Source organism: Pocillopora verrucosa, chromosome 5 (genome assembly GCF_036669915.1).
Source record: "Pocillopora verrucosa isolate sample1 chromosome 5, ASM3666991v2, whole genome shotgun sequence".
NCBI lineage: Eukaryota > Metazoa > Cnidaria > Anthozoa > Scleractinia > Pocilloporidae > Pocillopora > Pocillopora verrucosa.
The window spans coordinates 19,273,699-19,345,787 of NC_089316.1; the positions used below are offsets into that span (position 1 = coordinate 19,273,699).

Genomic DNA, 72,089 nt, shown 5'->3' on the forward strand with positions numbered 1-72,089 from the left:
GACATAAATATATTCGCACACTTTGGTTACCTAATCGACAGCCGATCAAAGTTCTCAAACTACTGAATGAACGGAAGTTTGAAATTTCTCTAAAAATTCAACAAATTGAGAGAGCCTACACAATCCAAACCATCATATGTCGGCGAGGAACCGCAAAGTGATCCAAAAGTGATTTATAACGCTGGTCTCAGAATACAGAGCCATGGACGTTGACACAAAATTGAGGTCGACTGCCGGTCACGGTTCCTAAATAACTACATGACTTGCAGTTGGAAATTTACCGACAATTTAAGGAAACTGAGAAAGCCCATACATTCCGAACTATTATATGTTGATTAGAAGCTTCTGCGCTCTCTCGAAGACATTTATAAATCTCATTTCTAGCGTTCTGTTTCTCTGACTCAGAATGCACGCACTAAGAAATTCAGTGATACTGCGCGGGATGTTTTTTGTATGCGTTTTAATCGCAAAAAAAGAAAAAAAGAAAAGAAAGAAAATAGAAGAAAAGAAATAAAAATTACATCGGTTGTGAATATATGAAAGTCATATATTTGATCTGCGGTTAAAGACGTGAATATGAAAGCGATCCTCGCAGTAATGAACACTACTTAAGTTCAGGGTTTATTTGGAACCAACACGGTGACCAGCTCCCACTTGGCTTGTTAGCTCAGTTGATAGAGCACTGCACCGGTATCGCAGAGGTCATGGGTTCAAATCCCGTACAGGCCTTCTTTTCACTATTACTTAAGTAGTGTTCATTACTGCGAAGATCGCTTTCATATTCAAACATTACATCGAAAAAGATTGGTAAGGGTACCAATTGTTCTAGTCTAAGTCTTTCCTCTTTAGAAACTCTTCATAGCTTACAGCTATTGAGCAAAATGGAGGTAACTAGCAGCACCCAGAAATTTGTTAGCAACCATAAAATACAGATCCTAATGGTGATTTGTAATAGGAAAAAACACCAGGCATTGGGAGAACGCTTTTCTCCCTGTTGATATCCATTATTTTCCGGCGCTTAAATTAAGGTTGTTTCCGTTGTGTCCTTTTTCCAAGCCTTTTGGGTGTAAAATATTTTTCAAATTTGTTAGGGGAGACAGGAATATTTAGTGGATGAGGAGTGTGTGCAGCATTGAATCAAAGAAATTGTTTCTTTTCCGAGAGATTTTGAGGTTACAAATGGAAAGAATGTAAAGAAAGTTTTATGTGGTAATACAAAATGGAATATGAAAGTAGCCTCATACAAAAACCTTTAACAAAAACTTCTCTCTGAATTCCGTTGTGAACGATTTTGCATTGGCAATTTTCCCTAACAAATTGAACTTGACTACTTAAACAAGCCTTTCACGTGAAACGTGAAGAAAGGAAGCAAGTGCCTTGGATAAAATACAATGCAAATCCACGACCGAAAGGCACAAAAATGGAAATAAAGAATATATAGTCTTGAGCGTGACAAAGGATCGTGGTTTCCCAACTTTCGATGATTTGCGGAGCTGAAACATGTTTAATTTTTCCCCTGGTTTTAGCCTTACCCTACCACCGAAACGTACTCGTAGTATATACGAAACCATTGAGATAATATAGCACAAAGAGGTGATTTTAATGGCTATTACCCTGCAACGGCTAAAAGCGCAAATCTCGTGTGCGTTGCTCCGGGATAGCTAAGCATCGCTTTGCCGTCGTATATAAACCACCGCGGATTTTGAGAGAACACGAAAACAATTTATAAACAATAACGTGTTAGTGAAGAATTCTTCATGATAGTCTTTACGGAAGGCTTTTAAAGTTTGCAAGCATAGAAAGCAGCTTTAATTACTTGCGGAAGTGTTTTTATTTTGAAAAGTAAATTCAGTTGTAGGATTTTAACTGGTGGAGTTTATTTTCATTGTGAGGATTTAACTTTTAATTTTTAAATAACATTACTAGACCACATCACGTCTGAAAGCGAAGAAATCGAAAGACAACAACATCGAGCCGTGTTTCGTGTGTACTGATTCAAGCGTCGTCCAACTATTTTGTTTACTCGCGGTACACTATTTTCCTGTCACAAAATTTATATAAGTTGTCTCAGCTTGAATTAAAATTGCCATGGAGTCGCTGTTAAAATTTACAAAAGTGTTTGGAATGCCTAAACTTGGCAAAAACTATCAGGTGAAAGTTGAAATCGTGGACAGGAAACGGAATTTCCAAAAATCTTGAGTGCACATCTACTTTCGAAAGGTTTTTTTTTTCATATATCAAGTAGATAAGATTCTCAGAAATATCTAAAGGAAAATGCCTTTAGTTTTCTAGGGCGGTTTTCTTGAGCAAGAACATATCAAGTTTTTCCCTGATCTTGGCGAGTGGTTTGGGGAGCGTTAGTGGAGAGTTTCTGAGGGTCTTTCACTTTAAAATCCCTAAAACAGAGCAATCGGTGACATTGATGTTGTTAGAAAAGTCAAATTTTTGTGGTTGTTTTTGGCGTTCAAAGTGTTCTCCTCGTTTCTTTCAAACCAAAAGCTTTTAGCAAATTAAACTTTAGGAGTTCGCCAGTAGTAGCACCACTTGACAGCAGGACGGGAAAATATTTCAGATTTATTTGATTTTACATAGAAATTACAGTAGATTTTTGATTAATCAGAGCGTGCGTTGTATCTAAGTTATGTTATGACATGGCGCATTGGGCACTCTGACACTCGGCTACCAATACTTTCTTGCGATGTGAAAAATACTCTCTCACAATATATGACTATTTAACAAAGGTGACAAAGTCAAGAAGACGCAAAAAAAACTAAACTTAGCAAAACGACAATCACCAACAAAGACTAGTAGGTAATAACGTGTTCCAAATTAATAACAATTGTGTTCATTTAGTCTCTTCAACACCCGTCTTTAGGTTGACACGAAGCATCAAAAACCTAGCTTTAACTTTAAAGCTGCGGCAAAAGGTATCATGCCATTTCGAAATCAAATCGAAAAGCCAAACGTAACGTTCGGTATTCCTGTCTTATTCCCTGCTTTTAGTTTATCTAATCAAATATCCACCGCGGGGGGAATTATGATATTAAAAAGTCTCGTTGTCATTGTGATATTGGCTTTCTAAGGGTCGTACTAATACATTACATCGGACAAGCCTTGTTGCTTCATGCAATGCACGTATGTAGCGACGAACGAAATTACGAATTACACCGGTACCGTCACACCGCCGACAAATCGTTGATAAGTTTGTATTTTTAAGCGTAACGCTGGTGGGTATTTTTGCACGTTATTGTTCGCCGAGTAATCACTTTGTAAAATTATTCCGATTTCTTCGAGAAGTTGAAGAGTGAGATTTTTAAGGTGAACGCACGAGAAGATAATTTCGAGCGCTAAAGAACGTCTAAACTAAGGGGTCTGGGGGCAGAAAATGTTTACATGAAGGGTCTCGGAAATGCCATTTCCTGCGTTTTCTGCAGGAAAATCTTGGTTAATAAATAGGAATGAAAATGGACTTGTTCGTGGTTTAGTTTCCCCACCTCTAGTGCTATCAGTAAGGCACAAGTTTACGGCTGGCTGCGGACAGTGTTACATACATTTGTAGACCGGTATCCTGCGGCTACGTTATCATCTGATTTTTTAGCAAAAGGCATTTGCAGAAGCGAGGTATTTTATGGACTGAATTTTTATTACCACATCAAAAAATACTATGGGACAATTCATTACCTGACGAGGAAATTCAGTGTTAAACTGCACTTGAAAACCGATATCGGTTTTCAAGTGTAATTTAGCGCGAAATTCTCTCGTCAGGTAATGAATTTTCTTTTAATCGCATAATAGAAGGAAAATAAGAAAAAAAAAACAGTTATAATCTTGAAGATTTAGATATATGAAAATTCACATATTTGCACTGCGGTGGAAAGATGAAATTAGAAGATCCTCGCAGCTAAGAACACTACTGAAACTAGTAGTTGTAAGTAGGACCTGAAAAAAATTTCAGGCCCGTACGGGATTTGAACCCATGACCTCTGCGATACCGGTGCAGCGCTCTACCAATTGAGCGAACAAGCCAACTGGGAGCTGGTCAATGAATTGGGTACAAATAAACATCCGAGTGAATGAATATTTAGATATATGAAAATTCACATATTTGCACTGCGGTGAAAAGATGAAATTAGAAGATCCTCGCAGCCAAGAACACTACTGAAACTAGTAGTTGTAAGTAGGACCTGAAAAAAAATTTCAGGCCCGTACGGGATTTGAACCCGTGTTTGTTTGTTTTTATCCTGGGTGCGCGCCCCAGAAAGCCATTTCAAAGTCAACTGTCGGAACTTTCATTGCGTTAGCGAATAGGAAACAAGGTCAGTCGTACACATTTGAATCTTCGACGACTTTAGTTTTCCCTGTACTTGTTTTTACATTTGTTTTCAAACTTTTAAACAAGCCTCACACTATATCAAGGATAATAGATGTATTTCACTGAGTTTAAAGCCGTTTATCTTTAAAAGCTTTTTTCAAATTTTTTGAATCATTTCCTCGAGAAGGAAAATAATTTACACCTTTTACTCTTTTGGAGGCAAAACTAAAAGAAATAAGATGTCCAAGCACAAGCACTGAAAGTTTAACATCGCGATGAAAGGTATTTATTTCTTCTTCTGTATGTATGACAATCGACCCTGGCACTTCTTCCGTCTGGTTTGGTTGAACATTTGCATGCCATTTTCTGGACCGTGTTCACAGGATTTTCCAGCTTTTATGTCTCTCTAAGAATTTGTAGTTCATTTCGAAACAGGGAAGAACCTCTGACTCACTTTCAAAAACGCTTCTTTTTGTTTTTGGCTCTTCAAAAGTTGACAATGGTTTTTAAAAAAAAACCTTAAAATGACATTGTAGAAAACTTTGTAACAATTTGACGATGTGTGTTATGTTTACGCAGATGCAAAACAATAGCACTTAGCCTCGTTTTCAACTCGCAATTCCACGCTAAATACTTCGCTTCGTTGACCAATCAGAATGCGATATTTTATTCAATTATGCGATTCTAAGACTGATCAATGGAGCTTTAAAGTCATTTGACCCGACCCGCTTTGTGTGCTGAGGAATTTTGCCTGCAACAGTTCGCGAGACACTGACAAATTTGAACACAGTTAATGTCACTTCATTCATGACCAGTTGTGTAACCAAATTCGATAGGTATCCAATTTGAAGATAACGAAGCTGTTTTATTAGCCTGAGAATAAACCTACATTTTCTCGCTCATGAAAGTATCTTTAACGCCTCGGTGGAAGTTAAATAGGAACTGGTCTTAAAACTCGATGATAAACGGTTATGAATAATATCTTAATAAAGCTGCATTAACACCTGGACTAGAAAAAAATTTCTTTGAAACGTCTATTGGCTTAGGAAAATTCGTTCGCTAAATAGATTATCAAAGAAAAATGTGTAAGGAAATTTAGTAAAGGAATCATTGTAGTATTGAATGTTCACCTTCGATTTCCCCCTCATTCTTAACCAGTCTAGTTATCAAGTCAAGAGTATTCTATTCAGTTCAGTGTTCAGATATGTGTTTTCCTCTGATCTCTCTCCCTTGCACAAAGGGAAGAAGAAAAAATAAAAAAAAAATAAGAACAAAACAAGAACAAAAAACAATCAGCTTTGTGAGACAGTCAAAAAAAGTGAGAGCCAATTTTGAATGAGCGAGTCAAAACACTTGAAGTGCAACAACTGAAATTGAGAATTTAAAAATGTGTCACGCACACTTAATTTCTCTTCAAGAGTCTATGAAAAAATATTGCGGTATACCCTAAATTTACAATTGTTAATCTGAAAAAAGTTATTGAGAGGCCAGGAGGGAGTACCAATCCAATGGACCAGTTCCTCCTAAATCCAGACCCAACATTCGAGCGTCTCTGAATCATCTTACCTCAAGCTCAATGGAGTAACAAATACTACTGGTAAACACCCCAATATATCACGGTGGTGGATGACTCACTAGCTCCTGCAGATTTGAAAAGTTTTTATGGAGATATCCAGGTCCCTATAACCGTAATTGAATTTAACTACTGCTGGTTATATTTCTAATAAAGTGGATATAGGAATACGGGCAATATGAGACCTGTGAGGAAACTTCGTTTCTTGAAAAATGATATTCCATGCGGGAATATGTCTAAACAGAACAAGAAACTTCCTAAATCATAGTTGCGCTCGATGAGGTATATTTGAACTAAACCAACTGAACCCAGAAATTTGTTAGCGATCATAAAATAACAATTCTGATAATAATTTGTGAGAGGAAACAAAACTAGGCAAAGGGAAAAAGTTTTTCTCACTGCTGATATCCATTATTTTTTAGCGCTCAAACTAGGGTTGCTTCCATTGTGTCCTTTTTCCAAGCCTTTTTCGGGAAAATATTTTTAAAATCTGTGAGGGGTGGCAGGAATATTGAGTGGATGAGAAGAGTGTACAACATTGAACCAAAGAAATTGTTTCTTTTTAACTTATTTTGTTTACTCACGTTATACTATTTTCCTTTCACAAAATTTATTCAAGCTGTCTCAGCTTGAATTAAAATTACCTTGAAGTCGTCGTTAAATTTACAAAAGTGTTTAGAACACTTAAACTTGGAAAAAATTATCAAGTGAAAGTTGAAATGGCGGACAGCAAAAAGAATTGTTATAGATCTTGACCACGCATTTACATGTGAAGGGTTTTTTTTACTTATCATGTACATCAGTAGGATTCTCAGAAATATGTAAAGGAAAATGCATTTAGTTTGTCGGTACAATTTTCTTGAACCAAGAACATAGTAAGATTTTCCCTTCTTGGCGAGTAGTTTGAGGAGCTCTAGTCGAGGCTTTCTAAAGGTATTTGACTTTAAAACACCTAAAACGGAGCAATCTTGTCGTAAAACTGAATTTAAAATTAAATGATCCCGAGTTATAAACCTCAGCGCTCGGTCACGTTTAACGCAGGTCTCAGAGTACGGATCCATGGTTGTTGACACTTAATTAGAAATTGCAAGAGCACGAATGCCGGTCACGATTCTTAAATAATTATATGACCTGCAGTTGGAAATTTACTGATTTATCGATGTATTCCATCCAAACTGGCGTAAAAACAGGAGTCTAACTACTAGAAGGCATCACAATGGCTGCAGATGTCAAAGAAAAGCTGGATATATGGCGATACAGCAGGGCTTGCTCTAAAGTTTTAATTATTTTTTCCTTTATAAAATTTTAAATATATTGTATCATGCAACGATTTCATGTTGTGTGTTGATATTTACTCCGTAGATAGCGATAATTTTTCGATACTCTGCAGCGCGACAGCCAGGTAGTTGTCTTCAAGTTTATCGAAATATATTCGATCCATAGATGTTCTACCGAAGACTTATAGACACTTTATAAGCGCGGGATTTCCACTACTCTTTTTCTTTACACGGGTGGCTGAGTGTCATTCTTGGTCTAGTATGTTCGACTAGGGGCTGGTCTTTGGTAGAAATTTGACTCGCGTCCAGGACCGTGTTGTAACTGTCTCCGGGTTTCAGAAGAACTTCGTACCGCGGGTTTGCAGGACTTTAAAAAAGGCTGGTCATTTAAAATTCTCTCTGGAGAATTACAGAGGAGAGCCTAAACACCCGTAAGAAGCTTCTGTTTCATAGAGAGCTTGGGCCACGTGTACCTGAGTTTCACTCGGCGGGTGTAGTCGTCAATTGTACTCTGCATCACAGTTTTCGTTCTTACATCATTGATAGCTTTTTCACTAGATTGACTATCCTTGCCAGTATTTCTCAGAGAAAAAAAGAAAAAAAAAAGAAAGGAAGCTTAAATGCGTATTTTCTACATTAAATTATCAATGAAAAGCACAGTGTAAAGAAGGAAATGCTGGGATCGTTTTCTTTCACACCATCTCTTTTTTCTTGTCTAGTCTCTTTACTAAGTCGGCTACACTGGTTAATTTCACAATTCACAAGTCTTTCGGTGATAAGTATCCATAAGAACAGAGAAACGCCTCAAGATGCATCTTTAAAAGAAAGCAATTTCCTGAAAAACGAGAGAATAACGTGACGTTGCATAGCATATATGTACACCGTGCATCAATTCAACGCAGAGTCAGGTCGAACGAAGAGAGCTGAAGTCTATATTTTACCCGTTGCTCTATGTGGTAATAAGTGTCAGAAAGACTAAGGAAGAGTAATATTTTTAACGAATCAATCCTTCCTGAATATTTCATGTAGCTAAGAGGAACATGAAGCCTTAGTTACAACATTAGTTTTCGAAATTCTCAATAAAGCCGTCTTGAGATATAAATATCGTTCGCTTTAACCATCAGAATCAAGCAACAAAGTTATTTCCAGATCGAACTGCTGTTGTGTTGATATAGATTTTACGACCATTTAACGTCGAGGGGAACTTTTCATCGAGGACACCACGCCCGGCTAAAGGCATCAAGAATCTAACACTATCTTTTTCACTCTTGTTTCTTTAATGACTCGGTTCTCCAGTAGACGATATAGTACACAAATATTATTTTAGTTAATTTATTCCTGCAACGATTACAATGCTTTCGAGTGCAAATCCCGAACGGTATTTATTTGTCGAGACAACTCTATTGATGGAATGGAAATATAATGCCGAAACTAATCATAATTCTTCTTGTCTTAAAACGGTGAGTGTAGCGAAAAAAACCTGAGGAAATTGGAAGTTTGAGAAGTTTATCAGAGCGCTCCTTCAGCGTTTTCCACTGCGTCAGTAAATACCTTTTACCAATTATGAAAACTATTGAATTTAACTACCGCTGATTATATTTGTAATAAAGTAGACATAGGAAAACAAACAACGTAAGACCTGTGAAGAAACCTAATTTTTTTAAAACTATAATCCATGCGGGAATTTAACTAAAATAGAACACGATACATCCAGTCATTTTTAACAAAAATACCTCGTTATTGGACCTGTGAGTTTATACCCTGCTATATTTATTCAAAAGGTGCCCTAAATCCAAATCTACCGAACATATAAGTAATGTTTTAAGCATCGCTTTATTGACACTAACATCTGTTTGCAGTGTGATTCCTGACCATCCTTAAATTAATGCAACATACTAAACACCTTATTTATTCCTGCAACTATTATAATGCTTTCGGGTGCAAAGGTTCCATGACCCTAAATATAGATATATAAAAAAAGTTTTTTGAATAAAATCGCTTAAAAAAATAGCATAAAATGAACGAGAAAGAAGCATCACACAAACTTCCTCTTTATTCCGTTGTGAAAGATCCATATAATGTAATATTAATCACTTGTATATTTTAGGCCCTTATATCGGAGTATGAGAAAAGAAGTAACAAGTTTTTTTCGAGCCTCTTATTCTCTGAACTTTGTTGTCGTATACCTTACAATTAAAAATATTTCAACTTATTTTTGATAGGCAGTTGAACAACAACCAGCTGAGGAATTTACCATCGGGAGTTTTCAGTAACAATACCAAGCTGGAATATCTGTAAGTTTGGAGTCTTTCTTAATATTAGTGTAAGGGGAACGCATGGAATCCAACCTGGAAAGTAGGCATTTTTATGCGTAGGTGCTGTCACATCTTATGGGTTATATCCTAATAAAGCGGCATTAACACTTGGACTTAGAAATGTTCTTTGAGACAAGCATTGGTTTCGGAAAATTCGTTCCGTGATCGACATCCACAAAAAAGAAATTGTAAACAGGGGCTTGAGTAACAATTAGCTGAACGACTCATCACGAGACATTTTCAGCAACAATACTCACCTGGCTAGGCTGTAAGCTAAGATGAACAAATTATGTTGTGTACATTTCAATTTAAAAGGGCAGTGATATCCTAACAGGGACTGACAATGATATGTCGATAATAAATATTAGTATTCGTCATTAGCCGTTTTGAAAACCAAGGGTATTCAACACAGTTACAACTCTCACCCGGGGTGGCTATAAGCTAAATTCGTTTCCTCATTCCATTGATTAATTAACAGCTTCATAAATTCGCATTTCAAACTGCGCCTATTTAACACGTGTAGCAACATCTTAATTAGAACTTGGGTTACAACCGACGAAGAGACTCGCCACAGAAAGTTTGCAGGAGCAATAATCAACTTTGATTGTTAACTAAGACCCTTTTCCTTAATCTACTGGGCGAGGTTGTTCTAGTCAGGGTTAAAATAACCCATGATTAGTTTGAAACTGATTTCAGATCTGAAAGCTTTAAAAAAAATTCAATCGAATTCTTTTTTTTAAGAATATGGTGACTGGATACTCGAAAAGCGATATAGAAAATTATCCCTAAAGGGCTTTTGAATGAAGGAATAAAGAAACTCGGATTAAAATGTAACCATAGGTTAGCGCTAATGGGGCTTCAAACAACTAGATCCTGATGAATAAAAGCATATCTTATCAGCATTATAACCCGTTCACGTTGAACATGGTTGGAACAATTTCTTGTTTCTTGAGTAAACAACCAGCTGCATAGCTTTCCGTTAGACATACTTTCGGCTCAGTGAAATGGAGGCCGGGATGTAAAAAAGTAAGAGATTGTAAACTTTTAAAAAAAGGCCATTTTTTTCCAAAGAATAACGAATTTCTAAACACTTAAGTTGATTGATGTTGGTATTAACAGCACAATACGATTTCTGATTTCTGTATTCCTTCCAAACTGACGTAAAAACAGGAGTCTAACTTCTAGAAGGTTGCAGATGTCAAATAAAAGCTAGATATATGGCAATAAAGCAGGGCTTGCTCTAAAGTTTTAATTTCTATTTCTTTTCCTTTTATAATCTTCTAAGTATATTACATCTTGCAACGATTTGTGTGTTGCTATTTACTCCGTAGAGGAATTTTAGTGTTCAGTTGTTTTCAACGCCTAGAATAAAAAACCCTCAAAGTCATTTTGTTCTACAGTATAGCTCGTTTTCTTATCGCAGACTTAAAAAAAGCATCACTTTATTGACGCTAACAGTCTGTTTGCAAGCATTTTGTGTGTTTCCTGACCTTCCTTAATTAGTGTAACCTACTAAATACCGCCTTTAAATGATTTTTTGTTAGGCGGTTGTACAACAATCAGTTGAAGGGATTACCTCACACATTTTTAGCAAAAACACCTTGTTATCGGACTTCTAAGTTCATACCCTTCTTTATTTATTTAAAAGACGCTTTAAATCCAAATCTACTGAACAGACAAATAATGCCTTATCTCCAAATGACCGATATGTCCTCTTTCCTCTAATGCTGATGCACAGTACCCTTGGATCCACCTCTCCCTTGTTTTGACCTCTACTCTATGTGCTACTTCTCGTCTCCCTAAATAATAATTTTTCTTCATAAAATGACCAGTTCTAGAAATAAACCTTTTTAGCTGTGTGGTCACGTAGTTAGAAATGGGTAAACAAGGATTCGAAATGGGTGCTCAAGTATGTGCCGCAGACGACATTTTATAAACGAAATTATTTCTTCTCTCGCCGAAATTTCCATATTCACGGACAAATTAGCACTCCACAATGATTCACTGCGATGACATACAAATGGAGGACTATTGAAGTGGAGTCTTTTGAAAACAATAATTTGGATTGATAAAACAAACTTACGAGCACACGATCTTGAAAGCTTACTTGAAAAAACATATAAAGCCGGTACAAAAGGGAAGCAAATATATTACAAAAAGGAGGTTCGGGCATTTTTTGACTTAAGCTTAGAATGAAACCATATTCTGTATATATATATATTCCCTTAGCTCCGGTTGGAGCATAGGCCATTAACCACTTCCGTCCTCCATCGCGTTCTGTCCTGGGCAAATCTTCCTAAAGTGGCCCAAGTGTGGCCCCAGTTTCTCATTTGGGACTCTACACCTCTTCTCCAGGAGTTCCTGGGACGACCCCTCTTTCTCTTGCCCTGGGGGTTCCAACGTAATGCCTGCCGGGTGATGTTGTTAGCCGGTTTCCTTAGGATGTTACCTATCCATCTCCACTTTCTCTGTGAGATCTGAGTTATGATTGGTTCCTCGCTTGCTAATTCCCACAGCATCTCGTTCGTTACCCTGTCAGTCCAACTGATTTTTAAAATTCGCCTAAGGCACTTATTGACGAAGGTCTGCAATTTCTGGGACGTTTGCTTAGTTGTTCTCCACGTTTGTGAGCCATAGAGGAGGACTGCTTTGACATTGGTGTTAAAAATTCTAAATTTGGTTCTCCGTGAGATGACATGGGAGGACCACACTTTCCCCAGCGTATTGAAAGCTACTCTGGCTTTGTTTATCCTGACCTTGATATCTTCATCGGAACCTCGGAAACCTCGGAAACCATATTCTGTCCATAACTGTAAAGTTATGAAGTTGAAGTAGATATATTCGTACACTTTGGTTACCTAATCGACAGCCGATCAAAGTTCTCAAACTACTGAATGAACGGAAGTTTGATATTTCTCTAAAAATTCAACAAATTGTGAGAGCCTACACAATCCAAACCATCATATGTCGACGAGGAACCGCAAAGTGATCCCAAAGTGATTTATAAATCTCATGTCTAGCGTTCGGTGATCCTTAACACTGGTCTCAGAATACAGAGCCATGGACGTTGACACAAAATTGAGGTCGACTGCCGGTCACGGTTCCCAAATAACTACATGACTTGCAGTTGGAAATTTACCGAAAATTTAAGGAAACTTAGAAAGCCCATACATTCCGAACTATTATATGTTGATTAGAAGCTTCTGCGCTCTCTCGAAGACATTTATAAATCTCATTTCTAGCGTTCGGTTTCTCTGACTCAGAATGCACGCACTAAGAAATTCAGTGATACTGGGCGGGATGTTTTGTATGCGTTTTAATCGCAAAAAAAGAAAAAAAGAAAAGAAAGAAAATAGAAGAAAAGGAATAAAAATTAAATCGGTTGTGAATATATGGAAGTCATATATTTGAACTGCCGTTAAAGACGTGAATATGAAAGCGATCTTCGCAGTAATGAACACTATTTAAGTTCAGGGTTTATTTGGAACCAACACAGTGACCAGTTCCCACTTGGCTTGTTAGCTCAGTTGATAGAGCACTGCACCGGTATCGCAGAGGTCATGGGTTCAAATCCCGTACAGGCCTTCTTTTCACTACTACTTAAGTAGTGTTTATTACTGCGAAGATCGCTTTCATATTCAAAAATTACATGGAAACAGATTGGTCGGGATACCAATGGTTCTAGTTTAAGTTTTTCCTCTTTAGAAATTCTTCATAGCCTACAGCTATTCAGCAAAGTGGAGGTAACTAGCGGCACCCAAAAATTTGTTAGCAATCATAAAATAGAAATCCTGATAATGATTTGTAATAGGAAACAACACCAGGCATTGGGAGAACGCTTTTCTCCCTTTTGATATCCATTATTTTCCGGCGCTTAAATTAAAGTTGTCTCCGTTGTGTCCTTCTTCCAAGCCTTTTGGGTGTAAAATATTTTTCAAATTTGTTAGGGGTGACAGGAATATTTAGTGGATAAGGAATGTGTACAGCATTAAATTAAAGAAATTGTTTCTTTTTCGAGAGATTTTGAGGTTACAAATGTAAAGAAAGTTTTATGTGGAAAATGGAATATGAAAGTAGCCTCATACAAAAACCTTTAACAAAAACTTTTCTCTGAATTCCGTTGTGAACGATTTTACATTGGCGATTTTCCCCAACAAATTGAACTCGACTACTTAAACAAGCCTTTCACGTGAAACGTGAAGAAAGGAAGCAAATGCCTTGGATAAAACACAATGCAAATCCACGACCGAAAGGCACAAAAATGAAAATAAAGAATATATAGCCTTGAGTGCGACAAAGGATCGTGGTTTCTCAACTTTCAATGATTTGCGGAGCTAAAACATGTTCAATTTTTCCCTTGGTTTTAGCTTTACCCTACCACCGAAACGTGCTCGTAGTATATACGAAACCATTGAGATAATATAGCACAAAGAGGTGATTTTAATGGCTGTTACCCTGCAACGGCTAAAGCGCAAATCTCGCGTGCGTTGCTCCGGGATAGCTAAGCATCGCTTTGTCGTCGCATATAAACCACTTTGGATGTTGAGAGAACGCGAAAAAAATTTATAAACAATAACGTGTTAGTGAAGAATTCTTCATGATAGTCTGTACGGAAAGCTTTTAAAGTTGGCAAGCACAGAAAGCAGCTTTAATTACTTGCGGAAGTGTTTTTATTTTTGAAAATAAATTCAGTTGTAGGATTTTAACTGGTGGAGTTTATTTTCTTTGTGAGGATTTAACTTTTAATTATTTAATAACATTACTAGGCCACATAACGTCTGAAAGCGAAGAAATCGAAAGACAACAACATCGAGCCGTGTTTCGTGTGTACTGATTCAAGCGTCGTCCAACTATTTTGTTTACTCGCGGTACACTATTTTCCTGTAATAAAATTTGCTTATGTTGTCTCAGCTTGAATTGAAATTGCCATGGAGTCGTTGTTAAAATTTAGAAAAGTGTTTGGAGTGCCTAAACTTGGCAAAAACTATCAGGTGAAAGTTGAAATCGCGGACAGCAAACGGAATTGCCAAAAATCTTGAGTGCACATCTACTTTGGAAGGGTTTTTTTCATATATCAAGTAGATAAGATTCTCAGAAATATCTAAAGGAAGATGCATTTAGTTTTCCGGTGCAATTTTCTTGGGCAAGAAAATATCAAGTTTTTCCCTGATCTTGGCGAGTGGCTTGGGGAGCTTTAGTGGAGAGTTTCTGAAGGTCTTTCACTTTTAAATGCCTAAAATAGAGCAATCAGTGACATTGATATTGTAAGAAAAGTTAAATTTTTGTGGTTGTTTTTTGGCGTTCAAAGTGTTCTCCTCGTTTCTTTCAAACCAAAAGCTTTTAGCAAATTAAACTTTAGGAATTCGCCAGTGGTAGCACCATTTGACAGCAGGACGGGAAGATATTTCAGATTTATTTGATTTTACATAGAAATTACAGTAGATCTTTGATTAACCAGAGCGCGCGTTGTATCTAAGTTATGTTATGACATGGCGCATTAGGCACTCTGACACTCTTCCACCAATACTTCATGCGGGGACGCAAGCGGCCTCAACTGTAGGTACTTTTTAGAAATGCTAAGATATTATCCTAGCATTCCTAACATTCCGAGCTGCGCGAGAGTGTCAAAATCCGTGCGTATGTCACAGAAATGTCACTAGACCAAAAGTACGCCAGATGAGGGCGAATAAATTGTGTGGATATATTTCTCTTTATAATCTACAATGTAACACAAAGGAACCGGCCAAGGAATAATAATAAGGCATTATTGATTACGTGTGAAACAAAAGCATTAGCTGATGGCATTTTGAGATCAGGCATTAATTCATTTATCTTTTCATATTTATTCGCCCTCATCTGGGGTACTTTAGGTCTAGTGACATTTCTGACATACACACGGATTTTGACACTCTCGTGCACCTCAGAATGTTAGGAATGCTAGGATAATATCCTAGCATTTCTAAAAAGTACTTACAGTTGAGGCCGCTTGGGTCCCCTCATGTTGGGATGTGAAAAATACTCGCTCACAATATATGACTATTTAACAAAGTGACAAAGTCGTGAAGACGCAAAAACTAAACTAAGCAAAACGACAATCACCAACAAAGACTAGTAGGTGATAACGTGTTCCAAATTAATAACAATTGTGTTCATTTAGTCTCTTCAACACCCGTCTTTAGGTTGACACCAAGCATCGAAAACCTAGGTTTAACTTGAAAGCTGCGGCAAAATGTATCATGCCATTTCGAAATCAAATCGAAAAGCCAAACGTAACGTTCGGTATTCCTGTCTAGTTCCTTGCTTTTAGTTTATTTAATCAAATATCCACCGCGGGGGGAATTATGATACTAAAAGTCTCGTTGTCATGGTGATATTGGCTTTCTAAGGGTCGTAATAATACATTACATCCGACAAACCTTGTTGCTTCATGCAATGCACGTATGTAGCGACGAACGAAATTACGAATTACGCCGGAACCGTCACACCGCCGATAAATTATTGATAAGTCTGTATTTTTAAGCGTAGCGCTGGTGGGTATTATTGCACGTTATTGTTCGCCGAGTAATCACTTTGTAAAATTATCCCGATTTCTTCGAGAAGTTGAAGCGTAAGATTTTTAAGGTGAACGCACGAGAAGATAATTTCGAGCGTTAAAGACCATCTAAACTAAGGGGTTTGGGGGCAGAAAATGTTTATATGAAGGGTCTCGGAAATGCCATTTCCTGCGTTTTCTGCAGGAAAATCTAGGTTAATAAATACGAATAAAAATGCACTTGTTCGTGGTCTAGTTTCCCCACCTCTAGTGCTATCAGTAAGGCACAAGTTTACGGCCGGCTGCAGACAGTGTTACATACATTTGTAGACCGGTATCCTGCAGCTGTGTAATTATCTTATTTTTTAGCAAAAGACATTTGCAGAAATGAGTTATTTTATGGACTGAATTTTTATTGCCACATCGAAAAAACCGATCGGTTTTCAAGTGCAATTTAACGCGGAATTCCCTCGTCAGGTAATGAATTTTCCTTGAATCACAAAATTGAATGAAAATAAGAAAAAACGAAAACAGTTATAATCTTGTTTGTTTTTATCCTGGGCGCGCGCCCCAGAAAGCCATTTCAAAGTCAACTGTTCGAACTTTCATTGCGTCAGCGAGTAGGAAGCATGGTCAGTCGTACACGTTTGAATCTTCGACGACTTTATTTTTCCCTGTGCTTGTTTTCACATTTTTTTTCAAACTTTTTCATACAACTTCACACTATATTAAGGATAATAGATGTATTTCACTGAGTTTACAAGCCGTTTATCTTTAAAATATTTTTTCAAATTTCCAAATTATTTGGTCGAGAAGGAAAACAATTTACACCTTTTACCTCTTTCTTGGCAAAACTGAAAGAAATAAAGTGTCCAAGCCAAAGCACTGAAAGTTTAAAATCGCGATGAAAGGTATTTATTTCTTCTTCTGTATATATGAAAATCGACCCTGGCCCGTTTTCAACTCGCAATTCCACGCTAAATACTTCGCTTCGTTGACCAATCAGAATGCGATATTTTATTCAATTATGCGATTCTGAGACTGATCAATGGAGCTTTTAAAGTCATTTGAGCTGACTCGTTTTGTGTGCTGAAGAATTTTGCCTGCTACACTTCGCGAGACACTTACAAATTTGTACACAGTTTATGTCACTTCATTCATGACCAATAGTGTAACCAAATTCGATAGGTATCCGATTTGATGATAACGAATGCTGTTTTATCAGCCTGAGAATAAACCTACATTTTCTCGCTCATGAAAGTATCTTTTTAAGTGTTTTTTTTAATTTCTGCTCCCGCTTTCCGCCCTAAAATAGATCCCTCTCCTGCCCTCTGCTCTCCCGGGCTCCCTCCCCCGTGTCCCCCCTGTTCCACTTGCCTCCCTCCACTAAGGCCCAAAACCTAAGTAAAAACTGACAACCTCACAGAAAAAAGGTCTTACCTCAGTGGCACAGTTCGAAGAGGCCGCCTCTGTGCATGTTCAAAAATTAAATTTCCCATATGGAAACTCAGATTGTGCCGAGTGTCAAACAGTCGTAACACCAGAAAATTTTCCCTACTCTTTTCTGCCAAAGTCTCTCTATTCCAGACATTCTCTATTATTAGTTCAATATTTTCCCCTTTCAAAATTCTTTTGATATCTTGTATATTTTAGGCCCTTATATCAGAGCATGTTAAAAGAAGTAACAAGTTTTATTCTAGCCTCTTATTCGCTGAACTTTGTCGTCGTATACCATGCAATTGAAAATATATCAACTTATTTTTGATAGGCTGTTGAACAACAACCAGCTGAGGAATTTACCATCAGGCATTTTCAGCAACAATACCCAGCTGAAGTGGCTGTAAGTTTGGAGTCTTTCTCAATATTGGTGTAAGAGGAACGCATGGAATCCAACCTTCAAAGCAGGCATTTGAATGCATGGGTGATATCGCACATTATCAGTTATATCTTAAAAAAGCTGCATTAAGTGCCGCTCTCACCAAGAGCGGTCCTCTCGACTTCCCTTTCAGTTGTTCTCCAATTCTCTTTTTTCGCGTCGCCACAAGCCAAAAATGATTTTTGGCCAGTACACCCGTGTGGACAGCGATCGAAAGTGTAAATTTCACAGATTTTGTCCAGCGCGCAGCGATTGCAATAACATAGCTCACGGAGAGAGATTCTGAGTTCATAAAAGTAAAGAAAATTTTATGTACAGAAAATTGTAAGATGTAATATAGAATAAAATATGAAAATAGCCTCATCCAAAAACTTTTAGCAAAAAATTTTTTCTGAATCCATTGTGAACGACATTGCACTGGCGAGTTTCCCCAACAAAATAAAGTTGATTACACAAGCCTTGTTGAAGTCCTAAATGTAATAACTGTCCTAAATGTAATAAAGTCCTAAATGTAATAAGCCTCCAATGCAATCGTTTAACTCCTTCAGTGCATTGTTGTTGTGGCGGACATCCACATTGAGATGTTAAAGTGACAGCTGTCGCACTAAAAAAACCGCTGACCATTATATATGTCACATTACGGGCTCGCTGATATCAATCAGTGTCTTTTTACTTGCTAGACATAAGAAATATCAGCAGTCGGAGTATGGTCCTTTAAGCGGTTTATTGATCGAGTTGAAGAAAATAATTTCCAGCCCAAAGTGAGCTAGTGCTTGGCTGGAAGCTCAATGGGATGGAATCGATTGGTACGTAATCATTAGGACTTTTTGGAAAAGAAACTGACTACAATTGATGTTGAACTAGCATGCTATTGTTGATGTTATCCTTTTAGAGTAGTTTGAATGATTTCGCTGTGTCACATGTTAAACCAAAAGAAAAACATTATTATCAGTAGTTTTACTGAAATTTTGCACATCAATGTTATTCAATGTCAATTGATTTTAATAAGGCATTTTGAGTTCATTTTTAAGAATGGCTATCTTGATTTATTCAATTTTGAACCTCGGATATTGCATTTGTAGCCCTCTATGGCTTTACTCCACCTCAGTAATCAATTCATGTACCATATGACTATAAGTGGAAACTGTTGAGCTTTCTTTTTTCATTCATTTATTTATTTATTCATTTTCTCCCCTCACGGCGGGGAGAAGAGATGAAGACAAAAAATGAAATATAAACTTGAGATCAACTTTAAAATATATGTTTTTTCAATATTTCGGTTCGGGAACTGATGAACCGTCATTAGGGGGCTAAAGGAAAAAAATGAATGGTTGATTAGACCATCAACTGACCATCATGTGTTGAATGTTATAGCTCAACGGTTCAATTTGACTCTTGAGTGGAAAAAAGGCAACATGTCGAGACCTGTGATCGTGAAATGGAATAATATATGATTGGTCAGTAGATATCTTGCTCCGTAAGTCACTTTATCATATAGCTAGCAGCGCGCGCGGGCAAGATGAAGTGAATCCTGTGTTCTGATTGGCTACCTGAGCGGGCATGATGGGCCCACCCTCGCCCGCTCGGGATTCCCCGTATTGATGCCACGTAAGAAAACTTACAAAGTTCGTAACTTTTGGACAATGTCGGCATATACATAGGAAAAAAATAAACGACCCTCTTGGGTTTATTGTGCTGCAAACACAGTTGGCTTTCTCTATCGGTTCTCGAAATAAACAAGCCATTCTTGATTCTTATCAGAGTGAAATCTTTTGCCATACAATTAATCCTTTAATGACCAAGCCAAGAGAATACAAGACGAAGCTTGTTCAGTCAAGATGACGGGATATTAGCCTTGTTCTTTTTTTACTTTTTTATGGACCGAGACTTCGTCTCAGTCCGCAAAAACGCAAAAAAAAAAAAAAAGAACTCGGCAATGTCCAGCCATTTTGACCTCACGCTTGGTCAATAACGCATATGAATATATTTTATTCAGACCCATACAAATCTGGCAAAGGAAGACAGTACAAAGCACTTCCGAGCCCGGAATTTGTCTAACGTTTAAGTCGGTGGACTTCCTTTTCCTTGTAATTCGTTTTATGAAGTGTTAACTTCAGCGCTGATCACACAAGTATATCGTCAAAATCTGTTACACTTATAGAGTCTGAGCCAACGATATTAAGAGAGCTATTGACTAGCGTTCTCATTCCTTTGCGTCCGTCAATTTGATGCCAAAAGCACATCAGTATAAGGTTTTGTAGCCAATGCTTCTCAACCTACGTCTTTGGCAAATAGCAAGACGCTGATTAATATCAGCGAGCCCGCAATATGCCATGAATATTGGTCAGAGGATTCTTAAGTGCAACAGCTGTCACTTTAACATCTCAATGTTAGCGTAGTTAAACGACTGCATAGGGGGCTTATTACATTTAGGACCGAACGTTGTTACATTTATGGCTTTATTACATTTAGGACCAACTGTTATTACATTTAGGACTTTATTACATTTAGGACAGTTATTATATTTAGGGCTTCAACAAGCCTTTCACGTGAAACGTGAAGAAAGGAAACAAATCCTCTGAATAAAATTTAATGCAAATCCAGGACCGAAAGGCTCAAAACCTGTCTGAAATAAGGAATCTATAGTCTTGAGCGCGACAAAAGACCGTGGTTTGCCCAACCTTCAATGATTTGCGAAGCTAGAACATGTTTAATTTTTCCTTTGGTTCTAGCCTTACTCCACTACCAAAACGTACTCGTAGTATATACGAAAAAAGTGAGATAATATAGCACAAAGAGATTATTATAACTCCTATTACCCTGCAACGATCACAAGCGAAAATCTCGCGTGCGTTAATCCGGGATAGCTAAGCATCGCTTTGCCGTCGTATGTAAACCACTTGGGATGTTGAGAGAACACGAAAATAATCTGTAAACAATGACATTCTACTGAAGAATACTTCATAATAGTCTGTGCATAAAGGCTTTTGAAGAAATCAGTTTAAATGTCTTGCGGAGCTTTTTTATGATGAAAAATAAATTCAGTTGTAGGATTTTAACCGGTGAAGTTTATTTTCATCGTTGGGACTTAACTTTAAATTCTTTAATCACGTTACTAGACCACACCACGGCTGAAGTCGGAGAAATCGAAAGACAACAACATCGAGCCGTGTTTCGTTTGTACCGATTCAAACGTCGTCCAACTGTTTTGTTTACTCGCGGTACACTACTTTCCTTAAACAAAATTTGTTTAAGTTGTCTCAGCTTGGATTAACATTGCACGGAGTCGTCGTTTAAATTTACAAAAGTGTTTAGAATACTTAACCTTGGCAAAAATTGAAATCGCGGACCGCAAACGGAATTGCCGTAAATCTTGAGTACACATGCACATTCGAAGGGTTTTTTTTACTTGTCATTTAGATAAAACTGAAAAACTGAAAACTCAGTAAAACTGAATTTAAAACTTAAAAAAAAGATATCGTTAGAAAACTTCAATCTTTGTAGACACTTGGAAATTGCAAGAGTTGATTGCCGGTCACGGTTCCCAAATAATTAAATGACTTGCAGTCGAGACAACCCATACATTCCAAACTATGTTGATGAGGACCTTCTAAGCGATCTCGAAAAGATTTACAAATCTCATATCTAGCGTTCAGTTTACTTTGACTCAGATTTATTTCACTCAGAAATTCCGTGATACCATGCGACATGTTTTGCATGCGCTTCAATTCCCAAAAGAAAAAAAAAACGGATAAGGAAAAGGAAGAACAATTACATCGTAAAAAATTGGTTGGTGTACCACTTGCTCGAGTTTAAGTCTGTCCTCTTTAAAAAATTCTTGATAGCTAACAACTATTCAGCGAAGTGGAAGTAGGTAGTGGTAGATATTTATCAAACCGCTGATGATATTTACCAATAATGATGATGCGAGTAGTTGTTTTGTTGTATACTAACACAGTGCATTAAAAACTAACTATTTAAACTAAATTATTCCTGCAACGATTACAATGCTTTCGGGCGCAAGTCCCGCGCAAATCTCCCAGCGGTGAAAAACTGAGAATATTCGGAGTTTGACAAGCTAATCAGAGCGCCCCTTCAGCATTCTCTACTGTGTCAGTATATACCTCTCATGAATTCTGAAAACTATCAGAAGTCTTTTTTTTTTTTTTTAATCTAAGGTCGATAGTGGAACGAGACCTTCAGAGTGAGCTAGCGTGATTCTGTGAAACAATAATATACCATAAGTGAATTAGACTTGAAATAGATACAAAATACTCTAAATTACAGTAGCTCTGAAAATAATTGGACAAAAGAAACAATAGTAGGCAAGAGGGAAATGTTCTCATCGACAATTCTTTTCCAAATTTCAGAGATGTTTTGCCTTCTTTCTTGTTTTCTCTTTTTTAAAGCGTTAACACTTGGATTAGGAAAAGTCACTTGGAAAATACATCGGTTTAGAAAAATTCGTCTACCTAAATGTTAATTTTTCTGCATAAAATGAGCAGCCCTGGCAATAGACCTTTTTAGTTGTCACGAAATTTAAAATAGCTATACAAGAATTCGAAATGGAAAGAACAGTGAACGCTATGATATAAAACAGAACATGAAAGTGGTCTTAAAAACTTTTTTAACAAAAACTTTCTCTAATCGCGTTGTGAACTAATTTACTTTGGGTGTTTATTTCCACAAACTTAAGTTTATAACTTAAACAAGCTTAAACATGAAACTTGAAAAAAGGAAACAAAACCTTGGTTAAATTCCAAGGCAAATCCAGGACCGAAAAGGCACAAAACTTGTCTGATAATAAATAATATACAGTCTCAATGATTTGCGAAGCTGAAATACGTTTTTCCCCTTGCACTGCGCGAAATGAATAATTTCGTGGAATTTTTGGAGCCGTGATATTTCACGATACCCGACGAGTCGCAGATCGGAATGCGACGTGTCGGGAAACGTGGCGTGTCGGAGTGTCATGTTCCTGACACCCGTAACACGGCGTGTCATGACAAGTCATGCCCTGTGTACGTTAATCGCCAAAGAATATCAAGGGTCAGATACTTAACGGCACTGATATAGTTTGTCGTAGAATGAATATATTTTGTGTACCTTTGTCTTAGCACGTTACTTGGAAACCACAAACGCTTGTGTTCTTTTGTCCCTTCAGAGTTTTATAGTTAAAAAGGCGTGGAGTTCATTATCCTTTGGTAATTCGTGTCGTCAGTCGTGGGTCTCAAAGCCCTTTTCCATTCTCAAGTACCAAGGTTTTTTAAAAAGTTTACATTATGGAGATCATCAATTTACGCACATGCATCCTCACCTTCCTTTGTTTATCCTGGCTTATCGCGTTCGCGTGAATGTATTTTCTTCAGTGTGTTCTCGCACCTTTACCTATCGCTTAGGGCGGGGTACCTTTACGTGCCTACACTGTTGCGCGTTCGCATTCAGTGTTCAAACTAAAGTTAAGTATAGCTTCTGTTTTTAAAAAGACGGTAATTTCATGTAAAGGGAAACTTTGTGCCAGTCGATCCGATTTGATAATTCTAATATTATGAGGTTTTTTTTTCAGTCTTTCCAATTTTTAACGTTTTGAACATTAAAGTTGGAAATAATTTGCAACAGTTGCTTTGCTGATGGCAATCTTATCCTTCACGGCATATCAATGTCTGGGAACTTCTTTTGTAAAATGATTCGAGCATTATTGTATTTTCTTTAGCTCAACTAATAGGTAATGCCATGTATTGTTAGGAATACTTCGATAAATTTGTTGTTGTTGTTATTGTAGTTGCATAAAATTGCAATTTGGCCAACAGTCAGCCACTGGATTGTAATACATGTAACATTTAAAAACTGATAAAAAATGAGATGAAACACTGACAGCAATATTTTGGGTTTCACTTAAAGAACCGTAATAAAGGTTCAATATTTTATTGCGCAAAAATAAATAAATACAGCTATTTCATGAGAGGTCATGCTATAACTTCTTAAACACTAACTGTTGTACAGGATCACACGATACATTTGGTACCTATTGCTATATAAAAGAACTAATTGTGCAAACCACTTTTGGCAATAGCATAATTAAATGAAATTAATTGCAAATTGACTGAATTGTGACAGTACATAAAAATCTAAATACAACATTCTTATTAATCTAACATGTCATATTATGTGATCACTGATTTATTTCAGTCTCTAACCAAAATAATTGCTGTTGTCAACTAATTCAGCTTATCATGATCCAACTTAGGATGTTTCAGAATGTAAATATCTAGAAATGAAAATGTATCTTGAGACTCAGTTTTGGATTCAATCATGTGCAGATGTTCAATGAGAAAGAACCGACACCAAATCCACTTTCTGCAATCTGTTTTCCTTTCCATAAATTAAAGCTCCATAATGCTAGACTCTAGCTGAGTTTGGTAATGGTAAATAATTTCATGAACTTTTTCTTGACGATGGCTCAGAAGTGGAACTTGATATTTAACAGACACAGCTAGACTGGAATCTTCCCACTGGCACATAAAAGGCATGTTCTGGAATAACTGACTCAAAATGATTCGCCCAAATCTCTACAGGTTTTAAACACCTGTTACACTGAGGATGCCTAGCATACCATTCAACTAATGCTAGAAGGTGGGTGATCTTTTGAGATTTTCCATTCTCCATTTTGATGACCACATCATGTTGCAGAAAGTCCCTGATGATAGCAGGTCTACTAGAGTCATCAAACCACTGTGTGATAACTGTTGAAGGCTGTTGGTTACAAGCTGAGTCTGCTGCACAACGGTATCCTTTGTATAAAAGGTGCTTGAACTTATCACAGAAGCTGGAAACATGGATGATTCTACCACCAGCATACATGGTCTCGTAAGTCTTCTGTAGTCTTCTCACATCATCACTTTCAATTGCATCCCCTTTTGATTGGTGGTAGTGGTACTTGAGTCTCAGTTTTACTAAGGTTAACATTAACTGGACTGCCAGTTTCAGATTCAACCATGTTGCAGAACTGCTGGGCACGGACACTTGCTTCTAGTAAAGTTCCCTTTTGCTTGCCTTCACAATCCATAAGTTGCTGGAACTCTTCAATGCCTCCTGGAAATATAATTTGAAATCCTGAGGATAATAAAATGAAAACCAGTTAACATATGGTTCATAATGTATTCTAATACATCTAGGCATTATGCAAAGGCTTACACAAAGCAACATGCCACACACAAGGTATCAGGCCTCTGGCAGGTGCAAGGTTAAAATTAAAGTCCAGCATAAAATTTTGATAATAATAAAAAATTATGTGATATTTTTGTGGGCTTATTATTATTTGATTTTAATTTGACAGTCAGTCATTCAGTTGGTCGGTCATTCAGGTCTGGTCAAAAGCTAATGAGTTTTGCTACTACACTGTATAAGTGCTTTGTTGCCACAGACCTAATGGCCCGTCTGCTTTAAACTTTTATATTTATGTAACATGTATACATGTACATATATGTTTGAAAATGGAGGTTTGAGTGTTCACACAATTCTTTTTTTTATTTCAAAGAATATGGCATGATTGCATTCTATCAAAATGTCAAGAATTAGGGAACACCAGTTTGAAAGAATTAATTTTCATTTCTTAAAATTTATTAGAGAAGAGTTTAATACCTACCAATATTAACATTGTTTGTATGGTAATCTCCCATAATTCCATTGTACCTCTCAAATGAGAAGCACCAAAAAGAGAAAACAGGTCCATAAACAAGTATGCAATCCTTAAAATGGCCATGAAGATGCATGTTTGGTGCACACTTCTCCTTCCCGCAGAGGGCTTCTAAACATTACACAAAATCGCATCAGCTTGTGGTCAGCTTCCATACACTCCTCCTTGGTGATACCGTTTCTGCAAAGCAGTTGACAGGCATGTACAAATGCTGTCCACATTCCATGATGTCCACTGGGTATTACTCCCTTTAAAGCAAAAAAGGAGTAAATACATACCCAGTTCTTTCACTGGTCACCAGTGAATCCCTTAAATCCTTCAGAAATTTTGCTTTGGATGCACCCAATTTCAGATGGTGGCTTAACAAGACTGACACATTTCTGTACTCTCTCCAAGTCAGATTCACTCAGAATTCCCATTTCAGTCCAAGTCTTAAGAACATGTTTTGCACTCCCAAGAGGCAAGTTATGCATGGGATCAATCAGTGCCAATCTTATAGCATCATAGTATGGAAGCTGGAACAGGACAGAGTAATGTGCTCCACTTGAAGAGGCAAATTTCTGGGCATCACTTGGTGTTTTAGCTTGGCAAACTTTCTCTGCAGATGCTCAATGGTCTTCATTAGATTGCTGTTCCCAGATTTCTCTATCAAATCCTGAGAAATCAGGTTTATCACCAAATGATGCTGTTGGAAATTTTTTCAAGCATTTGCTGCATCCTGAAAATATAGTAAAACACCATATAAACAATGATGCCAGTGCAACAAGCATGTATTTACACACAGAACAAACATATACCTGCCAACCTTTTTTTGAGCCAAGGGTGCGAGATTTTTATCCTACAAGTGCCAGGGTTTTTGATAGAGAACCTGATCATATCTGGAGATAATACAAAGACTTCGAATGCACACCCAAACAATTCCAAACTTCCTAACACATGAAAACACAACCTTGTCTCTAGCAATTCCCTTCTAAAAGTCAGAGGATGTATTAGCTCAAACTTTTCTGCTAGGTGTGAGGATTTGCTCAGCTGGTGAGGGCTGACTTGAGATCGAAGTTTTTTGATTCCCAAGACATGTGAGTTGGTAGGTATACATACACAAATACAAAAAAAAAAACCCAAGGAGTTATTATTAAAATTGTATAAAACACTCTAGTTATAGTGCATCTTTGAGCACTCACCTTTCTTTGCAGTATGGCCAATAAAACCTCCACTTTTCGAAGTTGCTGGTATATCACTTGACAAAGCTAAGATAGCAGCTCAGAACATCTCCCCAGTTCCAGAAATGTTTGTGTCTAAGATAACTCCATCCCACAAGTCAATAAGGTCATCTACTAATGGCTGCAGGAAGGACTTGATATAAGGCTTAGGATCCTTTGGCCTAGGAATTATTCCAACAACAATAAGATTTTCAGGTTTGAAGCATTCCTTTTTTGGAGGGTTCATTACAACCATGTAAATGACACATATGGATTTTGAACCATGAAGAGTGGGCTGAAGCCAGTCAATGTTCAACACGAGAGCAAAGTTATTTGGTATGGCAAGAAAGGGCTCTCCATCCACATACTGAAACTCTTTCCAAACTCTTCCTTCAAAACAGTCTCCAAGAACATTGTCTGACAGCTGAGTGGAACAATTTATCCACTTTTCACAGTTTTCCATGAAGTTTGGCTTGTTAATAAGGTCTTGTAATGAATCAGTAACCTGTTTATAGCAGTAAACCTGCCTAGAGTACAAGAATGTCTTTCCTGGTCTTGACCTCATAACTTTCATCAGAACTGAATCACATGGCCTCCTTCAGGCTTGGTGTGGGTGGTGTGGATAACTCACATGCTGATACAACCTCACCATTTGGCCTTTGGCAAACACATTCATCAAAATTATAGAGAGTTTTACACTTAAGGCAAACTGCATTTTTAATAAAACTGTCCTTCTGAAGGCCAAGATTTTTTCGAATCATGTACAATGTTTCTGGGATGATCTTGGCAAAGTTAATAAGAATTTCTGCTTGCATCATCTTACCAATACCAGATAAGAACAGCTTGAAAAACTTTAAGAGTAGAACAATAGCTCTGTCTGCAACTTTGAACATTGCCTGCCACAGAAGTAAGAATAAAAGCAAAGCCCTCAGTTCTGTGCAATCACTTCCTGGTTCCTTCTGTTTACCACATTTTTTTTGCACTGTTTTCCATTTCATGAGAATACTCAAAGCTCTGCGTATTGTTCTCTACATCATCCTCCTGAAATGAAATAACAGTACATCAGAAAAAATAGCAATAAATAGTACTAAAAGTTCAGTATACATGTATACCATTCTGCATGTATTTACATCACTTGTGAATAAAATGAATATCAAAATATTTAACTAAAAGAAATTTTACACATTAAAGCAGGGCAGTAGCCACACTGTAGCCTGAGGCAAGACGAGGCACTTGCCTCATCTAAATATTTACCTAAGATAAAACAGTAAAACCTAGCTTAAGTTGGAAAAGTAATCCCCAGAAAACAATTTTCAATTGGTTTATGAGAGATTAAGCTACCTAAGAAGAGTGATTTAAGAGCAAAAGCCATTTTATGAGGGTCATTAAGAGAGATGGCAATGTTATGATCTGCTCTTTTTGTATTAGTTTGCTGTATGAACCAATAATATTCTATAAACTAACCAAGAGTTGCTGTTCTGATTGCATGGAGCTTTCATGTTTTTCCACTGAGGACTCCTCTGGTAATATTTCATCATCTACATCATTTTCACCACCACTAGAATCTCCTTCTGAAAAGAACTGCCTGTCTTCATCATCCCAACAAGGAAGAGCACCTTCATTTTCTGAATCAGAGTCCATGTCTAACTCAAGCTCCACATTTTGACTAGAAAATCCACATGCAATATCACCATATAGTGTCTGATTCTCGTAGAAGGTACTTTAGCTCACTGTTTTCTTGCAGTGGTTACAGTAGAACTTGTCACCAATTCTAGGAGTGACTAACAGCACAAGATGAATGTCAGATTGATCAGCATCAATGAGCTGATATACAGTGAGGCTCCTTTTACAGAGCAACATGCAACAGCATTGCTACAGGTGTATTTCCTGGGGTATAAAATAACAACCTTTACACACAAACGGATGTGTGTACCCAAGAGTCAAAAGTAAAACAAAAGCAAATAAAGAAAAATTATTATTATTAAAAAGGTCAATTTGCATCAAGCTGTTTACATATGACACTGTAAAGCAACAGACTGTGTTTTTCCACATCTGAATGTCATTTTCAGCAGAGAACTGAAGTACTGTACATTTAATTGATTGGTGGACCTTATGTTGATACATAGGAAAAAGTCAGAAAAATCCTGGCCCTGCCCCAACAAAGTTTTGAATGTAATTACATAAACACAGCCCATAACAGACAGCCTGGACAGAGCTGTAATAGTACTGTGCATGTGGCATTGTCATTAGGGGCTGTAACCCGTAACCAGTAATACCTGTTACAGCCGAGCTTAATTGATATTACAGGTGATAGTTACTATTTAAAAAACTGTTGGTAATGCTTTCAGATGTTCCAGCAGAGATCTTTGACTCTTGTCTTTGCTGTAAAATTTTGGTTTGTGTTTAGGAGATATGTCTTAGCACTCTTACCAGTCAGTCTTTGGCGAAGGTTTAAAGCGCGCACGTTCTACCTAAGTCTTAACTGGAGTAAAAAAATGGCGCTGTTCATTTTTTTTTTCCGAAAATTCTGCCATTTCACGTACGTGTTGCTATGGTTTAACGTTGTCGTCCCCAGTTTCCCCCACGCGCGAGTCTCTACCATGCGCAGGGGTTTTTCAGTTCTGTCCAGCCCGCGCAGAACAAGATTCTTCCTTCTCTCAAAACGGCTTAACTTTGAACCATCGCAATTAATCAAGAGTATTATATCTTGTGCGACCCGGGCTTAAAACACTATGAGGACTGAAGAAAACTTTTCAGGAATTTCAACTATCGTCGACCTATGTTCAGAAAGATCAACCTCATTATTAACTCAACTCACCTTTCACGTTTAATCTCTGCAAACTGGACTTTTCACATATGTGATCATAATAGAAGCTTTCCCCAAACCAAGAAGCGCAGTTTTCACAAAATTTCCTTCTCAATTGATCCGTATTTTCACCTATTATGCTGCCTTGGTGAAGAACCCTGAGCGATCGATTAATATGCTGCCGAGTTAAGTGCCGACAAAATGCGTGACATCCAATGAGACTACGCTTATTGGTTAGTCTTACTCACGTGGTTGCTCTAGAAGCAGATTATTGGCTTACGGGTCGCTCAGACGAAATAGAAGGGAAAGAGAAGCGTCGCTCGACCCCGCTCGACCCGTGGACGCGTCACATAATCTTCGCTGGACGGTTTTGGTTTTGACATCGATGTGGCTGCAACTTTCTTCCGGAGTGGTAATACCAGTACCACTTTGAGTCGACGACCATTCGGCTCAAGCTCATCAACCGGCGCCCGATCAAGCGCAGTTCCATCCCATCCAGAGCCTTTACGAGACGATTCTATTAGAAATCGGGATAACCTGCTGGTCTCAAACTGAGAAATTCGATAGTTGTTCGACACAATCAAAGAACTGGGGGATATAGTAAAGCGGAAAAATGCCAAACTAGACAGTTTGAGCGTGGAACTGGAAAATGCTTGTAAAGAAGTGGCTGAGGTGAAGACCGAACTACAGACTGTACGACACAAGCTCGATCGCCAACCTCAGTCGACCGAGAAGGAGAATATCCACCGTGGGCCTGTTCCAAAGCAACTAAAGGTTTGTGCAAATTTTTGTTCCAGCACTGTAGCAATGGGCGTTTCCTTTTAAGCTTCGATTCTGGTATGGGAAGTATTTTAAGCTTGTAGGACAGTATTCCCTTCTTTGTGATGTTAATACCGCATGTCATATGGCTTGTTTGAAACTAAGCCGAGAATAATAAATACTCGGGGGGCGGCCTCAAAGATTGCTCCAGGGTATGAAGTTTTGAGAATGTCAGACATCATTTGCCAATAGTGCCTGAAAATCAACTTCTGCAATTTAGTTTTAAAGCTACTGAAAAAGGTTACTCCACATAGTTCAGTATAGATTGTTTTTTTTCTGTAATAATTTACAAAAATGTCCTTAATTTAAAAAAGATGTTATTGTTCATTGAGGTTAAATAGATAAATGAGCATTTAATCATTTTTCTCATGATTTAGAGTCAGGCTATCAAAAGTTTGATTGGGTGTTTCAACAGCTACACTGCTAGTCTTCTTCATCAGGTGATGAAGTCAAATGTTTATGTGTTGCTATATGTAGCACCTTGGTGTTTTGTCATTGGTACATTTTGGCCCTCTGTCATTGGGATATTTTGATCCTCATTATTATTTCAACCAGCAGATGTTGTTCTCCCGTAGGTCAGCTTTTTTACTGACTAGCTGTTATGCTTTTTGATTGTGGGCATCCATGCTTAAGGAATTTAAATTCTGCTGTCATTATTGATGAAGAAGCCATCCACATAAAACTTTACCCTAATAACATCAATAGAGAGAGTGGGATCAAAATTTCTGAAGTGTGGATGGCTACAGTTAAAAAGCATCACAGTCGGTCAGTAACAAAGCGGACCTATGAGGGAATAACATCTGCTAGTCGGAATAATAACCAGGATTGAAATGCACCAAGGACAGAGTACTACAACGTACCAATGACTAAACACCAAAGTACTACATATAGCAACATGTAAACATTCAAACTTGCTGCCTGACAAAGACTAGCAGTGTAGCAGTAGGAAACATTGCTGTCAAACTTTTGATAGCCTGACTCTATGTCATGAGACAAATGATTAAACATTTATTTCTTTATTTGTCCCTAAGTTGTTTGTTTTTGTAAACAAAACATCCTGTATGCTGGCTAGAAATTTTAGAAAACCACACAATTGTAAGCTTAATTTGTTACCCATGATATTATTAGAATTGGGACTTAACTCTCTTATTTCACTTTTCACCTTTGATTCCACATACACCGTTCTTATAAGAAACGTTAATGTTCTTATAATTAATTTTGTTTGAATTTAAGGGTGATGTGCACTTGTTGCACAACAAACAAGAAGTTGAACTTTAGTTTTGTGGGAGTGAAGGGTGAGTAAAAGATATCTATTCAGGATATTAAGAGTTTGTCTGTGGAATGTTTTGGAAATGCACCTATCATCAAGCAATTTACTTTAAATGTGGTCACCTTGTAAGAAATTTTTTAAACTTTTGTTTATTTCATCTGAAAGTTTGTTGTCTAGAGTACCCTAAAACATAGCTTTTCAAGGTGCATAACCCATCTTGTGCCTGCCTTTAGTAGAAGACTCCTATTGTTCCTGTTAAATGAAACTTAACTTCGAAGAGACACATTTGATGCATATCAAACAATTTCATAGGTTGAATTTGAAAATAACCTAACCTGACTTTCTCATCGAATGTTGATGTAAGGTTGCCATTTACTTGAGAGAATGAATGGATAAGATTGAGAAAAGTAGCTTTCAATGTTAGGACAAGATTCCCATCAAAGACTTTTTCATGAATTTGGGTAATAAATAAATAATAAGCAATTTACCTTATACTATTTTTATGTACCAGGTGCTGTGTCAAGATATTATGAAACGAAAAGACAACAATACCTCGACAATCTACCTGACAGAAGAAATAAAGCAGAGAAGACTGCTCTGCAACAAATTGATGCAAATTTCATGAGTGGCAAGGAGAATGGTGAGGGCAGTCAAGAGGATGTGTGGGTTGTGAGGTCACTGCTGTAGCATAGTCCACAGCTATCTCCTCTCTTAAAGAGACTTCAGGAGAAAATTGACAACCAGCCATCTGCCTCCTCAAGCTCACATCCACAAAATAAAAGAGTAGAAGGAGAGCCATCCACACGCAGTCCACCAACTTCCTCACCTGCATTGGCACTCCTTCCTGGTGATAGACAGAGCCCTGAGAAGTCTCCTTATCAAAATTGGATTCCTCCCTCCCCACAGTCCCCTTAACTTTGCAGTGGTGATGAAAGCGATGGGGAACCCTTGCATATGTTGGACACCAGCCCTGTCACAATCTGAAGGAGGCCAAACAGACAGCTACAGTCACTGTGGGACTAAATTAATGCCTAAGTGTTCTTTATTTACATAACTTGTATGTTTTGCCTTCTGTTTTTAATTCAGTTCATTTGACAGAATGGCAAGGGAGTTTATGGGAATTAGGGTGAATGGTTCCTTTTTAACCCCAACTCACGAAATGTTTTTTTTTTGCATATTGCATTAGCTGGTTTCACAAACTGAAAAATTAACAAATGATGCCACTTTCTCACTCTCTCTTTCATCTTGATTGGAACATAATCTGCCAGCTATTGCAAACAGTTAAAAAATCTGTGGGAAGAATCCTTAAATAACATAGAATTTTGTGGCGATCAACTCTATTTATTGTTGAAGTAGTATTAGATGTACTGAAGACCTTTGTAAAGAATACTACAGTTTTGGATATGCCACAGTTAATTTGATTGGAATGATTTCAAACAAGCTTCTTGAATTATTGTGCTCTTCAAACAACTTTTATGTTAAAGAATTTGCTTTAAAAAGGCACTATCCAGCTCAGTAAATAACCAGGGCCCACTAAGTTGTTCACATGGTACGACTTGCTTAGAATTTATTGTTGTTTTTGATAAAATTTTATTACTCTCTAATATTAGAGTATAGACATTTCTTATTGTTATTCTTGTCTTCATATCTGACTGATGAAAAATGTCTTTTTATCATACTAAAATTATTGTCGTGGTGTAATGATTTATGTAAATATTGAAAATGTTCCTTTCATCCATGTCAAGCATTAAGCACTTTTAGCTTAGTATATTTAATTATTACACACAATCTAGATTTTTTCCCTTTTTGTGCATAAGGTTAGACTTAGTTGTTAGTCATCACATGATGAAATAGATTCTGTAAATTGGCCATTTTGAGTATTATTTATTAGATATTAAAATAATTTATTGTTTTATAGAGTAAAGGTTCTGAGAAAAATACAATAGTAAGAGGGTGCAGAATTATCGGGAGAATTCGTTGCTTTTTCCAAGGACACCTGATAGTATGTAGTGTGGATCAAGAATGCCGAGTGAAATTTCTCGTAGCGTGGAATATCAAAATCTAGAATACGAATCTATTCTTCAAGTATCGAGAAATTTCGGGTTCTTGAATATCAAGCCATTCTCATAGTAACGTGGAAAACCGGCTTCTAGAATACAGACCGATTCGTCTAGTACCGTGGAATCTCGGGTTCTTGAATACTACGCGATTCTCGTATTACCGTGGAAAATTGAGTTCTAGAATACAGATCGATTCGTCTGGTACCGTAGAATTTCGGGACAAGAATACTTAGTGAAACTGTTCTCACGGTGGAAAAGACAATTTTTAGAAAGACACAATTTGACTGACCGCGCGCTCGTATACGGTACGCCATTATTTGCGGCAAATCTGAAACTATAAGGAAATTTCCAGGCCTCCACACGCCCCGTTTTAATGACGTATCCTGATTCCATGCGACGGGTTAAGTCCGAATTGGAACGAATAAAGTTCGGTGGACACATCGCATGTCTTGGAACACGGTACGTCCGGATATGTCCGTGTTCTCGAAGAATACGGGTCTGTATCGTGTGGTTTCAGCACCGCGATACGCCCTATCTCACACAATGTTGGTATTAGCCATACCCAGCTACCGAAACGTACTCGTAGTATTTACGAAAAGCTAAACGTAACGATCGGTACTCCTGTCTAATTCCCTGCTTTTAGTTTATCTAATCGAATGTCCATCGCGAGGAATTATGATTTTCACAAGTCTCGTTATCATTGTGTTGATCGTTTTATAATGGTCGCAATAATGTATCACATCACATCCGACAAACTCTGTAGCCTCATGCAATGCACGTATATGGCGACGAACGAAATTACGAATCTCGCCGCTACCGTCACACCGCCGATGAATTTTTGAACCGTTTTTTTTTTACCCTTTACGGTGGCTAATTTACGTTTTCAACCCAGTTGTTAACACTAAATTACCTGCTATACTCTCCCACCGACGCAGCACCACAGTTTCTTTAGAAACTTACCCCTTTATAAGAAATCTGGGGGCATGCTCTTACAAAACATTTTTAAATCTAGGGTTTCGGAAATGCCATTTCCTGCGTTTTTTTTTTCTTCGCAATTTAGGCAATTAAATTAAAATGATTTTGTTGGTGTTTTAGTTTCCCCACCTCCAGTATTATCGGTAAATAAGGCACAATTTTACGGCTGGCTGCGGAAAATATTACATACATTTGTACACCGGTATCATGCAGCTATGTGGCACCGTTCGAAAAGGCCACTTCTGGGCATGTTTAAAAACTAACTTCCCGTATGGAAACCCAGACTGGGCCGCAAACCAGTCGTAACACGAGAAAATTGTCCTTACTCTTCTCTGCCAACGTCTGTCTATTCCACACATTCTTAATTATTAGTTCATTATTTTTCCCTTTCATACTTCTTTTGATATCTTAATTAACTACACTACCCCCCACCCTCATGAAAACAAATTAACGTCGCCTGACTCATGAAGTGGTCTACACTTCATATCAGTTCGTATGGTAAAGCCTCATGTATTATAACAATAGGTGATTGGAATACAGAGGGAGTAGAGATGAATTTTTAAAGTGTTCAGTGGACTGTTTTCAATGCTTCGAATAGAAAACCCTCAAAGTCATTTTGTTCTACAATATAGCTCGTTTTCTTATTGCAACTACAAAGGAGGCATTGCTTTATTGACGCTTACAGTCTGTTTACAAGCATTTTCTGTGTTTCTTGACCTTCGTTAACTGGTGTTACGTACTAAATGATGTGATTAAATGATTTTTTGTTAGGCGGTTGGACAACAATCAGCTGAAGGGATTACCATCAGACATTTTTAGCAAAAACACCTTGTTATGGGACTTGTAAGTTTATACTCTTCTTTATTTTTGCAAAAGACGCCTTAAATCCAAATCTACCGAACATACAATAATGCCTTATCTCCAAGTGACCTAGATGCCTTCTTTCCTCTAATGCTGATGCACAGTACCCTTGTTCCTACCTCCCCCTATGTGCCACTCCTCGTCTCCCGAAATGTTAATTTCTCTTTATAAAATGAGCAGCCCTAGCAATAGATCTTTTTAGCTGTGTGATCACATAGTTTGCAGTAGGTAAACAAGGATTCGAAATGGCTGCTCAAGTACGTGCCGCAGACGACATTTTATGGACGAAATTCCTTCTCCTCTTGCCGAAATTATTATATTCACGAAGAAAATAACCACTCTAATGACTGCCCTAATATAGAAATGGGCGACAATTGACGTAAAATCCTTTTTAATACAAAAGTTGAGATTGTTAAAAACAAACTTACGAGCATACGATCTTTAAAGTTTAAAAAAATACATGAGGCTGGCACAAAAGGAAGGCAAATATATTACACAAAGGAGGTTTCGCGGATATTGTGACTTGAGCTTGGAATGAACCTATATTTTGCCGATAACTGTAAAGTTAGTTTTGTTTCACGTAAATATGTTCCTACAGTCTGGTCATCGGCAGCCAATCAACGTTCTCAAACCACTGACGTAACGTTCGGTACTCCTATCTAACTCCGTACTTTTAGTATATCTAATTAAATATCCACCGCGGGCGGGGAAATATGATATTTAAAATTCTCGTTGTCATGGCTTTCTAAGGGTCGTACTTATACATTACATCCGATTAACCTTGTTGCCTCATGCAATGCACATAACTAGCGACAAATGAAATTACGAATTACGCCGGTACCGTCACACCGCCGGTGAATTGATGAAAAGTTTGTATTTTTAAGCGTAACGCTGGTGGGTATTATTGCACGTTATTGTTCGCCTAGTTGTCAAATTATTCCGATTCCTTCGAGAAGTTGAAGCGTGAGATTTTTAAGGTGAACGCACGAGAAGATAATTTCGAGCGCTGAAGACCATCTAAACTAAGGGGTCTGGGGGCAGAAAATGTTTACATCTTGGGTGTCGGAAATGCCATTTCCTGCGTTTTTTTGTAGGAAAATTTAGGTAAATAAATACGAAGGAAAATGCACTTGCTCCGCGATTCGTGCGATATCGGTTTTCGAGCGTAACTTAACGCGGAAATCCCTCGTCAGGTAATGATTTAAAATAAGTAAAAAAGAAAACAGTTATAATATTGTTTGTTTTTATCCTGGGCGCGCGCCCCAGAAAGCCATTTCAAAGTCAACTATTCGAACTGTCATTGCGTTAGCGAATAGGAAGCATGGTCAGTCGTACACGGTTGAATCTTCGACGACTTTATTTGTACCTTGTGCTTGTTTTTACATTTTTTTTCAACCTTTTAAACAAGCTTCACACTATAATAAGGATAATAGGTGTATTTCACTGAGTTTACAAGCCGTCTATCTTTAACATCTTTGTTCAAATCTTCCAAATCATTTGCTCGAGAAGGAAAATGATTTACATCTTTTACCTTTTTGGTGGCAAAACTGAAAGAAATGAAGTGCTCAAGTAAAAGTACTGAAAGTTTAACATCGCGTTTAAAGGTATTTATTTCCTCTTCTGTATATATGACAATCATTGGCACCTCCTCCGTTGTTGCTTCTCTGTCTTGTTTGGTTGAACTTTTGCTTGCCATTTTCTAGGCCGTGTTCACCGGATTTTCTCGCTTTTATGCCTCTCCAAGAATTTGTAGTTCATTTAGAAACAGGGAAGAACCTATGGCTCATTTTCAAAAACGCTTTTGTTTTTTTTTTTGGCTCTTCAACAGGTGACAATGGCTTTGAAAACACTTTTAAATGACATTGTAGAAAACTTTGTTAACAGATGCTAACAAACTCCTATTTCTCCAATCAAAAGGACTCTAATCCGGAAGTTAAAATTTGCGAAACAAAACGTTGCGGAACATGCCCTTATTTAAAACAGGGTAAATAACTCACCTTCTCCGCCACGAATGAAACATTTCGGATAAAACACTCGATGAACTGCACCTCAACGAACTTGATTTACGTAATAACATGCATGTGCAGGATTTGGACATAATTATAAAGGAGAAACGGGTGATGTCCTGAGAAATAAAGTGACAGTTCATAAACAACAAATTAGAGACCCACACAAGCAAAGTAAAGGTTAAAAGAAGACTTTCGTCTTTCATTGGTTTTAGTATATATATATATATATATATATATATATATTTCAATGTGGGGTCAGAGTCTACCTTGGCATAAAGTGCTCAATGTTTTGGTAGCAGAGCTAAGTATACATAAGTTAAAGAATTAAAGAGGACGCATCGATTCTCTGTGATCATGATTTTCGCTTTTAACCGCTACTGGTTATATTTCTAATAAAGTGGATGTAGGCGTGATACGGGCAAAATATAACCTGTGAAAAACCTCTTTTCTTGAAAAATGATATTATATATTGGAATATATCTAAAACAGATCACAAAACTTAATTGTGTTTAATTGCGATCGTGCTCGATAAGGTGCATTTGAACTAAACCAACGGTACCCAGAAATTTGTTGGTGATCATGAAATAAAAATCCTGATAATGATTTTTGGTAGGGGAAAAAACCAAGTAATGGGAGAGGGCTTTTCTCCATGCTGATATCCATTATTTTCGAACGCTTAAATTAGGGTTGTTGCCGTTATGTCCTTTTTCCAAGCCTTTTGGAGGAAATTTTTTTTTAAATTTGTGAGGGGTGGCAGGAATATTTTGTGGAAGACAAGTGTTTACAACATTGAACCAGAAAAACTGTCTGTTTTTTGTTTTTTTTTAAGAGATTTGATGAAGAAGTTTTTTGCGTGAAAAATTGTAAGATACAGTGTAAAAAAGGGTATGAAAGTAGCCTCCGACAAAAACCTTTGAACAAAAACCGTCTTTAAATCCCAGTGTGAAAGACTTTGCATTGGCGATGTTTTTTATATATAAATTAAAGTTTATTACTTAAACAAGCCTTAAAAAGAAAAAAGAAAAAAAATGGTAATAGTAACTGTGAAATGCACTCGAGTTTTTAACAACAAAAATGATTTTCCATAAAAAAAGTTTTATTAACTATCAAGGCGTCATATTTTTTTGGTAAACGTGGACTCCTTTGCGACATTTTCGCGTCAAACAGTTTTCAGTATACTTCAAGAGTTGAAAGAAAAAAGGAAAACAAATATCATCCCAGTGACACCTGTAGCTTAGTCAAAAAGCGAAAACCCAGTTAAAATAAGCCATTCAAAATGCTTGAAGAGCAACAACTGAGATGGAGAATTTAAAAATGTTGCAAGCACCCTTAAGCGTTTATATAAAAGAGAATGAAAGTAGCCTCTCACAAAAACTTTTGAACAACAACTCTCTCAAATTCCGTTGTGAACGATTTCATCGTCCATTTATCTCCAACCCAACAAATTAAAGTCTATTACTTAAAAAAGCCTTTAAAACAAACAAACAGAAAATAACGATAATAATAACCTCAGATATAGATATAAAAAAGTTGTTTAAAACGAATCGCGTAAATATAGCATACAATAAACATGAAAGAAGCATTATTTAATACAAACCTTTTTTTTTTTATACCGTTATGATAAGAGTTGAAAACTTTTTAACAACAACTTTCCCTAATCGCGTTGTGAACGACTTTGCATCGTCCATTTATTCCCAACAACAGGTAATAATAACAATAATCTTAAATTTAAAGTGCATGGAGTTCTTAAGAACAAAAATAATTTTTGTTTAAAAAAATTTAAAAGCCCTCAAGGCCTCACGTTTTTCGTTAAGCGTTAACTCTTACGACATTTTTGCGACAAAAAGCTTTATACTTCAACCCAAATTTGTCTACATTCGCGTTTGATTCTTGTATTTTTTGAGCAGTAGGTCTTGTTACTTTCTTATCGTGGGAAACGTGAGAAGAGAAAACAAAGCCCTTGTTTAATGTTCAAAGTAAATCCTGGACCGAAAAGGCACAAAAGTCGTCTCAAATAGAGAATATACATGTAGTCTTGAGCGTGAGAAAGAGTCGTGGTTTGCCCGACCTTCAATAATTTGCGAGGCTGTAAGATTTTGGATAAAAATAGAATATGAAAGTAGTCTCAAAAAAAAACTTTTTAACTTTCTCCAAATCCCATTGTGAACGACTTTGCATTGGCGATTTTTTTTCATAAATTAAAGTTTATTACTTAACCAGGCCTTAAAAAACGAAAACCGAAAAAAAAACGATTTAAAAAATTAATAAGTAGATTCTTAAAATACACTCGAGTTAATGAGAACTAAAGTCATTTTCGTAAAACAAAGTTTACAAAAAATCAAGGCGTCATGTTTTCTGTTAAACGTCGACTCCCTTGCGACATTTTCGTGTCAAACAGCTTTATACTTCAAGTGAAGTTTGTCTAAATTTGCCTTCAATGATTGCGGCGCCGCTGGAACTTGGTTTTAACCTTATCCGACTACCGAAACGTATTCCTAGTATATAGAAAAACAGTGAGATAATATAGCACAAAGGGATGATTGTAACTCCTATTACCCTGCAACGATTACAAGCGCAAATCTCACGTCTCTCTTTGCTTCGGGAGGCGAAAAGCTAAACAATAAACCACACTTTTTTTATCGGTTTACCGTCGTATACAAACCACTTAGGATGTTGGGAGAATACGAAAAAAAAGTTTGTAAACGACGACTTTCTATTAACGAATACTTCAATTTGGAAGGAGAAAAAAAAAATCATGGAAGTCCACCTCTGTGCATGTTCAAAGACTTAAGTTTCTCGTATGGAAACCTAGACTAGGCAGCGCGTCAAACTGTTGTAACAATTTTCCTCATACTCCCCTGCTGAGGTCTGTCTATTCCAGACATTCTGTATCATTAGTTCAGTGTTTTCCCTTTCAAACTTCTTTTAGTATCTTTACCTACCCTACCCCCCAACATATAAAGTCAGTATCGCCTGGCCTATGATGAGGTCTACACTAGATGTCATTTCATATCGTAAAGCCTTATGTATTACAACAACAAGTGATTGGAGGAGAGAAAGGGAGAAGAGAGGAATTTTAAAGTGTTCAGTTGTTTTCAATGCCTCCGATAAAAAAAAGAAATCCTCAATATCGTTTTGTTCCACGAAATAGCTCGTTATCTTGCCGAACACTTGAAAATGGAAATTTTAACATGTGAGAGATTATTCAGCGTTAATTGATTTCCGGTTGACTTTTTGCGATAAGTGACAGATGATTGAACAATAGGATCATATTATATATTTAAAATGAGAGAGACCAGAGCGTGAGACAGAGAACGGTGAGAGAGAGCGGGAGATTAAGTTGATTTTATAAAATAAAACGTGAAGTTTCGGAACATAGCAGATTCTTTAGTCTCATTTCCGACACAGTGGCACCTCCGACGGGACGCGCGAAGCATGGAAGAACTAACCAAAGAAGCAGAGGCTAAATTGCAGATGTTGCTGTACACTAATGGAAAAACACGTGGCATTGTGGAAAAGGGAAACCTAGGAGCGGTCGCGCGACATCGCGACAACCTACAAGCATTAGTAAAAGAAGTAGACGCGCTTAAACTAAAGGTTGAACAGACCATGTTCAAGGCCGGGAAAAGTGCAGAAGACGTTGGAAGTTGGAGCAGCAGCATTGAAGAACCGATCGCCGAAGCTGACGAAGAAGTTTCGCGACTAGAAAAATGGCTCGTGGAGACGAATGGAGAGATCGAACATCGAAAGCACAAGGACGAAGAGGAAAGGAAAGCCCGTGCTCGTGAAGAGGAGCTTAAATTCGAAAGAGAGCAAATGGAGATGAAGCTAGAATTCGAACGCCAACTGGAAGAGACCAAGGCAAAACAGCAACCCGTTGAGAAGACTAATCAGACTGAACAAAGGACAACAAAGCTACCGAAACTACAGATCACAAAGTTTAATGGGACGTATGAAGCATGGCTGCCGTTCTGGAACAAATTTCAAGCTGAAATTGATAAAGCAAACCTTGCGTCTGTGACCAAGTTTGCATACCTAAAAGAGCTGGTAGATCCAAAGGTTCGAGCGGAGATAGACGGACTGCCTTTCACAACAGAGGGCTACGAAAGGGCAAAGAATATCCTCATCGGCGAATATGGGAAAACGAGCGAGATCGTGAATGCGTACGTCCAGAACATCGCGAATTTTCCTGTCATTACAGGAACACAACCTGCGCCTATCCACGAATTTTACAAGAAGCTCGTGTACAATGTGCAATCTTTGGAGACACTGGGCAAATTGAAAGACGTCACTGGAAATGCAAGGAGTGTGCTCGACAAACTAAAGGGTGTAAAAGCAGATCTAGTGAGAGGACAAATGGACTGGCAGGACTGGGACTTCCCACAGTTGATAAAAGCTTTGAAAAGTTGGAAGGAAATCAACCCCATTGAGAGCGGCGCGGATAATGCGGGGAAGCAAGGTGCTAAATTCCGCGATCGCGAGAAAACATTTCACGCAAACGAAACTAAGCCAACACAAAGAGGGTGCGTCTACTGTGACGCAACTGACCACAGAGCTGTGAATTGCGACAAGTTTGTGACAGTTGGAGACCGCAGGAAGCAATTAGGACTGAAACAGCTCTGTTTTAACTGCACAGGAAGTCGACACCATGCTTCTGAGTGCAAATGCCGTTCTGGCTGCCAGATCTGCAGTCGAAGACATCATACATCGATCTGTGACAAACATACATCGCGAGACCAGCTGATGACCACAACGAGCGCAGAAAGGAAAGGAGTGGTGTATCCTATGGTAACAGTTGACGTGAACGGTGTTAAATGCCGAGCATTGTTGGATACAGGAGCCGGAATTTCCTACGCTTCATCAACGCTTCTGAACTGTTTACATTTGCGCCCTATCCGTCAACAATTCAAGCGCATTGAAATGATGTTTGGTACTTCAAACAAAGCGATAGACATCTATGGCCTACAAATTCGAAGCGTTGATAGTAAATTCACCTTGGAAGCCGAAGTAAACAAAGTCGACCGCAAAGAGTTGTTGACATTGGAAAACCCAAAATGCGCAGAAATCGTGGCTCGGTTTTCTCATTTGAAGGGCGTAACCACAAATGATAACGACGAGAAAGCGATGTTTCCTGTTCATCTGATCCTTGGAACAAACGAGTACGCTAAGATCAAAACAGGGGCAAGACCAAGAGTTGGGCGCTCGGGAGAACCAGTAGCAGAATACACGAAGTTCGGCTGGACGATTTTGTCACCTGGAACGGAGTTGGATCTCAGCAACATGTTGTTAACGCAGACCTCCGCAATTGATTATGAAGAATTGTGCAAGTTAAACGTCTTGGGGTTAAAGGACAATCCAAGTGGAGACCAGGAAACCGTTTACGAAGAATTCAAAGAGCAACTAACTAGGAGTTCAGAAGGCTGGTACGAGACGAACTTGCCCTGGAAAGGAAATCACCCCCCCCCCACCGAACAATCACACTGGAAGTTTAAAACGTCTCGAAAATCTCGTGCGGAAGTTAGAGATACAAGGCGAGCTGGAGAGGCACAACGACATTATCCAGACTCAACTGAGTCAAGGGATCGTAGAACACGCTGACGAGGTGGTCAAAGACGGAAAAGAGTTCTACATTCCTCATAAAGCGGTCGTGCGCGAGAATGCAGAATCTACAAAGATACGCATTGTTTATGATGCTTCTGCAAGAGCTAATGCAAGTGTCCCCTCACTCAACGAGTGCCTCGAAATCGGCCCTCCACTACAGAACCAGCTTTGGAACGTGCTGGTACGAAATAGGTTCTATCCCGTGGCAATAGCTGGCGACTTAAAACAAGCATTTTTGCAAATTCGCGTCCGAAGAGAAGACCGAGATGCCTTACGCTTTCATTGGATAAAGGATCTGGCAAGCAAACAAGTAGAAACCTTGCGATTCACTCGAGTACTCTTTGGTTTGGCACCGTCTCCATTCCTCTTGGCCGCAGTTATCAAAGAACATCTACAGCGATACAAAATGGTGAACCCGGAATTAGTAGAGGAGATAGAGCGCAGTATGTACGTGGATGATTTAATCAGTGGTGGGGAGACAACAGAACAAGCGTTAGAAATCAAGATGACAGCCACGACCATCTTTGGTGAGGCGACTTTCAAGCTGCACAAGTGGCATTCCAACGATCGGGAACTAGAAGTTGAAACTGCGACTGTAGATGAAGAAAGTCAGAGTTACGCCAAACAACAACTGGGAACCAGAAAGGGCGAATCAAAACTGCTAGGAGTCCTGGGACAAAGAAAAGGACGAAATTCAAGTCAGCTTCCCGATTTCAATCGCTGAGCCGACAAAAAGAGGTATCCTTGGAAAAGTCGCAAAAATCTACGATCCGCTTGGTCTGGCTTCACCCGTGACCCTCTCCGGAAAAATGCTCTACAGAGACGCCTGCGACACGAAGATCGCGTGGGATAGGCCCTTACCAAGTGACTTACAAGCCAAATGGAAGAAATGGGAGCAAGGACTTCCAGAGCATGTGAACGCGCCAAGAAATGTCGTCAAACATTTAGGGAAGATATTATCAATCGACTTACACACATTCGGGGACGCAAGCGGGAAAGGAGTTGCAGCCGCGGTTTATGCAGTGGTGGAGCAACCATCGGGCACGAATCGAGGCCTCGTGACGGCAAAGTCGCGGCTCGCGAAGAAAGGACTCACGATTCCCCGATTAGAACTAGTGGCTGGACATATGGCTGCGAACCTAGTACACAATGTGAAAGAAGTCCTGAAGGGTTTTCCCGTAAGAAGTGTCTATGGTTGGCTGGATAGCACAGTCGCACTGCATTGGATCCGTGGTAATGGCGAATACAAACAGTTCGTGGGAAATCGAGTGAGGAAGATCCAGGAAAAAGAAATAAACTGGAGGCATGTACCAACAGAGGAGAATCCTGCGGACGTGGGGAGTCGGGGAGGAGATGTTAGTAGATTGACAGTTCTTTGGTGGCAGGGACCAAGCTGGTTAGCAAAACCGCAGGACTGGCCGCCAGACCTTGTAACGACATCTACTCAAGAATCAAAAGCGGAAGAAGCGAAACAAACTCGCGAGTTGTTTGCTCTAGCAGTAGAGAAAACAGAGAACAACGACGCCTTCGATGCGCTGCTGGAGAAGTATGAGCTGTGGCATGTGTTGCGAGTGGGTGCTTGGATCTGGAGATTCCTCCACAACATAAGAACCGTCCGTAAACAGAGAATCGTTGGTCCCCTTACCACTGAAGAAATACAGAAACAGACAACGTTCTGGATCAAGCGATCTCAACAACAAGCAAAGTCGAGCCAGCAATTTGAAGAAGACCGTTTACAGTTGAATGTGCAAGGAAACCAAGAGGGAATATTAGAGTGTAGGGGAAGAATTCAAGGCCATTACCCCATCTTTCTGCCAGACTCCTCGCCCTTCACTCGCAAGTTAGTTCACCGATCACATGTCGACACACTGCACGGAGGAGTGGCCCTTACCATGACCAAAGCGCGAGAGCTATACTGGGTACCGCGTTTAAGGGCGCTCGTAAAACAAGTTCTCAGAGCGTGTTCAGGCTGCAAGCGTTTTCAGGCCATGGCACTAGCAACGCCGCCTCCCGGACTCCTACCCACTGACCGCACAGAGGGGAGCACTCCATTTGAAGTTATCGGAGTCGATTTTGCAGGGCCCATCAAGTACCGTATCAGAGCCAAAACAGAAGGAAAGGCCTATCTTGCATTGTACGCGTGCAGTCTTACCCGAGGATTATTCCTGGAAGTACTACCAAGCCTGGAAACCAGTGAATTCCTAAGAAGTCTAAAACGGCTCATCGCGCGCCGTGGGCGTCCGAAGAAGATATATTCCGACAATGGCAAAACCTTTGTTGGCGCCGAGAAGTGGCTCAAACAAGTTATGCGTGACGAGAAGACACAAGATTACTTAGCACATGAGAACATCAAGTGGCAATTCAACCTCAGCCACGCCGCTTGGTGGGGAGGACAGTTCGAGCGCCTCATCGCACTGGTAAAAACAGCTTTAAACAAGACTATCGGATGCGGAATGTTGACCTGGACAGAGCTGTGTGAAGTGGTACTGGATGTGGAGATTGCTTTGAATAATCGCCCTTTATGTTACGTCGAAGACGACATACAGTTACCCGTGCTTACCCCTAACTCACTGCTATTTCTTCGATCAAACCAGCTGCCAGAACTGGAACCACACCATCTAAGAGAATTTGATCTGCGTAGAAGAGCTAAATATTTGCGAAGGTGCAAGCAGGCTTTGTGGACCATGTGGACTACCGAATATTTACGAGGGTTGAGAGAACGACACCGGATGAAACACAAGGGTCAAACCACGCCCTTGGCCAAAGGAGAAGTAGTCATCATCAAGGACGAGGAAAGAAATCGCAATAAATGGAAAATTGGAATCGTGGAAGATCTGATTTCGGGACGAGACGGAATCGTTCGAGCTGCCAAACTTCGAGCGGGGAAAGGAACACTTGAACGGGCGGTACAACACCTTTACCCACTGGAGCTGTCCTGCGATCGGGAGAATGTACAGGCTCCTCTACAGCTCAACCCCTTAGCCCCGACATCCAGGCCCAGGAGGGATGCAGCGGTAGCCGCTCGTTATCGCATTCAAGACGCGAACATTGATGCTGATTAGAGATATTTAGGAACACTGAACTGATATACTGGACTAACTTTCTGTTTCGTTCATTGAATTTCAAATTTTATCGAGCGCGCCATTCTAGTGTTTTTCTCCGTTGAGAAAAACAGGGGAGTGTGTGAGAGATTATTCAGCGTTAATTGATTTCCGGTTGACTTTTTGCGATAAGTGACAGATGATTGAACAATAGGATCATATCATATATTTAAAATGAGAGAGACCAAAGCGTGAGACAGAGAACGGTGAGAGAGAGCGGGAGATTAAGTTGATTTTATAAAATAAAACGTGAAGTTTCGGAACATAGCAGATTCTTTAGTCTCATTTCCGACAAACAAATTGCTTGGTTCACGGAAACTCGTTCGCGAGATCGATTGAGAAAATTTCAAAAATTCCAAAAAATACGAAAAATGTCTAAGCTAATTCAAACGCGTTCTCCCTTTATTTCATATTGTAAGGAAGAACCCGCTCAAGAAACTCAAACATCATGTTGTTTCCCATAACGACATTGAAATCCTTTCTGCTGAAAATAATAGATTGACGAATGGCCAAGTCATCTATGGATGTCTCAAAAAACAACTACGCATGATGACTAAATAATGAAGTTGACAGATTTACCTGAAAATATAAATACGTTGCGGTATCAGCAACCTGGGTTCTTATCAAAAACATTTCTAGCCACTTAAAGATGTTGATGGTAATGATAATACGTTTATATCAGCAATACGGCTAGACACTTGTTACACGTACTAACTTTCGTCATTCATTGACAGATACTTGGGCAACAACCAGTTGGAGAATTTGCCAAAAGACATGTTTATGAACAATACCAATCTAAGAGTGCTGTAAGTGAAAAGTGAAGACTATTCTTTCTAATTTTAATCATGCAGGCCATGTGAAGAGACGATGAGGGGAAATTACGGGGATAATTGTAACAGTTACAACATTGCAATGATCAGACATATTCACAAAAGTCACAAAGTGTATTATTGTTTTAAAAAATATCAATAGCTAAGGCCAGGCTTGTAAGTCATCAATCAGACAAACTTTATGATGTATCCATCCAGTTCATTAGTTCTCAGCCTAACTTGCCTCCGAGCATTAGGGTGGAAGGAAGGGGCGGGGAGGAAGATTGGGTAGCCATTGGATCGAGGGTAATAAATCTTCCATGCCAGGAGAAGGAAGTTCGTACACTCGCGCTTCATTCCAAATCTTGGAGAAGTTCGTTACGGAAAATAAACGAGGGAAATGAATTGAAATGAATTTTTCTGTGTTTACATTCTTTAAGAAGTGATACCAACCCTCAAATGCGTGAAAGGTTTGCCTCGTGTTAAGATAAGAATATATTAACACAAAAAAAACTCTTTACTTTTTTAAATATAGACTGATTGACGGAATCCGCGTAATTTGGTCCGAATGTTGCTAGAACAATGAAGCATAAAAAAAAGATATTAGCGCATTTTTCTTTTTTTGCCGCAAATACTTTTTTTTTTTTTGGTGCTTCAGCTTGGCAGCTCAATTTAAAGAAAATGAATTAGAATATGGGAAAATGCTGACACACTTCGGCGTTTGATTCTTTGTGATTTAAGTAATGACGATTTTTTTATATTTTTAATGACCTCGGTATTTAGCGCTCAGTATTAAGTATTTCAGTAACTTATAAGTTATTGTTAACGTAGTACTTAGATGCAAGACCACATAAGCACCAGCTTTAACAAATATTGTGTTGAAATAAAGTGGATGTGGGTATAAAAACAAGAGTCACAAAGATTTTGTCGTTTTGGACTTACACGGAAGACATTGAATTTGGAGAAAATTAGTTTGATGATATCATAAGATACTACTCAGTTATTAGGTCAGGTGACATGTCTAGAGAAAAATATTAATAAATATATATCCTAGAAAAATATTAATAAATAACGAAACAAGGCTTTGTTGCAAAGTAGATTGTTAATGAAAAATTGTCAGAAGATTTAAAGAGGTCCTTCGCGTGCGGATAATATAAATCCCGGTTACTTAGACAAGAGAAAAAGAAATAGAAATCTCTTCTCTCTTTTTGTTAATTCAAGACCTTTAAAGGGAGCATGGCCGAAAGAGTCGGGGGTAAAGTGGGGCGAGAGCCCAATAACTATTTATAGCAGAATGAAAAAATTATTCAAACATGAAGCAACAGGATAAATCACGGAAATCAATAACGCTTCAATTATACTATGACAAACTATGTGCGAAATTGCTAAAATCAGCAAATATGGCGTTTGCACGGCACAAAGCATTCATCAGTCTATAATTTGATTGCTTGTCATCATCATTGCTCATTATAGGGGATTTTAAAGTCACACGCTGCGTGTCGGTTGACATTTGTTTCAATTCCAGCGTGCTACAACTTCGACTTCTACAGACGAGAAAGTCTGCACTCTCGCTTGAGACCAAATATCAATAGCTCTATTAAACTAAGAACTGTGCTACTATCTCGAAAATAAAATTAAAACAGTTGTCGTTGTCACTTACCGCCATTGAACATTTCCATGCAGAACTCCGCAAAACTAACATGTGTTGCGTGACCCGAAGGCTTTACGTGGGAATTATTCAAGCGCGTTGTTCCTGCTGTCTGCTAGATAACAATTTCATAATAATCTGCAGATCCCTATGATTATTTGCTTCCTTCGATCGTAAAGTATCTATATTTTTTTTTTAAGCATTCTATTACTACATGTAAATCTACATCTCTCTCGATCGAGTGTTGCCGGAGTTAATTGCATGACTTGTAAAGTTTATTAAGAATGAGACAGTAGAAATTGCGAATTTCTCAGGCGGAATTGCTTTTGATTTCTCAGTTGATGTCGTCGCAAACACAGTTTTTTGGAGTCACGAAACAAAAAAACTTATCGGACTTAGTTTCATGTTCTAATGGATATAAATGGCAAATAAAAACACATTCTCTTGAGAAAGAAAGTCATAAATAGCAGGGGTTCTTTCAAGAAACAAATAGTGATAGAAAAGGTTTTAGTTCTGGTCAATATTGACTTTTCATAACCTTCTTCCAAATCTGAGGGAACGCACTGAGGGAATTAAAATAACATACATATGTGATAATGCAAAAAAGAGAATAAAAATAAAAATAAAGAGAAAGGAGAAAACATAGGAACCTGTGTTGCAGTGTGCAGATATCTTTCGAGCCAGACCTACACACCTTGGCCGGACACCACGCAAAAAAACTCGAAAGAGTGCTGTATACCAACTGGCTCGCAGGTGCACGCAGGAAAGGCCAAGACAATCAGCGAAAATGATAACAAATGCAGACGATATTTGTAGTAAAAAACAGGCAAATAAGATAACAGAAAGATTGAGAACTTTCTAGAAGTGTTTTCTTGTAAAAAACAAACAAACAAACAATTTTTGCTACTCATGAAAGGTCAAGCAGTCACGCTACAAATACTATTTCTGCGAGGAATTTTTTGATAGTGGAAAGTGGAAAAACATTTTTCAGTCTTATTTTCTAGAAACATGGCGCAGTTAATGAATTTTATGGAGCTACTGATATTTCCTTTCAAATTAGGGGGCCGATTTTCCCGTCATCCGCGGTCTAAAAAAACAGCTGTTACACACATGAACTTGGCCGTCAACAAGCACGCGACATGTGACTTTAAAATATCCTCTCCTGTTACAGTTTCCTTATTGTGAACTGTGCAATAATGAAATAAACAATCAAACTACAGACTAATGAATGTTTTGTTCTGTACAAGAGCCCTAGTTGCTGATTTTAGCAAATCTCCAAAGTAATAAACGACAAAAGAAAAAAACGCTACGATTTCCCTATCGATTTTTCGCCTACATGTATCTCTCTAAATGTGAAGTTTTCCATTCTTACGAAAAATCTCGAAAGTTTTTCAAAATTTTAAGCTTTCTTTGATCAATCATCTTGTATGAAGAGCTAAAAAATGTAGGTTCATTTGGTCAAGTGAACGGCTAGAGCCAGAATTGCGTGACAGGCTTAGTTGAGAGAAACTTGTCACAGTCGCAGATCTTAAAGGGCATCCAAGAGAAAAATTCGGTAGTTCCCAAATATTTTTTTGATGGTTTTCAGAGATAAGATGATGGATTATAAAGGGGAATTAAGATTAGTGTTACACCTTTCTGGCAAGGGGAGATATTTGACCTCAAAGTTGTCAAATACTTGGATGAATTTTGGGGTAGACCCTTTAAACTGGCAAAGTTTTATTGAAATCGGTGAGATAGCATATAGCACAACTGCCCTGTGCTCTCGTAAACACACTCTTAAAAACAAAAATTATCATCCCAAAAAAAGTTTTTAAACTATCAAGGCGTCATGTTTTCCCTTAAGCTTGGAATCTCTTGCGACGTTTTCGCGTCAAACAGCTTTTATTTTAACTCAACTTTATCTACATTCACGTTTGAATCTTATACATTTCTAACATTCGATCTTGTCAATTTCTCATCGCGAAACCTGAAAAAAGGAAACAAAGTCTTTGGTTAAAATCAAAAGCAAATCCAGTACTGAAAAGGCAGAAACATGTCTGAAAATATATAAAATATAGTCTTGTGCGTGACAAAGGGTCATGGTTTTCCTAACCTTCAATGATTTGCGAAGTTGGAACAACTTTTTTTTCTAGGTTTTCGCCATACCCTATTACCGGAACGTACTTGTAGTATGTACGAAAACAGTGAGATGATATAGCACAAAGAGTTAATTTTAACTCCTACTAGCCTGCAACTGTTACAAGTATAAATCTCACGTGCGTTGCTCCGGGATAGCTAAGCAATGAAGCACACTTTTTTATCGGTTTACCGTCGTGTATAACTACTCGCGATGTTGAGAGAACGCGAAAAACTTTTTTAAACAATGACGTGCTTCTATGGAGTCGTCGTTAAATTGTTACAGAAAGTGTTAAGAGTGCTTGAACTTGCCAAAAACTATCAAGTGAAGGTTGAAATCGTGGACAGCAAACGGAATTGCCACAAACGTTGACCAACAAAGATAACAAAAGTCATAAAGACGCGAAAACTAAATGTAAAAGTATCTAAAACCTGGGTTTAACTTGCAAACTGCGGCAAAACGTATTATGCCATTTAGAAATCAAATACGAAAGCCAAACTTAACGTTCGGTACTCCTGTCTTATTCCCTGCTTTTAGTTTATCTAATTATCCATCGCGGGGGAATTATGATATTCAAAAACCTTGTTGTTATCGTGACAGTGGCTTTAATAGGGTCGTAATAATATATCACATCCGATAAACCTTATGGCCTCAAGCAATGCGCGTATAGACCAAAGAACGAAATTACGAATTATGGCGGTACAGTGACACCGCCGATGAATTGTTAATACATTTGTATTTTTGAGCACTGGTGGGTATAATTGTACGTTATTGTTCGCCTTGTTATTACGTCGTAAAATTATTCCAATTTCTTCCAGAAGTTGACATCTTCCGGGTGTAGCGTGAGATTTCTAAGGGGAACGTACGAGAAGATAGAATCGAGGGGAGCAGACCGTTTAAAGGCAGTGGTCAGGGGGCATGGTCTTACATAAAATGTTTAACTCTAGGTTCTCGGAGTGCCATTTCCTGCGCTTTTTGCAGGAAACTTTGGGTAAATAAATAGGAAGGGAAATGCAACTGTTGGTGGTTTAGTTTCCCCACCTCTAGTATTATCAGTAAGATACAAGTTTACGGCTGGCTGCGGAAAGTAGTACATACATTTGTAGACCGGTATCACGGGGTTATGTAATTCTATGACTTTAGCAAAAGGCATTTGCAGAATGAGGTCTTTCATGGAATGAGTTTTCATTGCCACAACGAAAAATAATGAGACTGGTAACTTCTGACGTTATTGTACCCAACCCACTTTGTGCGCTGAAGAATTTCGCCTGCTACAGCTCGCGAGACACTGACAAACGTGTGCTTGTTTTATGTCACCTCGTTCATGACCTATAGTGTAACCAAATGGGTATCCAACTTTATCTCTATTAATGCTGTTATATCAGCCTCAGAGTAAATTTCAGCTTTCTCGCTCATAAAAGTATCGTTAACCACGCGATGGAAGTTAAATGGGTACTCGCCTTTAAACTGGATTATACGTAGTTAAAAACAAAAAAACCCCTCAGATAGATGTCTGTCCCGCTCCCTGTTCCCCCGGGCTCCCTCCCCCTAGTCCGCCCTGTCCCCCTCCACTAAGACCAAAACTTAAGTAAAAATTGATAACCTGATAGATAAAGGTCTTAACTCAGTGGGCTTGTGGCACCTCAATTTCGAAGAGGCCACCTCTGCGCATGTTCAAAAACTAAGTTTCCCGTATGGAAACTCAGACATGGGGCACGTGTCAACCAGTCGTAAAACAGAGAATTTTCCCTATACTTCTCTGCCTAAGTAGTCTGCCTATTTCAGACATTCTGTATTCTTAGTTTAATATTTTCCCTTTTAAACTTCTTTTGGTTTCTCTACCTACCCTACCCCCTACCCTAAAACAAATAAATATCGCCTGGCCTATGACGTGGTCTACACTACATGTCAGTTTGTGTCGTAAAGCCTTATGTATCATAATGCCTTATGTATCATAACAATTGTTGATTGGAGGAGAGGGAGGGAGTAGAGAGGAATTTTGAAGTGTACAATTGTTTTCAATGCTTCGAATTAAAACCCTCAGAGTCATTTTGTTATATAGTATAGCATGTTTTCTTACCGCAGACTCTAATATGAAAAATTAAAAAGTTAGCATCGCCTTATTGACACTAAAAGTCTGTTTGTAGGCATTACTTGCGTTTCCTGACCTTCACTGATTGGTACAACGTACTAAACACCACCTTTAAATGATGTTTTGTTAGGATGTTGAACAACAACCAGATCAAGGAAGTACCATCAGGCATTTTTAGGAAAAACACCCTGCTGCGGTACCTGTAAGTTTATACCCTGTTTATTTATGCAGAATAGGCATTAAATCCAAATCTACCGAACAGTTAAGTAATGTTTTATCCAAATGTCCTCTTTCCTCTAATTCTAATGCACTGTGCACTTAGCCCCGCTTCTCCCTTGCTTTGACCTCTGCTGAACACCATGTGCCACTCTTCGTTTCCCTATAAAATGAGCAGTCCTAGCGATAAACCTCTTAAGCTGTGTGGTCACGTAGTTTGAAATGAGTATACAAGAATTCGAAATGGCTGCTCAAGTATGTGCCGGAGACAACATTTTATGGAAGAAACTCCTTCTCTTGCCGAAATTTTCATTTCCACGGATAAATCAGGACTCTAGTGATTACGCTTATATAAGAATCGGCGACGATTCAAGTCGGTCTCAGAGTTCAGAGCGATGGATGTTGACACTTAATTAAAAATTGCAAGAGGTTGACTGCCGGTCACGGCTCTCAAATAACTAAATGACCTGCAGTTGGAAATTTGCTTTGGTGTATACTAAAACATTGAGATAATATAGCATTAAAATATTGCTCAGACTCATTTATTCCTACAACGATTGTAGAGCATTTAAGCGCAAATCCCACGCAAATGTCTTGGCGGTAAAAAGCTTCGGATATTCGGAGTTTGAGTAGCTTATCACAGCGCCCCTTCAGCGTTTTCCACTGTGTCAGTAGATACCTTTCACAAATTCTGAAAACTATCTGAATTGTTGTCGTTTGAAAAGTTACGGTCGACATTTGAACGAGAAGGGCACTCTTAAACCTGCAGAGTGACCTTAATTTATTCATTTTTGAAACAATGCTCTACATGCATGAATGAGACTTAAGGCGGGGTTTTACCTAAAAAAAATGAAATGCTTGCATCATTTGTAACAGCTATGGTTTTCATCAGAACCATAGCAGACTATACATCACTGGAAAGCTATTGGCCTGAAGATTATAAAATGTGTATTTGAATGCGGTATTTATTTTTGTAACCTGATGCCAAGCCCTTAAAATACTCTAAATTACAGTGGCCCTAAAAATAATTGCACTAAAGAGACAATAGTAGGGTAAAGCGAAATACTCTGATTGACAATTTGTGTTTTCAACATTTCAGTTACAGTGTAATAAGAAGTTTTTTTCCTTGTTTCTTCTTTTTTAATGATTTACTTTTTTGCGTGGAGTGGCAGGAATATTTAACACTTGAAAAAGGTGTATTGAATCAGAAATAGTTTTGTTGAGATTTTCTGGTTACATAACCTTATATATATATATATATATATATGAAAAAAGTTGTTTAAACAAATCGCGTAAATATAGCATACAATAAACATGAAAGAAGTATTATTTAATACAAAACTTTTTTTAATACTCCGTTGTGACAACTCCATGTACGAAAAATCTTGTAATGATAATAAGGTGTATATATTAGGCCCTGATATCAGAACATGGGAAAAGAAGTAACAACTTTTTTTCGAGAGCTCTTACTGAACTTTGCAAATGAAAATACATTAATTTATTTTTGATGGGCGGTTAAACAACAACCAGTAGAAGAATTTTCCATCAGGCTTTTTCAGCAATAATACCCGACTGTACAGGCTGTAAGTTTAGAGTCTTTCTCAATATTGGTATAAGATGAACGCATGTAATCCAACCTTCAAATCAGACATTTGAATGCATGGGTGATATCGCACATTATCAGTTATATCTTAAAAAAGCTGCATTAAGTGCCGCTCTCACTAAGAGCGGTCCTCTCGACTTCCCTTTCAGTTGTTCTCCAATTCTCTTTTTTCGCGTCGCCACAAGCCAAAAATGATTTTTGGCCAGTACACCCGTGTGGACAGCGATCGAAAGTGTAAATTTCACAGATTTTGTCCAGCGCGCAGCGATTGCAATAACATAACTCACGGAGAGAGATTCTGAGGTCATAAAAGTAAAGAAAATTTTATGTACAGAAAAGTGTAAGATGTAATATAGAATAGAATATGAAAATAGCCTCGTACAAAAACTTTTAGCAAAAACTTTTTTCTGAATCCGTTGTGAACGACATTGCACTGGCGAGTTTCCCAACAAAATAAAGTTGATTACACAAGCCTTTCACGTGAAACGTGAAGAAAGGAAAAAAATCCTCTGAATAAAATTTAATGCAAATCCAGGACCGAAAGGCCCAAAACCTGTCTTAAAATAAGGAATTTATAGTCTTGAGCGCGACAAAAGACCGTGGTTTGCCCAACCTTCAATGATTAGCGAAGCTAGAACATGTTTAATTTTTCCTTTGGTTCTAGCCTTACCCCACTACCAAAACGTACTCGTAGTATATACGAGAAAAGTGAGTTAATATAGCACAAAGAGATTATTTTAACTCCTATAACCCTGCAACGATCACAAGCGAAAATCTCGCGTGCGTTAATCCGGGATAGCTAAGCATCGCTTTGCCGTCGTATGTAATAAAGCACTTGGGATGTTGAGGGAACACGAAAACAATCTGTAAACAATGACATTCTACTGAAGAATACTTCATACTAGTCTGTGCATAAAGGCTTTTGAAGAAATCAGTTTAAATGTCTTGCGGAACTTTTTTTATGATGAAAAATAAATTCAGTTGTGGGATTTTAACTGGTGAAGTTTATTTTCATCGTTGGGACTTAACTTTTAATTCTTTAATAACGTTGCTAGACCACACCACGGCTGAAGTCGGAGAAATCGAAAGACAACAACATCGAGCCGTGTTTCGTTTGTACTGATTCAAACGTCGTCCAACTGTTTTGTTTACTCGCGGTACACTATTTTCCTTTAACAAAATTTGTTTAAGTTGTCTCAGCTTGGATTAACATTTCACGGAGTCGTCGTTTAAATTTACAAAAGTGTTTAGAATGCTTTAACTTAGCAAAAATTGAAATCGCGGACCGCAAACGGAATTCCCGTAAATCTTGAGTACACATGCACATTCGAAGGGTTTTTTTTTACTTGTCATTTAGATAAAAATGAATAACTGAAAACTCAGTAAAACTGAATTTAAAACTTAAAAAAAAGATATCGTTAGAAAACTTCAATCTTTGTAGACACTTGGAAATTGCAAGAGTTGATTGCCGGTCACGGTTCCCAAATAATTAAATGACTTGCAGTCGAGACAACCCATACATTCCAAACTATAATATGTTGATGAAGACCTTCTAAGCGATCTCGAAAAGATTTACAAATCTCATATCTAGTGTTCAGTTTACTTTGACTCAGAATTATTTCACTCAGAAATTCCGTGATACCATGCGGGATGTTTTGCATGCGCTTTTATTCCAAAAAGAAAAAAAAAACGGATAAGGAAAAGGAAGAACAATTACATCGTAAAAAATTGGTTGGTGTACCACTTGCTCGAGTTTAAGTCTGTCCTCTTTAAAAAATTCTTGATAGCTAAAAACTATTCAGAGAAGTGGAAGTAGGTAGTGGTAGATATTTATCAAACCGCTGATGATATTGACCAATGATGCTGATGCGAGTAATTGTTTTGGTGTATACTAACACAGTGAATTAAAAACTAACTATTTAAACTAAATTATTCCTGCAACGATTACAATGCTTTTGGGCGCAAATCCCGCGCAAATCTCCCAGCTGTGAAAAACTGAGAATATTCGGAGTTTGACAAGCTAATCAGAGAGCCCCTTCAGCATTCTCTACTGTGTCAGTATATACCTCTCATGAATTCTGAAAACTATCAGAATTCTTTTTTTTTTTTTTTTTTTTTTTTTTTTTAATCTAAGGTCTATAGTGGAACGAGACCTTCAGAGTGAGCTAGCGTGATTCTGTGAAACAATAATATACCATGAGTGAATTAGACTTGAAATTGATACAAAATACTCTAAATTACAATAGCTCTGAAAATAATTGGACAAAAGAAACCATAGTAGGCAAGAGGGAAATGTCCTCATCGACAATTCTTTTCCAAATTTCAGAGATGTTTTGCCTTCTTTCTTGTTTTCTTTTTCTATAAAGCGTTAACACTTGGATTAGGAAAAGTCACTTTGAAAATGCATCGGTTTAGAAAAATTCGTCTCCATTTTTCTGCATAAAATGAACAGCCTTAGCAATAGGCCTTTTTAGTTGTCACGAAATTTAAAATGGTTACACAAGAATTCGAAATGGAAAGAAAAGTGAACGCTCTGATATAAAACAGAATATGAAAGTGACCTCAAACAAAAACTTTTTCAACAAAAACTTTCCCTAATCCCGTTGTGAACTAATTTACTTTGGTGTTTATTTCCAAAACTTAAGTTTATAACTTAAACAAGCCTAAACATGAAACTTGAAAAAAGGAAACAAAACCCTTGGTTAATTTCCGAAGCAAATCCAGGACCGAAAAGGCACAAAACTTGTCTGATAATAAATAATATACAGTCTTGAGCGTGACAAAGTGTCGTGGTTTACCCAACCTTCAATGATTTGCGAAGCTGGAATATGTTTTTTCCCTTGCACTGCGTGAAATGAGTAATTTCGTGGAATTTTTGGAGCCGTGATATTTCACGACTGACCCGACGAGTCGCAGATCGGAACGCAACGTGTCGGGAAACTTGGCGTGTCGGAGAGTGTCATGTTCCTGACACCCGTGACACGGCGTGTCGTGACAAGTCACGCCCTGTGTACGTTAATCGCCAAAGAATATCAAGGGTCTGATACTTAAAGGCACGGATGTATTTTGTCGTAGAATAAATGTATTTGTGTACCTTTGTCCTAGCACGTTACTTGGAAACCACAAACGCTTGTTCTCTTTTGTCCCTTCAGAATTTTATAGTTAAAAATGCGTGGAGAACATATGGCCGACTGTTCAGTTGTACATCTCTAGCGATCTCTCACTATCAGTTCATTATCCTTTGGTAATTCGTGTCGTCAGTCGTGGGTCTCAAAGCCTTCTTCCATTCTCAAGTACCAAGGTTTTTTAAAAAGTTTACGTTCTGGAGATCATCAATTTACGCACATACATCTTCACCTTCCTTTGCTTATCCGGGCTTTCGCGTTCGCTTGAATGTATTTTTTTCAGTATCTTCTCGCACCTTCACCTATCGTTAAGGCGGGGTACCTGTTCGCGCCTGTACTGTTGCGCCTTCGCATTCAGTGTTAAAACTAAAGTTAAGTATACCTTCTGTTTTTAATTTCATGTAAAAGGAAACTTTGTGCCACTCGATCCGATTTGTTAATTCTAAACTTATTAGGGTTTTTTTCAGTCTTTCCAATTTTTTTTAACGTTTTGAACATTAAAGTTGGAAAATAATTTGCAACAGTTGCTTTGCTGATGGCAATCTTTTCCTTCACGGCATATGATATATGACAACAGGCAACAACCCAGCTATCAGGACAAAAAGTTTTAGCACAACCTAGTGGCTCATCTTTTAAACATAGCATATTAAAGATACGTAATTACTAACAATGTCTGGGAACTTCTTTTGTAAAATGATTCGAGCTTTATTGTATTTTCTTCAGCTCAACTAATAGGTAATGCCATGTACTGTTAGGAAATACTTCGATAAATTTGTTGTTGTTGTTATTGTTGTTGCATAAAATTGCAATTTGGCCAACAGTCAGCCAGTGGATTGTAATACATGTAACATTTAAAAACTGATAAAAAAATTATATGAAACACTGACAGCAATATTTTGGGTTTCCCTTAAAGAACCATACTAAAGTTTCAATATTTTATTGTGCAAAAATAAATAACTACAGCTATTTTGAGAGGTTATACCATAACTTCTCATACACTAACTGTTGTACATGATCACACAATACATTTGGTACCTATTGCTATATTAAAGAACTACTTGTGCAAACCACTTTTGGCAATAGCATAATCAAATGACATTAATTGCAAATTGACTGAATTGTGACAGTACATAAAAATCTAAATACAATATTCTTATTAATCTAACATGTCATGTTATGTGATCACTGATTTATTTCAGTCTGTAACCAAAATAATTGCTGTTGTCAACCAATTCAGCTTATCATGATCCAACTTAGGAAAATGTTTCAGAATGTAAATATCTAGAAATGAAAATGTGTCTTGAGACTCAATCATGTACAGATGTTCATTGAGAAAGTACCAACACCAAATCCACCTTCTGCAATCTGTTTTCCTTTCCATAAATTAAAGCTCCATAATGTTAGACTCTAACTGAGTTTGGTAATGGTATTATTTCATGAACTTTTTAAAAGACACAGCTAGACTGGAATCTTCCCACTGGCTCATAAAAGGCATGTTCTGGAATAACTGACTCGAAATGATTCGCCCAAATCTCTACAGGTTATGAATACCTGTTACACTGAGGATGCCTAGCATACCATTAAACTATTAAACTAATGCTAGAAGGTGGGTGATCTTTTGAGATTTTCCATTCTCCATTTTGATAACCACATCATGTTGCAGAAAGTCCCTAATGATAGCAGGTCTACTAGAGTCATCAAAGGCTGTTGGTGACAAGCTGAGTCTGCTGCACAACGGTATCCTTTGTATAAAAGGTGCTTGAACTTATCACAGAAGCTGGAAACATGGATGATTCTACCACCAGCATACATGGCCTCGTAAGTCTTCTGTAGTCTCCTCACATCATCACTTTCAATTGCATCCCCTTTTGATTGGTAGTAGTGGTACTTGAGTCTCAGATTTACTAAGGTTAACATTCACTGGACTGCCAGTTTCAGATTCAACCATGTTGCAGAACTGCTGGACACGGACACTTACTTCTAGTAAAGTTCCCTTTTGCTTGCCTTCACAATCCATAAGTTGCTGGAACTCTTCCATGCCTCCTGGAAATATAATTTGAACTCCTGGGGATAATAAAATGAAAACCAGTTAACATATGGTTCATAATGTATTCTGATACATCTAGGCATTATGCAAAGGCTTACACAAAGCAACATGCCACAAACAGGGTATCAGGCCTCTGGCAGGTGCAAGGTTAAAATTTAAGTCCACCATAAAATTTTGATAATAATAAAAAGTTATGTGATACTTTTGTGGACTTATTATTATTTGTTTTTAGTTTGACAGTCAGTCGTTTGGTCAGTCGGTCATTCAGGTCTGGTCAAAAGCTAATGAGTTTTGCTACTACACTGTATAAGTGCTTTGTTACCACAGACCTAATGGCCCGTCTGCTTTAAACTTTTATATTTATGTAACACGTATACATGTACATATATGTTTGAATAGGGAGGTTTGAGTGTTCACATATTTTTTTTTCCAAGAATATGGCGTGACTGCATTCTATCAAAATGTCAAGAACGGAAAGACCAGTTTGAAAGAATTAATTTTCATTTTTTTAATTTATTAGAGAAGAGTTTAATACCTACCAATATTAACATTGTTTGTATGGTAATCTCCCATAATTCCATTGTACCTATCAAATGAGAAGCACCAAAAAGAGAAAACGGGTCCATAATCAAGTTTGCAATCCTTAAAATGGCCATGAAGATGCATGTTTGGTGTGCACTTCTCCTTCCCGCAGAGGGCTTCTAAACATTACACAAAATCACATCAGCTTGTGGTCAGCTTCCATACACTCCTCCTTGGTGATAACTTTTCTGCAAAGCAGTTGACAGGCATGTACAAATGCTGTCCACATTCCATTATGTCCACTGGGTATTACTCCCTTAAAGCAAAAGAGGAGTAAAAACATACCCAGTTCTTGCACTGGTCACCAGTGAATCCCTTAAATCCTTCAGAAATTTTGCTTTGGATGCACACAATTTCAGATGGTGGCTTAACAAGACTGACACGTTTCTGTTCTCTCTACAAGTCAGATTCACTCAAAATTCCCATTTCAGTCCAAGTCTTAAGAACATGTTTGGCACTCCCAAGAGGCAAGTTATGCATGGGATCAATCAGTGCGAATCTTATAGCATCATAATATGGAAGCTGGAACAGGACAGAGTAATGTGCTCCACTTGAAGAGGCAAATTTCTGGGCATCACTTGGTGTTTTAGCTTGGCAAACTTTCTCTGCAGATGCTCGATGGTCTTCATTAGATTGCTGTTCCCAGCTTTCTCTATCAAATCCTGAGAAATCAGGTTTATCACCAAATGATGCTCTTGGAAATTTTTTAAAGCATTTGCTGCATCCTGAAAATATAGTAAAACACCATATAAACAATGATGCCAGTGCAACAAGCATGTATTTACACACACAACAAACATATACCTGCCAACCTTTTTTTGAGCCAAGGGTGCGAGATTTTTATCCTACAAGTGCCAGGATTTTTGATAGAGAACCTGATCATATCTGGAGATAATCCAAAGACTTCGAATGCAGTCCCAAACAATTCCAAACTTCCTAACACATGAAAACACAACCTCGTCTCTAGCACTTCCCTTCTAAAAGTCAGAGGATGTATTAGCTCAAACTTTTCTGCTAGGTGTGAGGAATTGGTCAGCTGGTGAGGGCTGACTTGAGATCAAAGTTTTTTGATTCCCAAGACATGTGAGTTGGTAAGTAATTACATACACAAATACAAAAAAATAAATAAATAACCAAGGAGTTACTATTAAAATTTTATAAAACACTCTAGTTATAGTGCATCTTTGAGCACTCACTTTTCTTTGCAGTATGGCCAATAAAACCTCCACATTTCGAAGTTGCTGGTATATCACTTGACAAAGCTAAGATAGCAGCTCAGAACATCTCCCCAGTTCCAGAAATGTTTGTGTCTAAGATAACTCCATCCCACAAGTCAATAAGGTCATCTACTAATGGCTGCAGGAAGGAATTGATATAATGCTTAGGATCCTTTGGCCCAGGAATTATTCCAACAACAATAAGATTTTCAGGTTTGAAGTGTTCCTTTCTTGGAAGGTTCATTACAACCATGTAAATGACACAAATGGATTTTGAGCCATGAAGAGTGGGTTGAAGCCAGTCAATGTTCAACATGAGAGCAAAGTTATTTGGTATAGCAAGAAAGGGCTCTCCATCCACATACTGAAACTTTCCAAACTCTTCCTTCAAAACAGTCTCCAAGAACATTGTCTGACAGCTGAGTGGAACAATTTCTCCACTTTTCAGTTTTCCATGAAGTTTGGCTTGTTAATAAGGTCTTGTAATGAATCAGTAACCTTTTTAAAGCAGTAAACCTGCCTAGGATACAAGAATGTCTTTCCTGCTCTTGACCTCATAACTTTCATCAGAACGGAACCACATGGCCTCCTTCGGGCTTGGTGTGGGTGGCGTGGATAACTCACATGACTGCATTTTGCTGATACAACCTCACCATTTGGCCTTTGGCAAACACATTCATCAAAATTATAGAGAGTTTTACACTTAAGGCAAACTGCATTTTTAATAAAACTGTCCTTCTGAAGGCCAAGATTTTTTCGAATCATGTACAATGTTTCTGGGATGATCTTGGCAAAGTTAATAAGAACTTCTGCTTGCATCATCTTACCAATACCAGATAAGAACAGCTTGAAAAACTTTAAGAGTAGAACAATAGCCCTGTCTGCAACTTTGAACATTGCCTGCCACAGAAGTAAGAATAAAAGCAAAGCCCTCAGTTCTGTGCAATCACTTCCTGGTTCCTTCTGTTTACCACATTTTTTTTGCACTGTTTTCCATTTCATGAGAATACTCAAAGCTCTGCGTATTGTTCTCTACATCATCCTCTTGAAATGAAATAACAGTACATCAGAAACAATAGCAATAAATAGTACTTAAGGTTCAGTATACATGTACACCATTCTGCATGTATTTACATCACTTGTGAATAAAATGAATATCAAAATATTTCACTAAAAGAAATTTTACACATAAAAGCAGGGCAGTAGCCACACTGTAGCCTGAGGCAAGACGAGGCACTTGCCTCATCTAAATTTTTACCTAAGATAAAACAGTAAAACCTAGCTTAAGTTGGAAAAGTAATCCCCAGAAAACATTTTTCTATTGGTTTATGAGAGATTAAGCTACCTAAGAAGAGTGATTTAAGAGCAAAAGCCATTTTATGAGGGTTATTAGTTTGCTATATGAACCAATAATATTCTATAAACTAACCAAGAGTTGCTGTTCTGATTGCATGGAGCTTTCATGTTTTTCCACTGAGGACTCCTCTGGTAACATTTCATCATCTACATCATTTTCACCACCACTAGAATCTCCTTCTGAAAAGAACTGCCTGTCTTCATCATCCCAACAAGGAAGAGCACCTTCATTTTCTGAATCAGAGTCCATGTCTAACTCAAGCTCCACATTTTGACTAGAGAATCCACATGCAACATCACCATATAGTGTCTGATTCTCGTAGAAGGTACTTTAGCTCACTGTTTTCTTGCAGTGGTTACAGTAGAACTTGTCACCAATTCTAGGAGTGACTAACAGCACAAGATGAATGTCAGATTGATCAGCATCAATGAGCTGATATACAGTGAGGCTCCTTTTACAGAGCAACATGCAACAGCATTGCTACAGGTGTATTTCCTGGGGTATAAAATAACAACCTTTACACACAAACGGATGTGTGTACCCAAGAGTCAAAAGTAAAACAAAAGCAAATAAAGAAAAATTATTATTATTAAAAAGGTCAATTTGCATCAAGCTGTTTACATATGACACTGTAAAGCAACAGACTGTGTTTTTCCACATCTGAATGTCATTTTCAGCAGAGAACTGAAGTACTGTACATTTAATTGATTGGTGGACCTTATGTTGATACATAGGAAAAAGTCAGAAAAATCCTGGCCCTGCCCCAACAAAGTTTTGAATGTAATTACATAAACACAGCCCATAACAGACAGCCTGGACAGAGCTGTAATAGTACTGTGCATGTGGCATTGTCATTAGGGGCTGTAACCCGTAACCAGTAATACCTGTTACAGCCGAGCTTAATTGATATTACAGGTGATAGTTACTATTTAAAAAACTGTTGGTAATGCTTTCAGATGTTCCAGCAGAGATCTTTGACTCTTGTCTTTGCTGTAAAATTTTGGTTTGTGTTTAGGAGATATGTCTTAGCACTCTTACCAGTCAGTCTTTGGCGAAGGTTTAAAGCGCGCACGTTCTACCTAAGTCTTAACTAGAGTAAAAAATGGCGCTGTTCATTTTTTTTTTCCGAAAATTCTGCCATTTCACGTACGTGTTGCTATGGTTTAACGTTGTCGTCCCCAGTTTCCCCCACGCGCGAGTCTCTACCATGCGCAGGGGTTTTTCAGTTCTGTCCAGCCCGCGCAGAACAAGATTCTTCCTTCTCTCAAAACGGCTTAACTTTGAACCATCGCAATTAATCAAGAGTATTATATCTTGTGCGACCCGGGCTTAAAACACTATGAGGACTGAAGAAAACTTTTCAGGAATTTCAACTATCGTCGACCTATGTTCAGAAAGATCAACCTCATTATTAACTCAACTCACCTTTCACGTTTAATCTCTGCAAACTGGACTTTTCACATATGTGATCATAATAGAAGCTTTCCCCAAACCAAGAAGCGCAGTTTTCACAAAACTTCCTTCTCAATTGATCCGTACTTTCACCTATTATGCTGCCTTGATGAAGAACTCTGAGCAATCGATTAATATGCTGCCGAGTTAAGTGCCGACAGTCGTGCCGACAAAATGCGTGACATTCAGTGAGAAAGCGCTTATTGGTTAGTCTTGCTCACGTGGTTGCTCTAGAAGCAGATTATTGGCTTACGGGTCGCTCACACGAAATAGAAGGGAAAGAGAAGCGTCGCTCGACTTGTGGACGCGTCACACAATCTTCGCTGGACGATTTCAGTTTTGACATCGATGTGGCTGCATCTTTCTTCCGGAGTGGTAATACCAGTACCACTTTGAGTCGACGACCATTCGGCTCAAGCTCATCAACCGGCGCACGATCAAGCGCAGTTCCATTCCATCCAGAGCCTTTACGAGAAGATTCTATTAGAAATCGGGAGAACCTGGTGGTCTCAAACCGAGAAATTCGACAGTTGTTCGACACAATCAACTGGGGGATATAGTAAAGCGGCAAAATGCCAAACTAGACAGTTTGAGCGTGGAACTGGAAAACGCTTGTAAAGAAGTGGCTGAGGTGAAGACCGAACTACAGACTGTATGACACAAGCTCGATCGCCAACCTCAGTCGACCGAGAAGGAGAATATCCACCGTGGGCCTGTTCCAAAGCAACTAAAGGTTTGTGCAACTTTTTGTTCCAGTACTGTAGCAATAGGCGTTTCCTTTTAAGCTTCGATTCTGGTATGGGAAGTTTTTTAAGCTTGTGGGACAGTATTCCCTTCTTGGTGATGTTAATACCGCATGTCATATGGCTTGTTTGAAACTAAGCCGAAAAGATTGCTCCAGTGTATGAAGTTTTGAGAATGTCAGACATCATTTGCCAATAGTGCCTGAAAATCAACTTCTGCAATTTAGTTTTAAAGCTACTGAAAAAGGTTACTGCACATAGTTCAGTATAGATTGTTTTTTTCTGTAATAATTTACAAAAATGTCCTCAAGTTAAAGAAGATGTTATTGTTCATTGAGGTTAAATAGATAAATGAGCATTCAATCATTTTTCTCATGATTTAGAATCAGGCTATCAAAAGTTTGATTGGGTGTTTCGACAGCTACACTACTAGTCTTCTTCATCAGGTGATGAAGTCAAATGTTTATGTGTTGCTATATGTAGCACCTTGGTGTTTTGTCATTGGTACATTTTGGTCCTCCATCATTGGGATATTTTGATCCTCATTATTATTCCAACCAGCAGATGTTGTTCTCCCGTAGTTCAGCTTTTTTACTGACTAGCTGTTATGCTTTTTGATTGTGGGCATCCATGCTTAAGGAATTTAAATTCTGCTCTCATTATTGATGAAGAAGCCATCCACATAAAACTTTACCCTAATACCATCAATAGAGAGAGTGGGATCAAAATTTCTGAAGTGTGGATGGCTACAGTTAAAAAGCATCACAGCCGGTCAGTAACAAAGCAGACCTATGAGGGAATAACATCTGCTAGTAGGAATAATAATGAGGATTGAAATTCACCAAGGACAGAGTACTACAACGTACCAATGACAAAACACCAAAGTACTACATATAGCGACATGTAAACATTCAAACGTGCTGCCTGACAAAGACTAGCAGTGTAGCAGTAGGAAACATTACTGTCAAACTTTTGATAGCCTGACTCTATGTCATGAGACAAATGATTAAACATTTATTTCTTAATTTGTCCCTAAGTTGTTTGTTTTTGTAAATAAAACATCTTGTCTTCTGGCTAGAAATTTTAAACCACACAATTGTAAGCATAATTTGTTACCCATGATATTATTAGAATTTGAACTTAACTCCCTTATTTCACTTTTCACCTTTGATTCCACATACACTGTTCCTATTAGAAACGTTAATGTTCTTATAATTAATTTTGTTTGAATTTAAGGGTGATGTGCACTTGTTGCACAACAAACAAGAAGTTGAACTTTAGTTTTGTGGAAGTGAAGGGTGAGTAAAAGATATTTATTCAGGATATTAAGAGTTCGTCTGTGGAATGTTTTGGAAATGCATCTATCATCAGCCATCTCCTGGAGGGGGGAACCTTGGTTAAGGGAGGGGACTTTGCAAAGGGTGTAGTCAAAGAACTTAATTTCCCTTTCTAGGTGGGGAAAAAGGACAACCAAAGTTAAGAGATTGTCCCTCCTAGAGGGGTGGCACATTTCAGAACAAGAAGCCACATTAAAATTTGCAGGACAAATTAAAGCTTTGCTTACTTGTGACTGAAAAGGATTACTTTCACAAGACAAAAAAGATTTTACACAATGCTTAATAGTCTGCCATTTTGATCCAAGCAAACCGCGAGGAGATGGAGAAGCCTGTGTTCTTGTGTATTGTGGTCTTTTCTGTCATTTAAAACAACTTGAAGTGACTTGTTTCCGGCTCTCTGCAAAGTCCCCTGATTTTTTGCGATTGGCTGGCAAATGTGGAAGACAATATTTTATTTGTCTGTGATTTTCCCTCAAGCATTTTCCTACAAGCAAACTTTGTTAGCCATGTGAATATCTTATTTTAATCAAGATGCTGAGCAATTGGCCTTGTTTACTTTTTACATCTTCACAGATCTTGACAAAGTCTCAGTTCATAAACACAAAAAAATTTTATCACCTTCTAAACAAGCTTGGTCACTAACTTAAACCTATATTTAATTTTGTTCATCTTTATGCACCTTTCTAACAAAGCATTACTACTATAACATTCCTTTGTAGCATTGATACTGCCCACAACAGTGCTGTTCGAGGATTTCTTTGTAAGGAACTAGAAAAGGAAAACAATGACTATGAAAAGTCAACTATCAAGTGTAAGTGATGTGTTCATATGATTTTCTCTTTAAAGTACATACATAAATGTGCTACTAGAGTGTGCATTCAATTTACTTTTCTGGTCCAACAAAATGTGGTCACCTTGTAAGAAATGTTTTAAACTTTTGTTTAATTCATCTGAAAGTTTGTTGTCTAGAGTACCCTAAAACAGAGCTTTTCGAGGTGCGTAACCTGTCTTGTGCCTGCCTTTAGTAGAAGACCCCTATTTTTCCTGTTGAATGAAACTTAACTTCAAACAATTTAGTAGGTTGAATTTGAAAATGACCTAACCTGACTTTCTCATCGAATGTTGATGTAAGGTTGCCATTTACTTGAGAGAATGAATGGATAAATTTGAGAAAAGTAGCTTTCAATGTTAGGACAAGATTCTCATCAAAGACTTTTTCATGAATTTGGGTAATAAATAAATAATAAGCAATTAACCTAATACTATTTTTATGTACCAGGTGCTGTGTCAAGATATTATGAAACAAAAAGACAACAATACCTTGACAATCCACCTGACAGAAGAAATAAAGCAGAGAAGACTGCTCTGCAATAAATTGATGCAAATTTCATGAGTCGCAAGGAGAATGGTGAGGGCAGTCAAGAGGATGTGTGGGTCATGAGGTCACCACTGTGGCGTAGTCCACAGCTATCTCCTCTCTTAAAGAGACTTCAGGAGAAAATTGACAAACAGCCATCTTCCTCCTGAAGCTCACATCCACAAAATACAAGAGTAGAAGGAGAGCCATCCACACACAGTCTACCAACTTCCTCACCTGCATGGGCACTCCTTCCTGAGAGGTCTCCTTCTCAAAATAGGATTCCTCCCTCCCCACCGTCCCCACAACATTGCAGTGGTGATGAAAGCGATGGGGAACCCTTGCATATGTTGGACACCAGCCCTGTCACAATCCGGAGGAGGCCAAACAGACAGCTACAGTCACTGTGGGACTAAATTAATACCTAAGTGTTCTTTATTTACATAACTTGTATGTTTTGCCTTCTGTTTTTAATTCAGTTCATTTGACAGAATGGCAAGGTGGTTTATGGGTATTAGGGTGAATGGTTCCTTTTTAACCCTAACTCACAAAATGTTTTTTTTTTTTTTGCATATTGCATTAGCTGGTTTCACAAATTGAAAAATTAACAAATGATGCCACTTTCTCACTCTCTCTCTTATCTTGATTGGAACATAATCTGCCAGCTATTACAAACAGTTCAAAAATCTGTGGGAAGAATCCTTGAATAACATAGAATTTTGTGGCGATCAACTCCATTTATTGTTGAAGTAGTATTAGATGTACTGAAGACCTTTGTAAAGAATGCTACAGTTTTGGATATGCCACAGTTAATTTGATTGGAATGATTTCAAACAAGCTTCTTGAATTATTATGCTCTTCAAACAACTTTTATGTTAAAGAATTGGCTTTAGAAAGGCACTTTCCAGCTCAGTAAATAACCAGGGCCCACTAAGTTGTTAACATGGTATGACTTGGTTAGAATTTATTGTAGTTTTTGATAAAATTTTATTACTCTCTAAAATTAGAGTATAGACATTTCTTCTTGTTATTCTTGTCTTCATATCTGACTGATGAAAAAATGTCTTTTTATCATACTAAAATTATTGTCGTGGTGTAATGATTTATGTAAATATTGAAAATGTTGCTTCCACCCATGGCAAGCATTAAGCACTCTTAGCTTAGTATATTTAATTTTCCATGTGCATAATGTTTAGACTTAGTTGTTAGTCATCACATAATGAAATAGATTCTGTAAATTGGCCATTTTGAGGATTATTAATTAGATATTAAAATAATTTATTGTTTTAGAGTAAAGGTTCTGAGAAAAATACAGTAGTAAGAGGGTGCAGAATTATCGGGAGAATTCGTTGCTTTTTCCAAGAACACCTGATAGTATGTAGTGTGGATCAAGAATGCCGAGTGAAATTTCTCGTACCTTGGAATATCAAAATCTAGAATACGAATCTATTCTTCAAGTATCGAGAAATTTCGGGTTCTTGAATATCAAGCCATTCTCATAGTAACGTGGAAAACCGGCTTCTAGAATACAGACCGATTCGTCTAGTACCGTGGAATCTCGGGTTCTTGAATACTACGCGATTCTCGTATTACCGTGGAAAATCGGGTTCTAGAATACAGATCGATTCGTCTGGTACCGTAGAATTTCGGGACAAGAATACTTAGTGAAACTGTTCTCACGGTGGAAAAGACAATTTTTAGAAAGACACGAAAGAAAGACACAATTTGACTGACCGCGCGCTCGTATACGGTGCGCCATTATTTGCGGCAAATCTGAAAGTATAAGGAAATTTCCAGGTCTCCACACGCCGCGTTTCAATGACGTATCCTGACATCGGAATTTCCATGCGACGGGTTAAGTCCGAATTGGAACGAATAAAGTTCCTGACACTCGGTGGACACATCGCATGTCTTGGAACACGGTACGTCCGGATATGTCCGTGTTCTTGAAGAATACGGGTCTGTATCGGGTGGTCTCAGCACCGTGATACGCCCTATCTCACACAGTGTTGGTATTAGCCATACCCAGCTACCGAAACGTACTCGTAGTATTTACGAAAAGCTAAACGTAACGATCGGTACTCCTGTCTAATTCCCTGCTTTTAGTTTATCTAATCGAATATCCATCGCGGGGAATTATGATTTTCACAAGTCTCGTTATCATTGTGTTGATTGTTTTATAATGGTCGCAATAATGTATCACATCACATCCGACAAACTCTGTAGCCTCATGCAATGCACTATATGGCGACGAACGAAATTACGAATCTCGCCGCTATCGTCACACCGCCGATGAATTGTTAAACCGTTACTTTGTATGTTTGAACGTAGCGCTAGTGGTTATTATTGCACGTTATTGTTCGCCTAGTTATCACATTGTAAAAATATACCGATCGAGAAGTTGACATCCTCTAGGTGTAGCGTCAAACTTTTTTGTGAACGCACGAGGTGATAATATCGAGCGGTGAAGGCCGTCCAAACTAAGAAATCTGGGGGCATGCTCTTACAAAACATTTTTAAATCTAGGGTTTCGGAAATGCCATTTCCTGCGTTTTTTTTTTTTTTTTTCAATTTAGGCAAATAAATTAAAATGATTTTGTTGGTGTTTTAGTTTCCCCACCTCCAGTATTATCGGTAAATAAGGCGCAATTTTACGGCTGGCTGCGGAAAATATTACATACATTTCTACACCGGTATCATGCAGCTATGTGGCACCGTTCGAAAAGGGCCACTTATGGGTATGTTTAAAAACTAACTTCCCGTATGGAAACCCAGACTGGGCCGCAAACCAGTCGTAACACGAGAAAATTGCCCTTACTCTTCTCTGCCAACGTCTGTCTATTCCACACATTCTTAATTATTAGTTCATTATTTTTCCCTTTCATACTTCTTTTGGTATCTTAATTAACTACCCTTCCCCCCACCCTCATGAAAACAAATTAACGTCGCCTGACTCATGAAGTGGTCTACACTTCATATCAGTTCGTATGGTAAAGCCTCATGTATTATAACAATAGGTGATTGGAAGATACAGAGGGAGTAGAGAGGAATTTTTAAAATGTTCAGTGGACTGTTTTCAATGCTTCGAATAGAAAACCCTCAAAGTCATTTTGTTCTACAGTATAGCTCGTTTTCTTATTGCAACTACAAAGGAGGCATCGCTTTATTGACGCTTACAGTCTGTTTACAAGCATTTTCTGTGTTTCTTGACCTTCCTTAACTGGTTTAACGTACTAAATGATGTGATTAAATGATTTTTTGTTAGGGTGTTGGACAACAATCAGTTGAAGGGATTACCATCAGACATTTTTAGCAAAAACACCTTGTTATCGCGCTTGTAAGTTTATATTCTTCTTTATATTTGCAAAAGACGCTTTTAATCCAAATCTACTGAACAGAGAACTAATGCTTCATCTCTAAATGACCGACATGTCCTCTTTCCTCTAATGCTGATGCACAGTACCCTTGGATCCACCTCTCCCTTGTTTTGACCTCTACTCTATGTGCTACTTCTCGTCTCCCTAAATGATAATTTTTCTTCATAAAATGACCAGCCCTAGACATAAACCTTTTTAGCTGTGTGATCACGTAGTTTGCAGTGGGTAACTTGAACAAGGATTCGAAATAGCTGCTCAAGTTCGTGCCGCAGACGACATTTTATGAACGAAATTCTTTCTCCTCTAGCCAAAATTATTATATTCACGAAGAAAATAACCACTCTAATGACTGCGCTAATATAGAAATGGGCGACAATTGACGTAAAATCCTTTTTAATAGAAAAGTTAAGATTGTTAAAAACAAACTTACGAGCATACGATCTTTAAAGTTTAAAAATTACATGAGGCCGGCACAAAAGAGAGGCAAATATATTAAACAGAATCCAACCTTGAAAGTAGGCATTTCAATGCGTGGGTGCTGTCGCATCTTATCCTTATAAAGTGGCATTAACACTTGGACTTAGAAATGTCCTTTAAGACATGCATTGGTTCTCGGAACTGAGCGCAACAACTGAAAGCGAGGTTTAGAAATGTGTCATGCACCCTTAATTTATCTCCAAGCGTCTATGAATCAGTATTACAGTACGCCATAAATTTACAAACTTG

The 72,089-nt window shown here is 38.1% G+C and overlaps 2 protein-coding genes, 2 long non-coding RNA genes and 3 pseudogenes across 4 annotated transcripts; 4 read left to right on the top strand and 3 right to left on the bottom strand.

The window, feature by feature from the left end:
• Positions 1–23,777: 23,777 nt before the first annotated feature.
• LOC136276896 (uncharacterized) lies at positions 23,778–29,803 on the bottom strand (annotated as a pseudogene).
• A 116-nt stretch (positions 29,804–29,919) lies between these two features.
• Positions 29,920–33,553, top strand: LOC136281010 (uncharacterized). Its single transcript, XR_010717520.1, has 3 exons — positions 29,920–30,360; positions 31,639–31,700; positions 32,187–33,553. It is a non-coding gene; the product is annotated as an uncharacterized lncRNA (long non-coding RNA).
• Positions 33,554–41,015: 7,462 nt separating this feature from the next.
• On the top strand, positions 41,016–42,453 carry LOC136280775 (uncharacterized). Its single transcript, XM_066166470.1, has 2 exons — positions 41,016–42,368; positions 42,418–42,453. Exons 1-2 carry the CDS (start codon positions 41,016–41,018, stop codon positions 42,451–42,453), a joined length of 1,389 nt encoding a protein of 462 aa, XP_066022567.1.
• Positions 42,454–42,500: 47 nt separating this feature from the next.
• Positions 42,501–46,466, top strand: LOC131791296 (uncharacterized; annotated as a pseudogene).
• Positions 46,467–58,573: 12,107 nt separating this feature from the next.
• LOC136276942 (uncharacterized) lies at positions 58,574–62,168 on the bottom strand (annotated as a pseudogene).
• Positions 62,169–62,176: 8 nt separating this feature from the next.
• LOC131781964 (uncharacterized) lies at positions 62,177–64,707 on the bottom strand. The gene is made up of 3 exons (XM_066167135.1): positions 64,523–64,707; positions 63,170–63,486; positions 62,177–62,640 (listed from the first exon to the last, which is right to left on the bottom strand). The coding sequence occupies exons 2-3, from the start codon at positions 63,344–63,346 to the stop codon at positions 62,185–62,187; spliced, it is 633 nt and encodes a 210-aa protein (XP_066023232.1). The 5' UTR covers positions 63,347–63,486; positions 64,523–64,707; the 3' UTR covers positions 62,177–62,184.
• Positions 64,708–64,855: 148 nt separating this feature from the next.
• On the top strand, positions 64,856–69,263 carry LOC131798778 (uncharacterized). Its single transcript, XR_010717517.1, has 4 exons — positions 64,856–65,282; positions 66,529–66,590; positions 67,349–67,440; positions 67,909–69,263. It is a non-coding gene; the product is annotated as an uncharacterized lncRNA (long non-coding RNA).
• Positions 69,264–72,089: the final 2,826 nt, after the last annotated feature.

What these genes read in the sequence shown, in the direction of transcription:
- LOC136280775 (XM_066166470.1), top strand. Translation starts at nt 41,016, where the DNA reads ATGGAAGAACTAACCAAAGAAGCAGAGGCTAAATTGCAGATGTTGCTG. An exon ending in AAGGAGTGGTGTATCCTATG is followed by an intron (nt 42,369 to 42,417) that starts GTAACAGTTGAC and finishes TGTTGGATACAG; the next exon opens with GAGCCGGAATTTCCTACGCT.
- LOC131781964 (XM_066167135.1), bottom strand. Translation starts at nt 63,346, where the DNA reads ATGGACTCTGATTCAGAAAATGAAGGTGCTCTTCCTTGTTGGGATGAT. An exon ending in AATCAGAACAGCAACTCTTG is followed by an intron (nt 62,641 to 63,169) that starts GTTAGTTTATAG and finishes CTTCTGTGGCAG; the next exon opens with GCAATGTTCAAAGTTGCAGA.